Source organism: Thamnophis elegans, chromosome 6 (assembly GCF_009769535.1).
Source record: "Thamnophis elegans isolate rThaEle1 chromosome 6, rThaEle1.pri, whole genome shotgun sequence".
Taxonomy (NCBI): domain Eukaryota; kingdom Metazoa; phylum Chordata; class Lepidosauria; order Squamata; family Colubridae; genus Thamnophis; species Thamnophis elegans.
The window spans coordinates 32,506,811-32,578,899 of NC_045546.1; the positions used below are offsets into that span (position 1 = coordinate 32,506,811).

General features: G+C 36.4%; 3 protein-coding genes across 4 annotated transcripts; 2 read left to right on the forward strand and 1 right to left on the reverse strand.

Annotated features, from left to right (window-relative positions):
- Positions 1-1,622: 1,622 nt before the first annotated feature.
- RPL24 (ribosomal protein L24) lies at positions 1,623-6,806 on the reverse strand. The gene is made up of 6 exons (XM_032219575.1): positions 6,712-6,806; positions 6,520-6,595; positions 5,863-5,973; positions 3,730-3,866; positions 2,627-2,690; positions 1,623-1,745 (listed from the first exon to the last, which is right to left on the reverse strand). The coding sequence occupies exons 1-6, from the start codon at positions 6,714-6,716 to the stop codon at positions 1,665-1,667; spliced, it is 474 nt and encodes a 157-aa protein (XP_032075466.1). The 5' UTR covers positions 6,717-6,806; the 3' UTR covers positions 1,623-1,664.
- A 90-nt stretch (positions 6,807-6,896) lies between these two features.
- CEP97 (centrosomal protein 97) lies at positions 6,897-24,875 on the forward strand. Its single transcript, XM_032219574.1, has 11 exons — positions 6,897-7,114; positions 8,066-8,208; positions 9,136-9,294; positions 11,467-11,568; positions 12,266-12,379; positions 13,387-13,553; positions 15,014-15,178; positions 15,418-15,548; positions 20,730-21,516; positions 22,290-22,365; positions 22,542-24,875. Exons 1-11 carry the CDS (start codon positions 7,039-7,041, stop codon positions 23,241-23,243), a joined length of 2,622 nt encoding a protein of 873 aa, XP_032075465.1. The 5' UTR covers positions 6,897-7,038; the 3' UTR covers positions 23,244-24,875.
- A 3,020-nt stretch (positions 24,876-27,895) lies between these two features.
- On the forward strand, positions 27,896-44,890 carry NXPE3 (neurexophilin and PC-esterase domain family member 3). 2 transcript variants are annotated; one of them, XM_032219153.1, is made up of 6 exons: positions 27,896-28,212; positions 33,670-33,894; positions 36,558-37,309; positions 39,464-39,537; positions 40,760-40,966; positions 42,121-44,890. In XM_032219153.1, the coding sequence occupies exons 2-6, from the start codon at positions 33,802-33,804 to the stop codon at positions 42,720-42,722; spliced, it is 1,728 nt and encodes a 575-aa protein (XP_032075044.1). In that variant the 5' UTR covers positions 27,896-28,212; positions 33,670-33,801; the 3' UTR covers positions 42,723-44,890. The 2 variants fall into 2 exon arrangements, with proteins under 2 accessions (XP_032075044.1, XP_032075045.1); XM_032219154.1 differs by lacking the exon at positions 27,896-28,212 and adding an exon at positions 33,180-33,529.
- Positions 44,891-72,089: the final 27,199 nt, after the last annotated feature.

Genomic DNA, 72,089 nt, shown 5'->3' on the forward strand with positions numbered 1-72,089 from the left:
CCAATGTCTAGACCTTGTAACCACCAAGTGCAATATCGTGTATATTAAAAAAAATCAGATACTGGACTAGTATATGCACTCAGCTTATAGCCAGTCATAATGTGATCCAGTTTGCCTGGCACCTTTTTTGTAGGGTCATTTATATCTTATGTCTGGGTGTTCATGGCTTTCTACTGAGAATGTTGTTAGGCAGATGTTGTTCGAGTGGGAGTTTCCTCATTTGAGTCTTCCAGCTGATAAACGATGGTCACCATACATCAGTAGTTATTCATAATTTTTCTGTATTTTCTCCATAGTGCATCTTACCTTTATAAAATTGGCATGTTGCAGCACAAAATCTGAAAAATTTTGTAGTTGGAGGCATAAAAATTGTTTAATTTTAGGTTTCCAAATGTTTTTCAATAGAATTTCTGCAGTTACTTTGCCATTAACATCCCATAAAATGGTTTTATCAGCCTAAATAAAACAAGAATGAACACTATCAGTCTGTCAATATTCTTAAATCTAAACAATGCAAAATATTATTCATATCATAAATCAAGATTAGTAACTTGGTTGGTGTAATATAAATTTCTCATTCTACCTTGATTGCCATTTGTATAGTACCCTATGCATTGTTTAGGAAAATGCAATCTTGCAGTATGCAAATATACAATTGACTAAATTACATATTTAATATTTTAAGGCTATTTTATCTATAGTACAGAACGGTATGGTGACATATTGGGGGAGATGCTTGGCTTCCACTTGAAGGGTTGAGTTCAATCCTAGGTAGCAGCAGACATTTCTCTTGGAGGGTACAAAGAAAAAATATCTGCTGCAAACTCCATGTAAGTGTCAGCATGGCTATCTGGCCAGTAAATGGTCAGCTCCATCATGTCACCCTGAATAGGGACTACAGAATTGCAAAACGGGAGTTTAAAATTATTATTAAGGATCTAGTGTCTTTTTGAATGTATAAATCTAGTTGCTGAGTTCACAACAAATACCTTGTAAATTCTGAAAGTATGAATAAAATTGCTTTAAAATGACTATCTTAATTCATCAGTATCTCTTGATTATAAAAATATATTGAATTTTTTTTTTTAAAAAAAACCAATGTTTTCCATCCAATTCTAAGATTCCTGTAGGCGTTTCAGAATCACAGATTTTTCCTTCCATTTCCCCTTCCAACTGGCATAGCAGTTTTGCCATTGTTCTATCTTCATGCAGAGAAAGAGATAAGTGGTCACAAGTTCTAAATGGTAGAAAACTTAATTGCAATCCTTCACCAGAAATAGTTATGGCTGTGCGATATTCAACTGTTAACTGATCAGCTACTGCCAAGATAGTTGAAATATGATGTAATTTATTCTGAGTAAACGATCAGTTTTCAGTGGCAAAATTCCTTTAATAAACAATCAGGTTGTAGGGCATTTAAGCAGATTAGGCAAAAGTAACATGAATTTCAAATGAATATGTATTGAGATTTAAATCCTGGATTTTTCCCACTAATAATTTCTTAAATACAGACTTTCCTTTATATGTTTTGCTAATAGCAGCTTTCAACTTTACTGCTCATTGTAAGTAATGTAATGAAAATGAACATTCAAGAAAGTTTTTTTAAAAAGAGAATAGACCAATTATAGTCAAAATTTTATTTGACATAATCAAATCAGCACAAATCAGCGTTTCCCACCAACACGAGGAGCAGAAACTTTCACAGGCTTCACAATTTTTTGCTTTGGTGCAGTCTTTGTTGGTGCCTGGAAATAGAAACAAGACACTCATGAGGGTATGCTACATATTAAGTCAGTTTAATTAGTGTAAACTAGCATAATGCATATAGATGAACTTCTGGTGAGTGAATGAGAAAGAACAAAGTGTCTCTAAATCAGGGGTACCCAACCCCCAGACTACTACCAGGCTTTGAGCCATTCGGAACTGGGCCATGGAAGTGGTGGACAAGCACCGCTCACGAAGAACCATGCCCCCCCCCCCCCCGCAAAGCCAGAAAGGTTTGGGAACTGCTGTAAATCATTTGAACAAAGTTTTCAATCTAGTCAGAAATGCTACACTATGAACTCCTTTGCAACCACTCGACTAAAGGAATTTCATATTGCAGCCTTTGAGAAACAATTGTTACCATACAATTATATGCCATTTTAAAAGTTTATTGCAGCCCCTTCCCTGATCAAGGACTGGAGCTTAGTGATACTTTTAACTCAAAGGAGAGTCGCACTGAGAACCCAGATTACAACAGGGGCAGAAAAGCAATGTAGTATCTGAATAGTACATTTGAATACGAGACTTACTTTCAAGTTTCTATTAGATCATAATGCTCATTCTTAACTCCTAACTCAGCCTATTTAGAAAATTATTATGAAAATAATATATCCTTATGTATATAATACACTATCACTTTGGGCAACCAAACAAAAGGTAAAACATAAATGAAGCAAATGAAGGAAAAAAGTGGTTATCTTCAAGTAGTAACCCATGTAGTGAAAGTATGAAATATGTCACAACTGATAATGAGACTAGAACAGAGTTCAAAGCTGCAATTGTTTTGTTTTGTAAATAAGAATATACAAAGAGTGATACAAGAAATCATACTCTTGCTTTAACAGCCTTTGCTGGCCATTACCTTTGTTGTAGAGGGTACTGTTTTCTTAGTTGCCTGCTTAGCCTTCTTTGCCTCCTTGGCAGCTCTGTCAATTATATTGCAAAAATATTAATGAGAACATTTTTTTTATTATTTAACATCCAAAATGTATGAAAAAGTATGTCCGCTATATAGCAGAATAGTAGTCTATGGATGTGTGGAGACATTTGGCTAGATATAACAACTCAAAATTCCATTTATAACCTTTAAGAGCCTAACCCTGGATAGATGGGCCGAATATTTTCTGCAACATTAGGTTCCCTTTAATCAATTCATCCTCCAATCAAACCATTTTCCCTCAACCCATTTTCCATTCTTACAAAATTCTGTCAATGATAAACACATAATGTGCCCCCCACCCAACATGGCATAAAGGCAAAGTATAATTTCTAAACCAAAAAAGATTGTCTATCCTGCCATACATCAAGAAGGAAAATTCTGCAATATTATTCAATGTAGTTGCAGGGTCTCATGTGAGGCACTGACTTTTCTCTAAGAATTTTATTCCATTCTAGGTAGCAATAGCTTATAAATACTAGTAATTGCTTAAAATGCTGCTTTCCTTACCCTAGTGCCTGAAAAGGAAAAATGTACAGATGATTTTTTGCTGATTGGATGCTTTAAGTAATTCCCCACTTGTTGTATCTTCAGGCCCAAGCTGCTGCTACAGAGCTGCAGTATCAAAGTATTCCAGATGTCTTAAAGCAGTCCCTTTCATCTCATCCCTATGAAGGGTTGGAAACAGATCTAGCCATTGGTGAAACTATCTCTAGTTTAAGCCCATACCGAAATAAAGGAGTGGAAGCATCCCAGACCACAAGTCACCAAGTATTTTTAATCTTCTGATTTTTTAAAAAAAATATTTTTGGACTTTTGGAAGTGGTTTGAACAAAGTTGTATTGTATTGGCTTTATTTTTTAGCAAAATTCCTTTACATGTGACAAGGAATATACAAATGAAGTAACATAAAGTAACACTCCTGTATTAAAAATCCATAATCAAATGTCTATTTTTTACATTCAGCCAAGGATGTCAACTAGATCATAATCATACTTTTATAAAGGATAAGAATAAAATGTACTCACCTAATGGCCTGTTCCCTTTGAGCTTTTCGAACTTCAGGCTTCTGATTTCTCTTAGCCATTATTTCAGCCAAAGAAGCACCTGTGATTGCTCTATGGCCTTTAACAGCACGGCGTGTACGTTTCTTTTGTACCTCTTCCTGAGCAAAGAAATAAATGCTTCAAACAAGTATTCATACTTGGAAAAACTCAAAAAATTCACACACACACAAACAAGCCTTTTGATCATGCCAGATTGAAGTATTTCATATAAGTTGCCACAGTTCAGTTTTCTCACTTCCTATCTCAACTCCCAGGAATTTTTATCTAATATTTCACATTTGCTGATCACTTGAAACTTAAGGAAAATCAACTTTAAAAAAAAAAACAATTAAAGTCCACTTTGAAATTTTTTTTGATATAGATTCTAGTCTTTCACTTACCAGTAAGAGAAATATTAAGATATAAAAGGCTGCCTGCCTGATGGCCCTGTCATCCATGAATACACAAGGCTACAACTCTATATTAGAGCTATTTTTCTGTACATTTAAGCTATAATTCTTTTCCAATTTACCAAAAACATGATTTACTTTTGATTAAACAGATGTACAATTATGCTGTACATTTCTAATACTGCTTTTTCTTTCAATTAACTATATACAGCCATTTTAAAACACAGCTCTTAATGGATTTTCTTTCCTAGCCACAGAACATGCATTCAACCACTGTTTTTAATAATACAACAAAAAGACATAGATTTCCTATTCCCATCAAAATAATTTAAACCAATAATCCTTTATCAAAGGTCACAGAATATATTTTAATAAATGTATTGTGAAAAGCCATGTAATGATATAAATTATGAATAATACATTATATCACAAGCATGATCCCCAAATTATGTACACATACAATTATGATTACTAAGGTATAAGAAAACAGAATAAATCTGCTAACATTTTATTAAAAGGCAACATTTGATGAGCTTCAGCTGACTTCATTAGATGCACAGAATAGCTAGATTAGGATTTGAATTGGGATGAGACAAGTTGGGAACAAAGAGGATAGTAGTTGTACAGATGCAAGTTACACACTGAGCAAATTGAAGGAATGGTTCCATTTCATTGTTTTGAAGTAATGGTTAAATACTATCATAACTTCAACAATTTGGATTCCACCATCACCCTCAACATTGACTTTCCTTCCAAAAGGGCCACTTTTTTGATGTCACGGTAAAACTACCCATTCATTTTGCAGGAAATCTACAGAATTAATTTACATCATGCAAGGAACATGCACTTCCAGCTTCCATCCAGAAATTTTAATAAAATCTATCATGGTAGAACCCGGCTGCATGCTACAATTGTGTTTATTCTGGTTCTCTTGACAGAGACACTCCATGAATGGAATTAGACTAGGTATTCAGATTATCCACCCAACAAGATCAATAGACCATTAGTAACAGACTTAGTAATGCATTTTCTGAAGTGATGGGTAGAAGGCCATATTTGCAGATACCACTGAAACTGAAGCAAAAAGAAACTACATGCAATGGTACTGAGATAAGAATCAGACCTACAACAATGTCTACTCTGCCCTCAAATCTATATTAACAGCATTATCACATCTATTTTGTGTTATAAATCATCATTTGCCAGCACTGTACCTAGCACAACTAGACAAACTTTGCACATAATGGATGCACTTTTACAACAGGATTCAAAATAAGAACAAAAGTAATACCAGAGCATTTCAAGCTCCCAGGGTACTCTACACATTAAAAAAAATTCAGGCAATCTCAAAAAGCCTCATCAAAAACAACAGATTTCTAACACATTATAATTGTTTGTGGTTAAGGTACTTGTAAACTGCCTCACAAGTAATTTGGTTTTGCATAACCAGTCTATTTCCCCTCTCACTTCATCTCAAGTCAATCTAAGTACTGTATGCATCCTATAGATGAAAGTGTATTCTTTTTAATAAAATTTAATTATGTTCGTAAAGGAACATAGGAATATTTAAGCTGTGAGGTAAAATAAATGTCATCTTTCTGTGATATTGTTAAATATTGTTTTGGATGTTCTTACTCTTATTAAGAATACAGGCAGCCATCATTATTCAGTCTCCCTAAATTAACAAATACAGCAAAATACTTACCGACTGTCCTTTCTTGTGCTTTCTCCTGTACAAAACAGTCCAATTGATCTGACGGGGGTTTCTCTTAGACAGGAATGCAGACTCACATTTTGCATTCAAAAACTGAAAAACCTGAAACATTTGGATTAATTTTTTTAAACATAACATGCATTTGGTACTAATGCATACGGATAAAACAGCTCAAAACATCTCTAGATTTGAGGTTTCAATCGTGATTAGCTGTGAACTAGGCAATATACAAGTTAAAACTGAGCTAAACCCGTTATTTTGCAACGTTTTCAAAAAAATGAAAAGTATAGTCAAGATGCTACTTTTTGCAGTATTCCACCAGTAATGCTTGCACTGTTTCCAAGGTACGTAAAATAATCTTCTTGTTGATTCCTTAACTACTTCACTGCTCCATTGGGTGAGTCAGACAAAACGTGTATTTTGCTTTAATAAGACTTCACTTGCTATATGGCTAATAATTTCTTTTAGGTTGTTCTAAGTGCTGGCTAGTAGAGGCACCAAAAATTACATTTGTAATTATAAAACTGGATGGATATGTAACAATGCCAGTAATCTTTTCAGTGATTCTATCAAAACATGACTTCCATACATGTATTGAGCAACAATTTCAGTAGTATGCCAGACCTTTTCTTTTTTTTTGCGCCTTACCTTTCCGTCCGTACGAGCGTAGCGGCGGCCATGGCCGGGGTAGATCTTGTACCCACTGAAGCTGCACAGCTCGACCCTGCATCCCAAAGTTATCGAGAAACAAATTAGCAAACTGAGAAAACCTAAACCTCCCCCATTTCATGTGCCAAACCTGAGGATGGCCTCGGATTAAACCAAGGCCCCGAGTCTTACTTCATAATGGTAGCAGCGGAGCAACCTCACCGGTTCCTCCAGCGTATAAGAGAAAGAGAGGCTCACGGGAAACCGGATTCTAGACTTACGCGGTGCATGATGGGAACACCCGCTATTTGTTGTACGATGGGAAGTGCTGCTCTTTCATTAGCTGGTAGTTTAATTCCTAAAGTAGATAAAACTCATTATCTGGGACACAAAGGGCCTTGAAAACTTTGTAACGTAATATAAAATATCTGACATTATTTTTTTCTCAAGCGTTTCCTGTTATCCAATCAGTACTCTAGCCTCAGTACGGTTGCCTAGCATTGGAAGCAAGCGGGAAGTATGGCGGCAGCATCGGTTGCGGAGGTTTCCGCAACGAAGACTGAGGCGGTAAAGCCATCCACGGGCGCTAGTCAAGGTAGGAGTAAAATCTGCCGAGTGCGGAGAGCGACGAAAATAAGAGATTTGTGAACGCTGGCTGAGGAACAGGCAGTCTTTTCGTTGACCGTTATGGGAGGGGGGGCGCTGTGTATCGCGCGGAGCCTTATGGGGACTGTAGTTTGTATGATCTTTGGTTTTGATTAATAGTATGAGTTAATTTTAACAATGCACTACAAATCCCGAAAGGCCTTGCGAGCGGTTGTTTCTTTGTGTAGTTTGTAGGAGCGGTACCTCACTTACTTGGCGTTTTTATATGTATATACACGTATATTGAAATAATTCCAGACATTCCTTTGTGCCTTCTTTCTACATGTGCACATCAAATAGAAGTGTAATGACAGTTATGCAACTTTGTTAGATGAGATACTACTATCATTCTTTTTTGCAACTAGTTTTTTGTCCTGCAAAGCATTATAGTATTGTGATACTTGTCTCTCTTTGGGGGAGAGGTTGTGTTACAAGCTATTTGCTAATGCTAAAACTCTTGTTATATGCGAGAATTTATTTTTCATAGGATGGCAAAATTGAGCAAAATTGTTCCATTGTAAATAATGGTAATGCTATATTTTAGTAAGTACATTTTTTACAAATTAAACCTTTGCAATACAATGTAAAGGAAACAGTATAGCATATACTACAAAATGTCTGTAGAATGCCCCATAGAAATGTGACCTGACCTGACATGAGCAGGTTATGTTAGAACACTTTGAAAAATATTGCTTAGCACTGTAAAGAGTATGTTACAAAAGCTGAAGTTTAAGGTTTTTCAGATATGTTAAAAAAAGAACAAAGAAATTGGTGCCCAGTTTAATACTGTATTGCAAAATATTAACTTATTTTATGATTGCATATTGTCTTATGATTGCATATTGTCTTCTAAATTTGCTGTGTTGGGGGTTTTTTAACATTTTTTTTCCTTATTTAACAGGTTCTTTAATTAATTGGTCAGGCCAGGGTTTACAAAAACTAGGACCAACTTTATCCTGTAATGCAGACATACATACTTTGATTTTGGATAAAAATCAATTAATTAAATTGGAACACCTGGAGAACTATAAGAACTTGATGCAGGTAGGGTTTTTTTCATACATATGAACAAATATGCTTTGTTACTTAAATTATTTATATTTGAGGGAAAACTTGGAAAAATAAATTGTAATGTTTCATTCTGTATGTTATGAGCAAAGGATAACCTTCAATTAAAATGAGTCCAATACAGTGTTTGATTCATCAGATTTCTATGCACATACTGTGTACACAAATTAGAACAACTAATTATCTTTGTTAATTAATATTTCTTATATGTTTTGGTTTTGAAGTAATTGAAAGCTTCTGACAGAATATTATTGGGAAGGCACATTCTGTGAAAATGAATTTTGAAAGCACTTTGTAGGTGCAGTCAGAAAGAGACTGATAAGAAGGAAGGTTTAAACTACACTTCCAATACAAGAATACAGGGCTGCAGATAACTTGTAGGGATTTATAGGTTAGTATCAGCATTTTAAATTACACACAAAAGCCTATCTTCATTAAGTCACCCAGAGTGACCTTGTATGGGAGATGGGCAGCATAGAAATGTAATAAATACATAAAAATAAGTGCATGGCTGCAACATCAGTGAAATGTGTCTCCAATGGGAGAGATCAGTCAGTACGTAGACTGCTGTTCTCTTAAAACTGCAGGTTTTAAGTCAGACCAATGTAAAGCATGTTAGCAGTAGTTTTAAACAGGTAATGATGAAGGCATGGGTCATTGCATTCCAGTTTGGATTACAATTCATTCAATGTAACATGATCTTCTTCCAGACTGGGTTGCAACTGATACAACCTTCCCCCACAATGCTAAAGGTACTAAATGCAAAGTAAAAGTACTTTACTTTGCAGTAAAGTACTAATCTCTAGTATTGGGTGGTATGTACATACTTTCCCATTTATAGTTTTCTCCAACAATTTAAGTAATTGTAAGCAAAATTGAAGCTATTTGTCCATTTTCTTGCAGTTGTCAGTAGCCAACAATCGTCTAGTGCGGATGATGGGTATAGCAAAGCTGACTCATCTTCGAGTGTTAAATTTGCCTCACAACAGTATTGGTAACGTAGAGGGATTAAAAGAGCTAATGTATCTGGAGTGGCTGAATCTGGCAGGAAACAACTTAAAGGTAAATTTTCTTTAAATAATCAAATAAATAACAAATAATGAACAAAATAAGTACTGCATCTTGCCTTTTGGAGGAGTTGTATGGAAGTGGGTGGCCTTGTACCTTAAAATTGTAAACAATTTTATAAAACAATTTTATAAAAATGTTAATCCAATACAGTAGTATTGTATTTAATTTATGTCATACCTAGGAACTTGATTAAGGCAAAATGTTTGGAAATGCAATATTACATGGGATGGAATAGGATAGAATAGGATAGAATTTTAAAATTGGACGGAAAAACTTCACTAGCCTACATTATGCTGACAATGCTATCCAGATAGCCCCTCAACATTCAGATAGGATTTGGGCAATGTGTAGGCTCTAAAGAACAACCTTTCTATCATAGTAATAATTGTTGTTCCCCTGGTGAAATAATACTATTGGATATAATTATTTTGAAGAAAAAATGAGGAAAAGTTTTTCTGTAGCTAATGCTGGACTTTAGATTTTCTTCCTGTGAAATAAACATCCCTCCTTAATTGAATTTTTGCTGTGATGGAAAGTCAGTCAGTTTATAACCTGTTTTATGGAAATACTTTAACAGTTTTCATATCTTTATCTGTATTTTGTGGCCTATTATAGATTTTAATATTATTATATTTAGTTTCTTTGTTAACTCTAGATTTTTAAAATTAGAAATGAGATTTAATCATTTTAAGTAAGATATTATAGGTAAATTACTTTAGACTTGTATTGTGGCAGACGTAAATCAATTACAACGTTTAAAAGTATCAGATTATTTCTGTTTGTTTTCAGAAGAATTCTTCCTTCTGTTCTTGTCTCTATACTTCTGTACCTGAACATACATTTCTCATCTTTTAGGAGTTCTGTAGTCCTGCTTTTTAAAATGTATAATAATTTAATGCAAATTTCAGAGTCTTGGAATGTTTGATTTATTAGAATTCAAACTGCTAGAACAGAGTTGCGCAACTTTTTCTGGGCAGCAAATTACATTTAACCTTTGAGAGATGTGCAAGTTAGTAGACTCCAGAAAGTAGTGGATGGAGCCACTATTAAGTACATTTTATTTTATTCCATTTAAACTTTTTTTGCATTGTGGGAAATATGATTGTACTCAATTCAAGTATTTTATGTTTTTAAAACTGCTGTTTGATAGCAACTTTTGGAGATCCTTGAGACTGCATCCAGGATTTCAGAAGTCTGTTTTGAGCCCAACTTTTATAATAATGACCTTATGTTCCAGAATCATTAGAGTCAGTTTTATTAGATTAAAACTAAAATCCAATGCAAAATGGACATTTAGCCCCTAAGACATAGTGATAAATATTCCTCTGGCCAAGCACATAATTAGTAGTTTCCTGCTTTGCATGTTTCCAAGATGCCTTCCAATCCTTATATATCTTTCCTATTATTTCTGGTTCACAGGCTTTCTCCACACAATCTAGGACCTGTTTTTCTTAATTTCATGTTGGAATCTAATTTACAATATTTACATGTAATATTAAAACAGTTAGAAGCTATATCATTCAAAGGTCTTCTATTACAGTGTTTTTCAACCACTGTGCCGCGGCACACTAGTGTGCTGTGACATAGTGTAAGGTGTGCCGTGGGAAAATTACTTTATATATAGTCAATATAGGCACAGAGTTAAAATTTTTTAACATTTTCTGATGGTGGTGTGCCTCGTGATTTTTTTCATGAAAAAAGTGTGCCTTTGCACAAAAAAGGTTGAAAAACACTGTTCTATTAGATATGATTTAACTTCTATACACCTTTCTCATAAGTTAAACTCACCCAGAATAAAGCATACATGTTCTTTTTTAATTATGGAAGATGAATTTATAGCATGTCTTAATTGAGAGCCAGTTTGATGTAGTGGATAAGACACCAGGCCAGAAACTGAGTGGTGCGTGATCTTGGGCCAGTTACTCTCTCTCAGTTTTAGGAAGAAGGAAATGGTAAGCCATTTCTGAAATCTTGCCAAGAAAACTGTAGGGACTTGTCTAGGTAAGTGCCAGGAATCATCTCAGACTCAAGGGACACCATGCCATATTTGATGTAGTGCATTTTTACTAATCTAAAAGACACTTCCTTTGATATTAAGAATTTTAAGCAATTGCAACTATTAAGCTTCATAATGTTGCTGAAAAATATTTTGTTTTCCTTTAGACTATAGACCAGATCAGTTGCTGCACATCTCTTCAACATCTTGATTTGTCAGATAACAATATACCCCAAATAGGAGATATCTCCAAACTTTCATCTCTAAAGGTAAATATTTTAAGCTTATATTCTTGGATGGTCTAAATTAAAGAGTGAGTTCAGAGCAGCATTGCTAGCCCTTAACTGTAATAAAGTTTTTATCTTATTCACAAGAGCATTTTCTTCAGGTAGCTATGAATAAGAAAATTCTTCTTTAAATGCTTTTAAAGCAGTCATGTCCAACCATGTGGCCCTGGATAGCTAGTAATGCAGCCTCACCAGATAATTAAAAATATACAAAATAAAGGAAGTTTTTATTTATATATATATTAACTATATTGTGTATATTTTTATGTGACCCAATTGCACTTTGCTCAATGCAGCCCAGCTTAGCCAAAAGGTTGAACAACCATTCTTTAAAACATGATTTGGGTACATAGTAATTTAGGCTGTAATTCAACTAAAATGAAGATTAACTAGTCGATGATTAATATCATTTAGATCTAACATATTACATTTCTAAATGTAACTAAACTAAAGAGAAAATACAGTTATGTACATTTTTTACATTCCCTTGAAATATCATTTATTTTTAACACATCCATGTGTTAAATATAAACAATATTTCAAGTGTGTTTGTGTGTGTGTGTACCTATATATTTGCTGTATTTTCATAATCCTTATGTAGTTTTATTAATATTCAGAGCATTCACATTATTGAAGTATATATCTGTATATTGCTTTTTCCATTTTACTATTCCTCAAGACTCTGCTGCTCCATGGAAATATCATAACTTCGCTGCGTTCAGCACCTTCTTGTTTACCTCAAGGCCTGACTATTTTTTCGTTGGCAGAAAATGAAATTAGAGATTTGAATGAGGTAAGAATAACATTTTTGAAGAAAATGGGATAACTGTTTGAAAAAAAATCAGATACAACCTAAATTACTATAGGTACATTTCATTATAATCATGTATAGTTTTATTTTTATTACTATGTTTTGGGCACAGAAAATATGTAGATTTTAAAATTAAATGACAGTAACTAGAAATAATTTAATTAATGATTGTATAAATAATTAAATATGTTCACAATTAAAGTAATCAAAATACTGTAAAGGGGAAATGACATTCTTTGAGACAAATTCTTAACGTAAGTTCTTTGAAGCATATTTTTGAAATTTAAATATTAGTTACTATGATCAAAGATAAATTTTGGATTACTTACTTTACAAAATGCTTTACATTTAATAAACAGGAATTAAAAGAAAAATAAAATTGATCCTACCTAAGGAGAGAGGAACAAATGTTCCTGGTACAGGTATTTTGTACCTTTTTTTAGTGATGATGGGCTCAATCAGATTAAAAAGTAGAAATATCATTTGAAAGGCACTATGAATTTAACTTAGTTTAAACACCTTTTTTTAACCTTAACCCTAACTTTCCCAGCTGGCTTCTGACAAGCAAAGTCAATGGAAGAAGCCAAATTTGCTTAACTGCATGTTTCACTTAAGACGTGCAGTGATTTGCTTAACCACAGTGACAAAAATTCTGTAAAATGGGGTGCAACTCATTTAATTCTCTTGCTTGGCAATGAAAATTTTGGCTCAATTGTGGTTGTAAGTCAAGGACTTACAATTGAAATGTCTTTCATATTACAATAAAGCTATTGGCAGAAAATATTCTACTATTCTAGTAAAAATGTGTTTAATAAATTCTAAGAAATAATAAAAGAAAAGAATAGTCTTCGATAAAATTAAGCAAGTAAAATTATTTTTCTTTCAAACATCTAACATAACTAAGCTGTAGGCTATATCTGTAGTGCTGCTCAGCATATAAATTTTCTTTACATTTAATCACCAAAATAATTGTTTCCTTTTCTTTTTAGATTTCTTTCTTGACCTCTTTTCCTAAACTAGAGCAACTCTCAATTATGAACAATCCTTGTGTGATGGCAACACCTAACATTCCAGGTTTTGATTACCGACCATTTATTGTCAATTGGTGTCTCAGTCTTAAAGTAATTGATGGATATGTGGTTTCTCAGAAAGAAAGGTAAGAACATGATTAAACCAAGTGTGGCCATCAGTCTATGTATCTATCCGTCATTTAGCATTTGCAAGACAAAGATTGAGAAAACAAAAAAAGATGTCAGGATAGTAATAAATCTTGAAAAAGCTTTAATAAGAAATTGTCCTGAAATATATTTACAGCATTACAAGGATATTAGCCGAAATAGCCTGGGTGAACTCAAATGGTATGAAAGGTTTCCCGAACTCAACTGACAAGAAGCTTGGGGAAAGGGCAAGTTTTATAACCCCCTTTCCCCATTCCTTGCAGTGTTGGGAATACTCACCCAGTGCTAGGATAATTGCAATTAATGTTTGTATTTACATTTGCTATGTAGTGGAGTCGATGAAAAGGGATTACAAAAGAGTAAGTAGACACACAATGGAGAATACACATAGAAAGGAATGAGCTGGCATTAGATATTTGCCTTAAGAGGCAAAATAAATAGTTTAATGTGAAACCGATTCAGGTTTTGTCAGTTTCAGATAGTATAAGAGTTGCCTATACAGTGGCTGTACATATTGTTTAACATATATGAGAAAACTAAACTTGTGCCTGATGATTGGTATAATGCCACTTCAGGGGTGTCAAACTCATGGCGGCATCATATGAGGTATCGGGACTTTTTCCCCCTTCGCTAAACCGGGCAGGGGGCAGGACCAGCATATGATGCATCTGGGCTGCGAGTTTGACACCCCTGCTCTATATAAATGTAGCAAGAATAAATACAAAAAATTCAAGGGATTAAGAAAGCTGTGCACAGACTCTAACTGAAAGAATACATGAGGTAACAATGATTTGGGAAGTACAGTGGTTGCAAGGAATGAAAGAGAAAAGTGAGAAAATTGTGAAAGAGGTGAAATGTTTAAAGAACGAAAAGTAGTACATAAATCAATATACAGGCATCTTTGCAGCAAGGTTTATTTGGAAAGTTAAAAGGCTAGATAGGTACTATAGAACAGTTATATTTCCTTTTTTCCTATTATCTTCCTTTAATTTTTTACTTCTTACTTTTTTCCTAAACTTTGCATAATAACTTACTCTGAAAGAGAGTAATTTGAGACCATGTATGGATAATATTGAATAGAAAGAGTATTTGTTCTTTATGAAATAGTTCTGTTAAAAATATGTTATTAATTTTCATTTATGTATATTTAAGTCTAACAAATTCTAAGGCAAGTTACTGTACTTCCAAGGTCTGGTTTTAATTTATATACTCCTGGATACTTAGTATGTATCTGAAATAGTTTATAGTTTGGAGATCATGAAAATTATTGCTTTCTCCCAATGTATTATGATATATCAACAATTGATTATATTGTTGCTATTGCTTCCGAGTTACATCTATTACTTCTGGATTACAATTGCTGTTTTTTATGCTCTTATGTTTCTCATAGAAAGGATTTTCAAATGTTTATTACAATTAATATTGTTTTTGCGTATAGCTTGAAAGCAGAATGGCTTTACAGTCAAGGAAAGGGAAGATCATTCCGACCAGGCCAGCACCTTCAGTTAGTACAATATTTGGCCAGTGTTTGTCCTCTTACTACTATGTTTGGACTCCAATCAGCAGAGGATGCCAAACTGGAAAAAATACTACATAAGCAAAGGTGTGAATATCATTGTTTATGAGTCATTTTTATATATTTTAATAATAATCATTTTAACTGTTCAAGCAGGCCTTGATTCATAAGGCTTTTAAAGCTGCTTTTTAAGGTTAGAAAAGTTGATTTGAAGATATATATGTATTTTGCTAACTCTTGCTAACATTTGTGATATTAAAGAAGAGTGGTTCTCTGCTCTAGTGTTCTTAAGTCATGAAATAAAACCATTTAATTTTTTTATTTAGGTTGCATCAGAGGCAATTGATGTGTCAGAGCCATGCCAATGAGTCACCTCTATCCTTAACTCTGAATAAAGAACTACTCATTAATAATGAGCCAAACAGTCCTGCCCATGTACAACAAGAAATAACTGAAGGTAGTAAGAATTCATATCCATTGTGTTTTCATCATTCTTGCCACCCACTTGTCTATAGGTTTGTAATTAGTGATTGGGTACATATATACAAGTTCATAATTAAAGTGTGCCTTCATGCTAGATTAATGTACTGAATTACTTAAATTCAAATTCAAAATATATTGTGTATAATTAACAAAGTGTGGTTCAATTGTGGCGTACTAGAGTAGATAAAATGGGATAACATATCTGTGGAATTCAGAGAGTGGAGGAATGAAAAGAAGAAGCTATAGCCAAATAGGACTAGGAATAATGAAAATATTTATTACAAATGGAGTTTAGTGTTGAATTGAAATTTATTATGCAGACTGTAACTCCATATAGCAAATTAATTTGTAATAAGAAAACTGCACAAGGCAGTCAAAGAGGCATTTTTAAAAGAGGCTTACATTGCTACTTTGGTAACCCCTTATGAATATAGGCACTAACAAGGAAATGGTTGTTCACACTAACACATAGTGCATATTTTGACTACATTATAATATGTAATATGCTAAGATTATTAAATGAACTCTTGAAGATCTTGTTCAATATTATAGTTAAAATTTATTTTAAAAAACTGATCTTCAAGTATTTCAAAACAAAAATGCTTTTCTTTACTAAATGGATGTGAATTGTAACCATAGTTGAGCACAGAAAGCATCTCTGTAGAAGAAGCTTAAAGATTTCGATAGGTTAGAATAGTTTTTCATTCTTGTCTTTGAAGAAACAAAATATATCTTGTTTGGTTTCATAAAACAGCTGACACAAAGATCTATGTCACCAACAGCAGTGGCAATAATTATTCTTGTTTTAAAACCATTTAAAGCCAAGCTTCTGAATCTTCTTTATTAGCAAATCTAAAGCTGTAAAAATTTAAGATTTTGGGATGGTTCATGTAGATTATAAACTGTAATTTTTGAATGTTGGTTTCATGATGTTTTGGAAGGCCTTAGAAGTCTTCCAAAGTTTTTTGACACATTGTGAAAATGGCATGCACAATTTGGTGAACTAAATTTGGTGAGGCCACTAAAATCCTGAGGTTTTAGAAGGCCTCAAAGGCAATCATTGAGAATCTAGAAGATAGCAGATACTTGAGAGACCGCTAGTATCTAGCACAGTGATGGGCAACCTTTTTGGCGTGGTGTGTCAAAAATTGGCAAAAAATCGAGCATAACTCGCGTTGTGTGTCACTTCGACAAAAACATAATTTTGTGCAATTTATAGTTTAAACTACAAAAATGTATAATTGCAATATATAATTGTATTTAATAAACCAAAAACAAATTATTTAGCATACCTGCTTAGTAACTTCTTTGTTCATCAGTCGATTTCGTATGTTGCCCTTGATATTATTGAACTTGTTTGGGGTGCCGTGAACCAGGGCTGTGGAGTCGGCTGCTTCCAGCTCCACGTCCTCATCAACATGCCGCTCCAGCCCGCCCCTGCTATGAATATTCCTAGTGACGCGAGGGCGAAGAATATGAATATTCATAGCGGGGGCGGGCCGGAGCGGCATGTTGATGAGGATGTGGAGCTGGAAGCAGCAGACTCCACAGCCCTGCTGTGAACTGAGATAAGTGTGGTGCGGTCGTAACCGACAGTCCCAGGAGTAGACTCTCTGTGCCGGCCTGACTGGAGAGAGGCGCGCACTGTTCCCGCGCTCCTCTCCTGCGGGTCCTCCCTCGCCGCGCTGATGACGTGTGTGCGCACAGCACGCACGCCTTACCAGCAGCCCCTGCGCTCAGAAAGGGGCGGCGGCGATACAGTAAGTGAGTGTGGGCGGGGGAGATCACACAGATTTTTTCATCCTCGGCGGCCGTGCAGGAGCCGAGGATGAATCGCATGAAATCCTGTGCGTGTCACCCCAAATGGCTACGCGTGTCAGCACTGACACGCGTGTCATAGGTTCGCCATCACTGATCTAGCAGATACTTGAGAGACCGCCTCCTGCCAATTACCTCCTCACGACCTATCAGATCACACAGATTAGGCCTCCTCCGAGTTCCATCCGCCAGTCAGTGTCGACTGGCAACCACGCGGAGGAGAGCCTTTTCAGTAGTAGCTCCGACCCTTTGGAACGATCTCCCCATGGAGATTCGTACCCTCACCACCCTCCAAACCTTCCGCACAGCCCTCAAGATCTGGCTATCCCGTCAGGCCTGGGGTTAAAGATTGTAATTCGTCCCCACCCGAATGATGAATGTTGTTTCTATTTTTAATTATGTACTGTTTTTTATATGTCACTGTCTGTATTCCCTTCCCCACAAGTTGTAAGCCGCCCTGAGTCCCCTCAGAGAAAAGGGCGGCCTATAAATAAACTTATAAAAAAAAAATCATTCATCTATATCAGGGGTGTCAAACTCACATTGTGACGGCATCACATGTGATGTTTTGGGACTTTTTCCCCCTTTGCTAAACCAGGCGTGGCAGTGGCCAGCACTTGATGCATCCGGCCCACGGGCCAGGAGTTTCATAGCCCTGATCTATATGGATGAAAGTAAATACTAGATAAATGGTTACTCCATCTCATTCTCTCTCACTTAGACTCACCTGGTCATAGAAAATCTTTTCCCCTCACAACAATGTTTTGCTCCCTCTTCTGCTGTTTTAGTAAGTTTTAAAAAATAAGCATTGGTTGAAAGGCTTTGTTCCTGTGATAAGTAGAAACCATGGAATATATGCTTATTCATTGCTCTTTTATAGAGACATTCAGTCTAGATTTATTCTCCTTTTGATCAGCAGATATCCTAATTTTTAGACTCAGGCTCAGATACTACTTATTTATGAGCTTTCATTTATTACAGTGCACTTGGCTACATACTGCACTGCAGCATCTCAAATCTATATGTATTTTAGATATTGTCACATTTTATCTAATCTTAGACATTATATTTATAGTTTATAGACTACCTTTCTTTGACTTACAAGTCTTTAAAGATATATTTCAATTTTGGTACTAAAATTTTTATCTTCTAGATTCTTAATTGCACTTTATAAGTGGTTATAGACTATACTTCTAATGATTTCAGCCATTTAATAATTTATGTTTATCTACAGTTGCAAGAAAAAGTATGTGAACCCCTTGGGATTATGTGGAGTTTTGCATGAATTGGTCATAAAATGTGCTCTGAACTTCATCTAAGTGACAACAATAGAAAAACACAGTCTGCTGAAAATAATACTACACAAACATTAGATGTTGCCATGGTTTAATTGCACATAACATGTAAACAGTCACAGTGCAGGGAGGAAAAAGTATGTGAACCCTTGGTCTTAATAACTGGTTGGCCCTCCTTTGGCAGCAATGACCTCAACCAAACGTTTCTTGTAGTTGCAGATCAGACCTGCACAACGATCTGGAGTAATTGTGGACCACTCCTCTTCACAAAACTGTTTCAGTGTAGCAATATTCTTGGGATGTCTGGTGTGAATCGCTCTCTTAAGGTCATGACACAGCATTTCAATCGGGTTGAGGTCAGGACTCTGACTGGGCCACTCCAGAGGGCGTATTCTGTGCTGTTGAAGCCATTTTTGTGTTGACTTACTTGTATGCTTTGGGTCATTGTCCTGTTGTATCACCCATCCCCTGCGGAGCTTCAGTTGGCAGACAGATGGTCATACGTTTTCCTGCAAAATATCTTGATAAACTCTGGAATTCATTTTCCCATCAATGACAACAATCCGTCCAGGCCCTGAGGCAGCAAAGCAGCCCCAAACCATGATGCTCCCTCCGCCATGTTTTACAGTGGGGATGAGGTTTTGATGTTGGTGTGCTGTGCCTTTTTTTTTCTCCACACATAGTATTGTGTGTTTTTCCCAAACAACTCAATTTTGGTTTCATCTGTCCACAGTATATTTTGCCAGTAGTGCTGTGGAACATCCAGGTGCTCTTTTGCAAATTTCAAATGTGCTGCAATATTTTTTTTGGACAGCAATGGCTTCCTCCATGGTGTCCTCACATGTACTCCATTCTTGTTTAATGTTTTCCTTATTGTAGATGTGTCAACAAAAATGTTAGCATGTGCCAGAGATTTCTGTAGGTCTTTAGCTGACACTCTAGGATTCTTCTTTACCTCATGAAGCATTCTGCGCTGTGCTCTTGCAGTCATTTTTACAGGACCACCACACCTAGGGAGAGTAGCAAGAGTGCTAAACTTTCTCCATTTGTAGACAGTCTGTCTTACCATGGACACATGAACATCAAGGCTTTTGGAGATACTTTTGTAACCCTTTCCAGCTTCATGCAAGTCAATAATTCTTGATCGTAGGTCTTCTGAGACCTCTTTTCTGCAAGGCATGGTTCACATCAGACAGTGCTTCTTGAAACCAGTAAACCCACAACATGTGTGTGTTTTTAAGGGGCAGAACAGCTGTCAGCAACACATCCAATATCATCACACTAATTGGAGTCAAGGTTGGCTCACTCCTGGCTCCAATTAGCTCTTGGAGACGTCATTAGGCTAGGGGCTCACATACTTTTTCCTCCCTGCACTGTGAATGTTTACATGTTATGTGCAATTAAACCATGGCAACATCTAATGTTTGTGTAGTATTATTTTCAGCAGACTGTGTTTGTCTATTGTTGTGACTCAGATGAAGTTCAGAGCACATTTTATGACCAATTTGTGCAAAACTCCATGTAATCCCAAGGGGTTCACATACTTTTTCTTGCAACTGTAAGTCCACCTTGTATTCTGTCCATTGGTCTTGGTAGAGCCTGATAGAATATTGGAAGGAGGCTCCTATATAGCATATTCCATTGCTGCATTGACAAGAGAGGACAATCATTTCTGAACTCTTTCCTTCTCTTGTTTTGCTGTTTAGTCAGATGCATATTATTGTTATGGACCAGAGGAGCATCAATAATTTATTCCTTGATTTAGCAGTCCTCAATCCTTTGGGCAATAGGGATTGATTCTGTGGAGAAAGGTTTTTCCGCGGATCAGAGGGGTGGTGGTTTTGTGTGTTGCTTGCATCCTGCAGATGGGCCTTCGCTGGTCTACACAGCCTAGTTGCTGGCATACCACGGAACAGGGGTAAAAGACTCCTGTCCTCATCCCTAATTAATCAAAAGACAGATATAAATAGTAAATGTTTGGCAAAAATATATGCATGGATATATAAATATTGAAAGTCTATGTGTTTTACTCTCTTTCCTAGAACGTATTGTTAAAAAAAATACCTGGGTTGCGACAAAATCCAATGATGCCCATTCTTATGCAATTAAAAATGTTTCTCCAACTTCATTACAAGCTGAAAGAAATACTTTTAAGGATTTTTACTTGGATGATATACAAACTGATGAGGACAAGTTGAACAGTAGTCTCCTATCTTCAGAATCTACTTTTATGCCTGTTGCTTCAGGGCTGTCTCCAATGTCGCCCACTTCAACAGAACTGAAACTTCATGAAATTGGCATTGATGTAGAGGAAGTGGAAGATGCGTGCAATACATATTTGGAATTTACAAAAGATATTAATATTCAGAACAAAGAAAAGCAGAACAATGATTCTGTGCTTTTGGGAAAGTACACCCTCAAGTCAGCAGATGTAGAAACTCAAAATGCATATCTAGAGGAAGATATTTTCCCCATTGCTTCTTCTTCAGTAAACACTGATATTGAACCAGATGACATTAGCAGTTATCAAGTATCCCCTGATGATAATCTAAAGTTCAGTGACTTAAAACAGTCACACTCGCCTGAAGAGAATGTTATCAAATGTGTTTCTGTTGCTAGCTCTCTAGAACTGTCTACTGATGCATTAGTTACTGTAACCGAGAAAAAAGATGAACTTCTAGAAATGAATAAAGCTGCCACCAAGCTTCAAGCCTGTTGGAGAGGATTTTATACAAGAACATTCCATCCCAGAGTCAGGGAAGCACACTATGAAATTCGACTCAGCAGAATGCAAGAACATATCATTCATTTAACTGAAGAAGTTCAAAAGTAAGTAGGAAGTCAAGTAAACTGAAATAATAGGAAAGAAATAAAATTTGCTATAATTTGAGATCAATACATTTTATATGAAAACAATATCATAGGTATGGTTGGGTGTGGTGGATTTGATTCATTTTCTTCAGTTGTTAAGATCCTCTTTGTTCTCCAAATGAAGGCAAAGCTCACCAACTTTGTTAGCATAATCAAAAGAAAAAAAATACTCTTTAGTGTCTCTAGCAAAGACAAAATTAAGTTGTATTGTTATTAAAACTGATTAAGTTGGCCAATTTAATCAATAAACTGATGTAAATATATTTCGTCTCCAAAATGACATTCTTTGCTAGAATCTATTCTTATTGCAGTACAGGTAGTCCTTAACTTACACCCACATGTTTAGTACCATTTGAAGTTACAACAGCACTGAAAAAAATTAGTTATGACTGTTTTTCACACATGACCGTTGCAGTATCCCCATGGTCACGTGATCAAAATTTGGCCATGTATTTATGATGATTACAGTATCCTGGAATTTTATCACCTTCTGACAAAGCAAAGTCATTGTTACTAACTTTACAACTTCAGTAATTCACTTAACAACTGTGGCAAGAAAGGTTGTAAAATGGGGCAAAACTCGCTTAACAATTGTCTTACCTAGTAACAGAAATTTGGGGCTCTATTATGGTCGTAAGAAAAGGGCTACTTATAAATAATTGTATTGCAGCAAAAGTGATCAAAGTGGCAACACTTTTAAAGCTTGATGTATATCTGAAAATCATTTACAGGTTAAGAAAAGAAAAAGATGAAGAGAAACTTCAAAGACTTGTGCAAGAGGAAGCTGTCAAATTTCTTTGGGATCAGGTAGGGTTAGTTTTCCTAAATATTCATTTTTTATGAATAAAAACTAAGATATTCTCCTGAAACCTTTCTGTGTTTTACAGTTGACCCAATTAACTTTTTCGTGTGAAATGAGATATAATTATGCAATTACATATGACATTATATATTATAATCTTTTCTTTTTGTGGTTTATACAGGTTAAATCTATTCAGGAATGGCAGCTTTCAGTAAACCAACACCTAAGTAATATCTGGAAAAAAGATACTCCTGCGGGTAGCATTCTGGGTCCACATGAATTATTCATACAGTCATCCAGACCAAATCAAGAACCTTCTCCTATTGATAGTTCAACTTGGTTAGGTTCATCTTCTGAAAAGTTTCATCAGAAATGTTTACAGGAATATCCTGATTCAGGTTTCCATTCCTGTGTATCAGACCAAAATATCCTTAATGAATTGCAGAACTCTGAAAAACATTTGACAGAAACAAATGAAGGCTTTCTAGGAAATTCTCTGCAAACAGTCAAGCCCTGTGAAGATTTTCTTTCAGGAAGCCTTTCTGATGTTATGATCCCAGTTGATCACAAGGAATATTGTAAAGAGAGTTTGAACAATGATGAGAATAATACTCTTCTCCAAGAATATTTAAAAACAGTTGAGGAACTAAATGATTCTGATGAAAATACAAATTGCAGCAATGGAAGAGAAAGTTGTATGACCCATACAGCTGTTTTATCAGAAGAAAAGGATATTTTATGCAGTGCTGTTTTAGTATCTCAGGATGTGCTTCCATTAGCAGAAGAAGGAATTGATACATTCGATCTAAATGATAAAATGGCAGAAAAAAAGACAAACTGTGATTCTTCATTGCAGACACTTTCTGTTAGGCTATCTGTATAGCAAGCATAGACCGACAGAAAAAAATTTAAAAGCCACTTCAACATTTTATATTAGACCAATTTCTCTACATTTTTTGAGATGTGGGTCTCCTTGCTTTTAAAAATAGCTTGTTAACAGGTTTGTTAATCCTCTTAACGTTAGATTTACACTCTATTAAATTATATCAAGATAGGTTCAAATAGACATGGTAACTTAAATTTCATTTGATTTGATTGAAACAGATTTTTATGAAATATAATTTTGAAGACTCTTTTAAGTACTTTCCATATTGCTGTTATCATAGCTGAATTAAACAACTGTTTTCTCCAAGGAAACAAAGCATGAATTCTTATTGTAATATTCAAAGAAAGAAATATAAATATTTAATTTGATGAATAAGGACAGTATGCAGAACTTTATATTTGAAGGCACAAACATAGCACCTGTCTGCAACCCCCTAAGGCAGATTTCAGGTTAAGGCGTTGATGGCAAGTGTTATTTTTGCATCCCTACATGATCTGAAACGTATTTTTGCCTGCTAATCTGAAACACTATTTGGCCCAATGGTAACACAACATACAGTTAATAATATAAGAGAGAATGTGTTTTAATTAATAGTCTGAAAATGTATTCTGACACAGATACTAAATTATAAGCTTGGAAATTTTGGAAATTTTTCATTTTTTTAACGGTGCCAGACAGTTTACTCACCATTACTCCAAGCATTTTCTACAAACATGACTATTGAATTTCACACAGCTGAGTCCAGCCTGTTATCCTGAGGACTATTTTTATGAAGTCATTTTTCTTTGTTTCATTTACTGGGACAGTGGGAAAAAAAAAAAAACACAATGTAACCAAACAAACTGGCCTGAAGAGGAAGGAGAAGAGGCAACTTCTCACACTACATTCTCATGACGATAGGAATAATTTGCCTATTTTGCCAAGGTCAGAATGTGTATAAAGACAGTACATAATGAATTTTATACCTAAACCTATTGCTAAAATAAAATTGCCAAACGTTAATATAAATTAACAATATTCTGGCATTCACGGAGAATGCCTACATTCTACTGTTTACCACATAATGATAAAGAACGCAACAATTCTTTACAGAATCCACTGTTTCTATCAGTAAATGCTTTGTATGTTTTCACTGCTAATAATAATTGTCAAAAATAAATATTTTTCTATTCATAAATTCTGGAACATTTAAAAGTTGTAACTTTGTTCCCAGTATTAAGTATATAATCAAGTACATATTGTTCTTGGCTTAATGAGTCAATTGCAACTATTGCCTTGAGAAATTGTTATACCAAATACAGGAATAGGTTTATTGTGTCAAATTTAACTTCAACTTGGAGTTCTTTTTCGGACTTCAAGAGATTATGCTGCCAATCTTAAATTAGAAAACAAAAGCTGGAAAAATGTTTTGACTGAAGCATTGCTTAAGAGATCTTGAATTTACTACAACTTCCTTTTTTCAAAATGACTCATGGCATTTAAATATGTTGGTCATTTGCATATCTTTTTTAAAAAAACTTGTAGTGTTATAGACTGCATGTACTGTATGTATACAAAATATACATGCTCAATATGTACATGTTCTAGTATATATCGGTCATAGTGCTATACAATTAATCTCTATGTTAAAGCAGCATAAAACCAATGCACAGTTTAAACTTGTTATAGAGATAAGTAGTTAAAAGTTTATTCTTTTTGTAGGGAGAAATCAAAAAATGTCATTTTTAGAGCATTGCAGACATATTTAGAAAATACTATTTCAAGGGAATCATTAAACGTGCTTAAATGGAGTTTAAAATATACTTGTTTCATCTCATTTTCTTGAACTTCATATCTGTCTTTGTAAGGCTCAGTATTTGTACCTCTTAGTTATAAACAGTATGTTTGTGTTCATTTACTTTGTAGCTGGCTTAATATTATTTGTCTTCTGTTCTATAAAAAAAAATGAGTAGGGCTCCAAAGTTGGACCTAAGGACAGCACTTTTTTTTGTTCACTTAAGTAAAATAGTTCATTCTGTATTGGAATAAATACAGGATAATTTTTTTTCTGCTCTGAGTAAAAATTATGAAGTTAAGAGGAATGCATTGTGATTGTAAGGAAATTGCTTTCTGTGTTTTGATGTGGGAGTTGATACTTTTAGGTATATATTGCTGCAATATATTGGGAAAAAATTAATGAAAAAAATCTACATCTTTTGCAAGAGCTAAAAGAGTTCATGAGTCCAGTTTTCATAGAAGCTTCCAAATGATCATATTGTGATTATCTATAATGGGAGTTTCAAAACCCACATACACAAAGTGTTTATTCGTTATCAAAATGAATGCAAAATCAAAAATTTAACTCCTTATTTGAAAATGTGCAAGTGTGTGAACTTTCTCAGTTTTACATATTTTGATTATTTTTAAGGTTACATGTGATATTTTTTGTTATTAGAAAAAGTTACAGCATTATAGAGAAAAAATACATTTGCTTTTATCTTGGGAAATAATATATGTGAATATTTAAATTAATGCAATTTTATTTGACTAAATAAATAAGAAAGTTGATGCATTATTTTAAAAAACTTAAATTTATATACAAAACTCATCCTGAGATAAATGAATTAACGTTCATTATCTTAATTTATACATAACATTAAGTCTTAAGTCATAGTTTGGTTTGTTTAGTTTCAGATTTGCCTATTTCGGAATTCAGTGTTTGTACACCTTTTAGGACTTAGCATGGCAAGTGAATAAAACAAATTAAGCTTTTCAAAAGACTTTTTTGACTAGCATGATCCGTGAATCCTTTTAATGAAATAAGCAATGGGAAAGAAGTAAGGAATAAGTGGAAAAGAGGGACACGTTTTTTCACTCTCCTGTTTTTGTTATACCCCCTATATGTCTAAATAATCAGTTCTGCTTTCTCTGGTTCATAATACAGAGTAGAAATGGAAAGCTTTCTTCCTCCCAACTAGCAGAGATCTAGACAATATATTCTATAAGTAGTATAGCACATAGTATGTAATGTATTCTGAGGCAGAGGCTTTTTCTAAGTATATCCTCTCTTTAGGAAAATCTTTTAAGTGGAGTCCAACGCTGCTCTTAATCTGCTGATGCAAGAGAAATCAATTCTCTCTCTCTTTTATCTCTATCCCAAATGTTACAAATTTGGGGACAGTCTACAACATTTTTTTAGTAAGGGTATAAATGGCCCCTTACCTAATTTTTTAATTAATTGTACATTAAATTGTGTTTCTTAATTTTATTTTCCTAAGTAAAACTTTGTGATTACTGTTATATGAAGAAGCTGGTTTTTATTGCTTGTGGTTGTGTGTGGTCTATGTAAATATAAATCTTTACAGATTCAGTATTTTGGCTGTAATCTTTAACGAGAGATTTTTTACTGAGATCAGTGAATTCTACTTTTACATAAGCACAATTTTATTATCTTTAATGTAAGTGTAGTTAAAACTGAAAATAAAAATATGGCCTTATTAATTTCATATCAATCAGTATTGATAAAGTGATTACTGTTCCTAAACTGGGTAAATTCCATATTACCTCTTCAAAGCCATATAATCTAATGCTTCTGTTACTGAATTTAAAAGCTTCCAGGTCATTGTCAAATAGAGAAGAGGACTAATTCTAAAGGGGGGACGGTACACACTCTTAAAAAGATTTTTTAAAAAAAAATGTTCATGAAAAGCTCTCTAGAATGCAAATAGGCAACATGATTGCATACTCTACTGTGGTCATTTGATCAGCCAGAAACTCTTATTTACAGAAAACGTAATCTGACTGTAATAGCTTTTATAATCTAGATTAAAAATATAATCTGCATGTTTCAATTTTTGAAAATTTGCATTTGGGAATAATTTATTTTGATGTAATAAAGGATTCTGAATTATGAAATGCTTGTAAGTCTGAAATGATTTATTTGCTGCCTGATTAATATGTTCATTTTTTGTGAGACATAGCAATTGGAATTGGAAAGCTTCAACTGGTAGGTGATGGGTAAAACTGCCTTTTCTAAACACCTAGTAGTGAAGAAGACAATGTTCCTAGTTATTATTATTATTTTTTATAAATATTTGGTCAAGCTTTTATTTCACAATACATGTGAGAGTACGTACAACGCAGCTGGTCTTTTGCAAGTTGGCTGCATTAGAGTATAGGAAACAACACAGCCAATGTGGTCTAACTCTTGGTTTATGGCTTAGGCTGTTATGCAAATTGTGGCACTTGTGGTTTAATGCCATATGTCAGTTTACTCAATACATTTTTAATCCTTAAATCCAGAGGGCCCATTAGGAAGCAGTGTGTTAAAAAAAGAGGAACAGATTCTGAATAGGCATCAAAATCATGATGTTTGAATGTTATGTTCTATTCAGTTTTGAGTTCAGGACTGTTTTCCCACAAATCTTAAGAATGCACTGCAGATTTACAGTGCTTGAGCAGTGATTTTTCAGCTCTTTGGCTTTCCATAGCCTATTTCTAAGAGCCAGAAACTGAAGAATACGTTTAGCTTTATTACAAATATCTCTTTTTATAAAGAGTTAGTGAGCCGACCAAAAACGTATTTAATGGAACGCTCCATTCAGTTTTGACAGCAGATCCAAAAAGGGAAACGAAAAAAGAAGGCGCCCGAGCATCGAAGGGAGGAGACAGCCACCTGCCAATACCGCACAGTATCAGCAGCGAATGAAGTCCGAAGAAGCTAGAATTCTGTCTGCTTTAAAATACCAAAGCAACAATCGACCATGCGGGCCTGTGCTTGCGCAATAAAAGCGAACCGGCCAGCGGAAGGCGGAGCGAAAGCAGCCGAGCCCCTTTTGCCGTTGGTAGCTCCGGGGGTCTAGATACACAACTACCAAACCAGATAAGAGGAAGTGGGGGAGGCGAGCATACGGATTTCGGCTCAGTCGTCTCGAATTGCTGCACAAGTGGGTTGCTTTGCATTCTCGCCTCTCCTTCCAATGACCTGGTGAGTGCGGCACAGGGTCGTAGCTGTGAGTGAGCGGTTTTCTGTTATCGGGGGAGGGGGGGTGGGGTAGATGATCCCATCGGATGAACGAGAAGGCCTCCCTGAACGATGGTCCCCGTAATGAACCAAACAGCGTGGGAAGCGACGGGTGCAGCAGCTGCAGAGGAGCGACTTGCGATGTCTTGCTAACGGGGCTATTGAAAACGTTCTTGCTTGCAAATTCGATATAGCATCTTTCTGGTTTCACTGTGTTTTTGTGTCCCCCCCCCCCCCAATCCTCAGCAAAGTGACGATCTCCTCTCCTTTGAGGCTCGTTGAAATGGTTCGATTCATGTTAGCGGGTGTGTGTGTGTGTGAATTAAAAATGATACGATGAACCGAACTGAGCTTTAACCCGCTTTACTTTTTGCTGCAGTGACCACCTTTGGATTTCTCTGAACCGTTTGTGAAAGGAAAATAGTTATGTGCCACCAGCAATCTTGATTCTTTTGTCCTCAAGTAGATCAGAAGTCCAAATTTCACTTTTAGTGGACAGTGAATGGACGACGTGAAATGGATTTCAGTGCAACCTTGGAGCATCTGAAATTAATTGTTCAGGAGGAAGGGGGAATGCTAGCCCTGTTCTAACTTGGGTTTCCTTCTCCCTGTTATTTCTTTTCCTCCACATAGTGTTATATTTAGAGAGGGACAAATAATCTCCAACTGTCCAGGGAAATGCAATCTAAAATGGTGAGAACTGGTTCTATCCTAGTTGTATTTCATTTTTCTTGTGCAGTTAATTTCTAGTCAAGAAAGACAAAACTCATAAAAACACAAGAACCATATTATATCAGAGCAAAGACCCACGTCTTCCATGTATTGTTTCTCAAAGTAGCTTGCTATATGCCCCCAACCATATGCAGAACATGAGAATGTTGCCTTGAAATTCAAGCACCCCAAGTTTGGTGTGGAGCTGAAGAGAACTTAATTCAAGAATTTGAAAGATATGTTTTTTACCTTCTTTGCCCATCCAAAAATACAAATCACCAACTATACAGATAAAGCAAAATAATAATAATAATCATTTATTAGGAGGGGCTCAAGTGTTTTTATACAGTACAGAAACAAATGATACAATGAAATATTCCAAAATATTTGGAATGTCCAGAACATTTTAATATTATCTCTTAACTGTTCCCTTTTTTATTTCAGTTAGCTAGAATCATTATAAATACTTTGTAGTCATTGTTCGGTTAATAACCTTTTGATAAAGTCAAGTATTGATCTTTAGGAATTAATGCTCTATTGCCATCTAATATCTTTCGATTGCCTAGAATAGAATACTCACTTTTGCAAAGGTTGTAATAATTCATTGTCAAAATATTTATAACAAGATCATGGCAAACTGAAAAAGAAATCAAGAGAACAATTGCAGAAGGACTTAGTTTTCAATGGTTCTCATATTAAATTAATTCTCAAATTAATTTAATCTAGATAAGATAAACTGAATTACCAAAATGATTTATGACTGTATTATTTACAAATGATGAATGTGTTATTGCTAAAATGTTTAAGCTTTTATTGAAATTTGAAACAGAAAAAGAACAAGTTAAAGAGTACAATGAAATGGTCCAAGAATTTTGGTTATAATTAAGGTGACCAGATTTTCAGATTGGTAAAGAGGGACACCTTTGACAGGGGGGGGGGGGGTTTGATTAAAAATTTTATACGGAGCAACAAAAATTTTCATACAACGCAAAAATAGTATTATAATGTTTTTTTATTTCAACATAACTACAATTTACAAATATAAATTGTAACTGTTGCCAAACATCAAAATTTTGATCACGTGACCATGAGGATGCTGCAACGGTAGCTAAGTGTGAAAATGGTCGCTAAGTGTGAAAAATGGTCGTCACTTTTTTCAATGCCATTGTAACTTTGGTCATACCACCTTTCTTGCCACAGTTCTTAAGTGAATCTTAAGTGAAGATGTTATATCTTAAGTGAATCTTAAGTCTTAAGTGAAGATGTTATACGGTAGAACCTCTGGTCACGAACGCTTCTGACCAAAATATTCACATCCCCCCCCCTCCCCGCGCTGCTGATTTCCCCTTCTGCACCATTTTTTTTGTAAGCACCAAATTTCCAAAATTAGGTTTGATTCATGACCAAATCAGTTTGCGACCAATGTTATGGAACGAATTATGGTTGTGACCAGAGGTTCTACTGTATTCATGCCTTTACATACTCTATATCACCTCAAAATGTTGCACAGCCTTCATAAGTTTCTAATACAGATAAAATTAAATATAACTCAGCTCCACAATTTACTAAATATACAGTTACAGGAATTTCATGTATAGTATGCTGTCTCTTAGGGTTTATTGAACATAGGAGAATAATGAGAGGGATTTGATGTAAAATAAGCTCTTTTAATGAATTCAAAATCAACGCAGCAGACAAGACACGGGAGTGAACATAATACACACTTTAACAATATTTTTTTTCTTTTAGCCATCAAATACTGCAGCAAGTGTGTCAGTAATAATAGCAAGACAGGCATAGGATTTTCCAGTCAGGTTAATTTTACTTTTTTATGGTTTTGATGTTGATCAGGAAAATACCCTAAAAAAACCCTTTTGTTCTTTCAGGGTTTTTTTAAAATGATTTTTCCATGGCACAACATAGTGTTACACATATTGTTTTGAATAAAAAAACAGCAACTGCACATTTTTAAAAACCTACATTATTTTAAAATGCATTAAAAAAAAACCCAGCACACTTACCAGCAGGCAGAAACTCCAAGTCAATCCAAAATGATATAAATATTAATACAAAGAACTGAGGAAATTGAAACTTTCCCACCATTTTGGAGGAGTCCTCCAACCTCCGTGCCCCTCTCCTCCGGAAAATCCATGTCCACTGGCGACCTCTCTAGCCATTTCCTGCAGCTCTATGGTACTAGATCATTTTTTAAAAATAAAATGAGGTAAACGCGACCGGCGCGGGGGGTGGGGGGAGGTCCGTTTTGTTGCTTTAACGTTTTAATATCTTCAATGAAAGTACCAAGACAGAGAGAGAGAGGGATTAGACAGGGTGTCTTTTGTCTTGCCCCGGTTAGGATTTCTTAAGCAAATCCACTGGGCTTTCAACATGAAGCCAGAAAATCGGGACTTTTTTAAAAGGCGGAGGGACGCGGGAAAAATTGTTAAAAAGCGTGCTTGTCACGCTGAAATCGGTACGTCTGGTCACCCTAGTTATAATATACAGATGGACCAATGGGACAAGATGGGACTGAAAGGACTGAAATTCCTGCTTTGTTTTAACTCAAGCAAACATTTAACAAAAGGAAGTACAGGGTTACTTCCAAACTATGTTGCAAATGCATATAACTATACCAAGAGTTTTGTAGACTAAAATTAAGTTGAAACTAGATTGTTGTTGATGTTGGAACTTATAGATAGTCAATTAAAAAGACATACAGAAAATTGTTTTTTTATATGGCAAATGCAGCAAGATTACTCGATGTACAGGTTATACAAAGGTTATGTACAAACATGCGCAGCAAACTGCTATGATCTCAATAACCGGTTATCTCAACATCTATGACCTCACCTAATTAGTAGAGCCAGTCAATACAAGGAACTATTGTTTTTTTATATGGCAAATGCAGCAAGATTACTCGATGTACAGGTTATACAAAGGTTATGTACAAACATGCGCAGCAAACTGCTATGATCTCAATAACCGGTTATCTCAACATCTATGACCTCACCTAATTAGCAGAGCCAGTCAATACAAGAAACTATTGTGTTATGTGATGCCTTTATCTTGGCTGGGATGGTCTTAGAGATTGACAAGTAGAATGTACCAATAAGATGCAGTTGCTACCTATGCTCTTGATTTGCTTGTTAGAACTGTATAAAAGCCAAATACTCTGTGTAAGGCAGACAGACATTTTGGACACAACCTGCTGTGATGGATTTCTGAGACCAATATCTGGCACCCAAAGCAGGGACAAAGGCACCCTATGGGGAGCAACTGCCGACATACTTACCTCCCGTCTGGAACAGACCCCAAAGTGGACTTCCATCCTACAGGACCCCTGAGAGGTAAATATGGGTTGCAATCTGTCTCACCAGCAGCAACATGTACAAGAACTTAGATTCTTGATACAGAAGTCAGGTGTTACAGCACCTGAGGCATGCATAAGGAAGCTGGCTGGAGAGATAGGGAAAACTTTACATTTTGAACCCCGGGCTCCAGTAAAGATATTACATTCATGGTCTCAGTGCCGTCAAGCAGTAGAAAAATTTGGCTCTAAAGTTTTGGCAGGACAAAACTGGCAGGACCACAGAGCCTCCACCTGATTATGATCAAGTACAAATTCTTCCCCCGAAATCATCTTTAATTGGGTTTTCACTTGAACAGCGATTGAAGCAAAATCTATGGGTGCAACTAGCTAACATCACACACAGTGATGTCTTTTGCCTATCTGAATCATATGACATGGAAAATTTGCTTTTTACATGTTTGGTTCCTATTTGTATCCTGCTAGTAGTAATTCAACACTTCACTGATTTGAGTACATTGCTATTGAATGAAAACTTTTAACTATAATACAATATCTAGTTGGGAGTTGATGTAATTGCTTTGTTTACCCTGATAGTAGCAGTTTCTGAGAATATAACATGCGCAAATTGTACATCTTCAAGTAAAAAACCTCATGTCTCCATATTAGTTCACCTGCTTTAAATTGTACAACTTTTGAGACTTCTTTTCACTTTGCTTATGTTTGGCTCCTGCAAGGATGGTTTTTTATATGTGGTCAAGAAACTTTCAATTATATTCCTGTTAATATTAGTGAAGCACGGTGTTGTCTCAGCCAGTTAATTCCTGTTTTGCTTTCCAAACAGCAACTTCACTCAAGCTGTTCTCGATGTGGAGTCATGCTAGATAGCACTTGTGACTCTAAGATAGCTTTGCTTAATAAAGTAGAATATGTAGCATTGGCTATATTTATAGTGGGTGTCCCAGGGCTTGCTGCTTGCGCTTACCGTATCTTAATATTAATGCTGTTGTGTGCAATTTGGTAAAAATAATGCTACTTTTTAAGCAATTTTAGTAATTAATGCTTTGTTTCAATCTTTCAGATGAATCAAGAACCATCCAGCACCAGTTCAATTTTTATACAATTTGGCCTCTGATTTGAAACTTGATACTTTAGGATCCTTGTGGGAACCCTGACACACAGATCACAATCACAGGAGTGTAGAGATACTGTCAGTTTAGAACTTCAAGAACTGGTTGTATATGTCATTGGTTCAGTGCCATTGTAAGTTTGAAAGATCTCTGAAAGAGTGGCTACAGCTTGAGGGCTACTTATATATCTTTCTAATATTGTTGATTCTCAGATGTACAATATTCCTATTAGCTGTATTCAAGCTCTAATCAAAAGTTTAAAATTCTTTACAGAAAATGGTGATGTTACCGAAGCCTCTTGATTATACAGTATTTATGTAATGCTGGATAACAATGAAATTGACACCTGTGGAATATGGGCAACGTGGCAGCATCTTAAGTGGGTGAGAAAGAGATGAGGGGATCATGTGGCCTCATTGCTCCAAAACACATATTTTGTGCTTCTTTCTGGCACTGTTGGCTATTTTGGCATTAGTCCACAACTTTTATCAACTAGAGGTAAGTTACTTAACCCTCCCAAGAACTAGCCAAATAATTTGAAAGTTCTTTGTTCTTATCATCCAGGTCTTCCCATGATAAGTGACATAGTTTTCAGTGACTTTGAATGCGTTGCTCTGGAGTTCTTATTGGTAAATATGTCTTACTACATAAATACAAAATATTTAACTGTAATCTCTTTTCTTACTCTCCTTTAATGATTACAAAATCTTTGAATTTTGTGATTGCTTTGTCAATATAATGCTATGCTGTTTGGGTACTATACATCCACCTCTGAGCCCAAGCCACTTAGAAGGGAAAAAGGCAAAGGTATGAAATTGATTAAAATCTTATCAATTACAATTAGCAGCTACCAGCTGGCTATATTAACATAAATGAGCCTATTGGTATCCTAACCTGAGCATGTTGGACTTTATGGGGACCTGCACTGCATAGAAAATACAAGAATACATAGCTTGTTTAGTCCATCTCTCTGCTCTGAGGGGAGGGGAGGGGGGAAAACAGATCAGTCAGGCACAGAAGTATGTATACCGACTATAATGGCAAACACATAACTGAAAGATATTCTGCAAATGTTTGTGAAAATCGGAATAAATTAAATAGTTCTTATATTGCTAGAATCTCCAGTGACCACACTACTACAGTTTGATCCTTCTATCTTTACTTCTTCTCTGTTTCCCTCATCTAAAGATATGTCCCCTGGCAAGCAGGGACATGCAGTCAGGGGAAGCAGGGGAGGCAGAGCCTCACCATTGTCATAATGAAAAGAAAAAAAAATGTAAAAGGAAAAAGGCAAGAGCTGAGGTCAGGCTGAGCTAGTTGCTGCCAGAGTCACCATGGATGACTCTGCTTAGTGCTTAACTGTTTAAAAAAGTCTCTAAAAAAGCGCCCTCTACAGGAGGCGGCAGGAGAACGACGTGCCTCATCTAGTCTGACTTTTTATGATCACTTGAACAGAATTAATCAAGGGTTAAAAGCCGAAAAATTCCTGACATAGATGAGGCACGTCATTCTCCTGCCTCCTCCTGTAGAGGGTGCTTTTTTAGAGGCTTTTTTAAACAGTTAAGCATTAAGCAGAGTCATCCACGGTGACTCTGGCAGCAACTATCCCAGCCTGACCTCAGCTCTTGCCTTTTCCTGTTACATTTTTTTTTCTTTTCATGATGGCAGGCAAGACCAGAGTTGAAATCCTCTCTGAAACAGCTGGAAAAGGTACATGTGGGTCGGAGAGAGGGGGAGGAATTCAAACTTCATCCTCCTGGTGCAACTTTGTGTGTGTGTGTATATGTGTTTGAGAGAGGGGGGAGAGAGGGAGGAAGGAGGGGAAGGGAGACGAAAAAGAAAAAAGGAAACTTATTTAGCAAAGGAGAAAAACAAATGCTGTCGCTTTAAATAGGAACTGAGCATGCCTGGCTGTGGAATTCTGGGAGTTGAAGTCCACAAGTCTAAAAAAATTGCTGTCTCACCAGCCATAAACTTCACCGCATGTCACTGCTGGCAAGTCAACCATTATTAGTTTTGTTGACTGTATTTCCTATTTAATTTAGAATAATAACAATTTATTTTCAATTTATTTATCAACAGCTTGCTTCATTATATTTCCACTGCAACTCTTAATAATTAGCTTCATTACATTCAAGAAGAGCCATCAGAATTTGCCTCATATGTTCCCCTTTGCATGAAATTCAGCATGCATACTCTCTACAATAAGAATCAGTTAACACTGCATTAAGATCCTGAAACAGAGGAGTGGGTGTGTGGCTGGGCATTTGGAATGTAAAGAAACATCACATAAAAATCCTACCATACACACATTTTTGTCAAATCACCAAGCACCATTTCCTCTTAAAATATTGCTTTATGTCATCTAACTTTGTGAAGAACAAAACCAAAAGATATGTGATGTTTGCAATGGAAGATTGGTGAGTAAGGCCCTAAGATTGGTGAGTAAGGCCCTGCAGGATTCTAAGCCCTTCCCCCACAATTTATATTGCATCTTTTTACAGTTCTAGGGACAGCCTATTCAATAAACTTCACCATCAACTACTCATGTCTACGTGCTAAAATTAGTAGGAAATAAATGAAGTGATGACTTCCTTCAATTGCTTTTCTTCCTTTAGGTAGAGTAAGTAAGGAGGAAATCTTGTAATAAGGCTAAGCACTTTTCAGAATAAAAATGCAGGTACATGCAAGAACTCGAAGTCCTTTATAGACAATAAGGTTATGGGATTAAAGAAAAGCTGAAAGAAAGAAAAATAGGCAATGGCAGGAAAATAACTATTCTGAGATCGTTTCACTGGCTCTTTCCCAATCAGATATACAAACATAACATACAGACAAAGAACAATAATAACTAAGCATTTTTAGTCAGCTCTAAAAATAGAAGACGTTAATTCTCTCAATATAATAAGAGTATTAGAATTGAGTGGTGTAATGATATCTTAAATACTATGGATAAAGTATTTACGTAACTAATGGCAGCCTGTAATCCCACATACATATAACAATCTTTTATAACTAATGGAATAGAGAAATACAATTTGGGTTGCGTGGTATTTCTTACGGACCATTCCGATTTGATGCTGCTGAAAAGTGCTAATAAAATAAATATAGTCATATGATTCTCTTGCTACAGAGTTTGAAAGAGTTTCTTTCTTTTGTAGAATCTCAATACTACAGGTTTAAAGTGGTTGGTAGAAGAGAATGAATCACAACAGCCGTTGCATACAACTAGAACACGCAGAAAGCTGTACTGTGGTTATGAGCATCAGGTTTTGTCCAAGATTGAACAAGAGGAAGAAGAATCTTTATTTGCTGCTCTACAGTGGCCCAAACCTCCTGAGAACAAAGTCCCCTTTGTAAGGAGTACTGACCCTTTCCATAGCAATTTTATGATACTAAATAATCATGGACATTTCAAAGTTGGTGATCAGCTGGAAGTGCTTGTCCAGATGAGGGATTATGACGGAAACCCGAAGCAATATGGTGGCGATTACCTTCAGTCAAGAATTCATTCTGCAGATCTGAAAGCTGGAGCCATTGGAAGAACTGTAGATTATCAGAATGGAACATATAGAATTTTTTTCACTTTACTTTGGCCAGGGGAGGTCACAGTATCTGTGTCCTTGGTTCATCCTAGTGAAGGAATCCAACTCCTTCAACGTTTACAGGAAGAAAAACCAGACAGGGCATATTTTAAAAGCTTATTCAAATCAGGAAGGATTTCAGAAGTTACAATATGCAATGTGTGTTTGCCTGGGGACATGCCAGTCTGTAATTTTACAGATAGCTATACTGGAGAACCATGGTTTTGTTACAAGCCAAGAAGACTCTCCTGTGCTACTAGGATCAACCATTTTAAAGGGGGATATAAAAAGGGCCTTTTAACTTCAGAAGAGAGTAACTTTTTCCAAAGGTACTTGTTTTCTTAGACTCTATGTTTAATATTTGTTTTGTATAAGTTGTTGGTTCTTTTCCACTGGTGGGATCCTGACGGTTTAACAACCAGTTCAGTGATTGTGTGCGCATGCGCCTGATGCTGCTCTGCACGCGTGCACAGTTTTAAGAATACTTACCTTCCGTGCTACTACTGGGGGGGGGGGGAACACAGCTGAGGTGGACAGTCCGCTCTGCTGTGCAAATCAGCTGAGGAGATACAGGAGGAAATACACCACTTTATAATGCCTTGGTAAGGCCACACTTGAAATACATTCAATTTTGGTCACCACAATGTAGAAAAAATGTGGAGACTCTAGATAGAGTGCAGAGAAGAGCAACAAAGATGGTTAGGGGACTGGAGACTAAAACATATGAAGAACGGTTGCAGGAACTGGTTTAATAGAAAGAAGGGGAGACATGATAGCAGTGTTCCAATATCTCAGGGTCTTCCACAAAGAAGAGGTAGTCAAGTTATTTTCCAAAGCACCTGAGGATAGAACAAGAAGCAATGGGTGGAAACTAATTAAGGAGAGAAGCAACTTAGAACTGAGGAGAAATTTCCTGACAGAACAATTAATCATTGGAACAGCTTGCTCCAGAAGTTGTGAAAGCCCCAACACTGGAAGTCTTTAAGGAGATGTTGGATAGCCATTTGTATGAAACAGTATAGGGTTTCCTGCTTAGGCAGGTGGTTGGACTAGAAGACCTCCAAGGTCCCTTCCAACTCTGCTATTGTATTGTAGGTCAGTATAGTGCAGGAGCAGGCAGGTGAACCCACCTGATCGTCAGAGTGCACTGATTCACTCTCAGCTGGTCGTTGGAGCTACCGGTTTGCCTGGACCAGTCCGAACCGGTAGAATCCCACCCGTGCTCTTTTCTTTTTAAAACATGGGATGGTGAAAGACTCTTCTTGAATTCCTTTACTAGGCTGAAACTGACCTTTTAAATAAATGCCAAAGAAGCAAAACATCTGTACGGTTCTGCTACAATTTTTCTAATTTGCTGAATAGTATAAATGATAGCATTTTAGTGCCACATTTATGGCTCATAATTTTCATCAACTCTATTATCTTAGGGCTTTATTGCTGTTGCTTCATATAATCTACTTTTAATTTTGACAATGGTAGCAATAAAACTTGGCTCTTCAGATAATAGCCCTATTTTCAGGAACGTCTTTATAGTAGGAACTTTACAGACACGGCCCAGTTAAATAAATTGCTTTAGTGTAAATAATAAATTAGATATGCTCAGACGTTATGACTACCATACTGCAAAACACAAGAGATTATGCCCCATATCTGTCACTAGAAGGAAAAGGTTTACATTTTAAACCTTTTCCTTTAATTTTTTGATTCAGAAGACTTGGACCATTCTTCTCTCATCCCTGACAGTCAGAAAAAAACTGCTTAGTATTTAACTAATACTACTGTTGGGCCTAAGCACCTCTGGAGTCATTTTGCTTGTTCAGACTTTTTACTTTGTGTTACTAGGAAATTATTGGCTTTTCTCCTCAAATAGATTAAAATAATCAATTTCTAAAAATCTAAATATCTTTGTGTTTGAAACTTTCCTTAAACATTATCACTAATTGTAAACAAATTTGTAGACACATATTTCTTTTTAATATAAATTTCGCTAGTGTATTTAAAAAAATAGCAAACATTTTTTGTTCATTTGAGGAACATGTATTTTTAAATATCTTTCATGACTTCTTTTGCATTTTTTACTGTGAAAAGAAGCAATTATTCGCTGATGTTGTTGATAAGCCTCACAGTAATGCAAGCAATAAATCATATTGGTAATAAATGCATTTAGCAATGAAAAATACAATGGAATGTTATTAAGTCCTCTTAACTCAGTTTGCTTTGATATAATTTGTACTTTTCAACATGAATCTTATATATGGAGTTTTCCAATTATGATTAATGAAGGCATTTCATATAACTATTTGCTTTTGCATCAGAGAGAAATATCTATTGCTGTCATCTAGGAAGAAATCTCTAGTCCTATTCATATTGAGATATCTATATTCAGAAGAAGACATAACTGTGTCACAATAGTGTTCAAGTTAAAAAGCAATTATGACTTTTTGGTATTTAGATTAAAAAAAAATATTTTCCCCTTTCTTTAGTGGTGTGAATATAAAAGTGGCAATACCTCCCTTCGGGCCTGATACTGTGATTGTAAGAACTTTGGAGCTTGCAGGTAAAGTAACAGTTCGAAAGTTTTGCTTTATACTATTTAAACTTGTTCTTATGAACTGCAACCATCAACATTGTTTTAGTATTGTATGAGAAACTGTTGAAGACCTATGGTTAAGAGTTCTATTATTGTATTTAATGTCAGGGATCCAAGAAACAGACCCAAAGCAGACCCAAAACAGACATTTAAATTATTTAAAAATATTACTTAATCATTATGCATTTAAGGATGAAAAATTCTTCATGTTTTCTACCTTGCTTATTTGTTGAAGCAACAATTCTGTTGAAAAGGACACTTGGTATGTGCTGGCATGTATGTAGAATCGCTCAGGGACAATTTAAACAAAAAAAATATTTTCCTTCACATCAACCATGTAGCAGCTGTGTGAATCCAGGAGAAGATTTCAACAGTGCCAATTATGCAACCTTATGTTGGATTTTATATCTGAATCGTATTTTATCCCCTTGAATTCAGATCTCAGGACCTTCCCATTAATGTCATATTGTAGAATACTATTAGAATACTTTTACTACAAATGATTGAGAATGTAGTATATTTATGGATAAAATTGTTAGAATGTTAGAAGCTGTCTGGATTCATTTTGTTATGACATGGGCAACATAAATAAAGTAAATAAATATCGATAATATATCCAAAAGTGCATTCTTAAAAGTTTTACTATACCATCTTTAAACATATCAAAGATGGCCAATTTAAAATAATATAATTGCAATTAATAATTAGATAAATAGTAAATAGTGTTACATTTATGTTTTTCTTTCTTTCTTTCTTTTGCTAGAGGCTCATATTTTAGGTAGTGTATATCTTATAAGTTCCTACATTTATGAAGAAAAACAGTTGCATCTGGCATTTTTCTTTGAAAATGTATATTTAGAATATGTGTCTGTCAACTTGCTGTCTTGCTTATTTGTTTGTTTATTTATTTATTTATGCTGCAATCATAAGACTCAGTTGAATTTTCCATATAGATGAATTCAATGATTCAAAATTGTCCATGCTTGTCCAAAAATTCACCTGCCTGCCAGTGCAGTTTTCCATTATATTAAAGGTAAAATTTGTTAATAGCTTTTTGGAACATGGATGTTGTAGTATTTTTGTTACGATGGAGTTTGCAGACATGATGCTTAAAATTATAAAATTGCTTTTGCAATTTTAATGCACGACTCCTCATTTCTATCCATTAATTCAAAATGTTCTCTTTCAGAAATGGACAGTCTAAAAAGATTTCACAACTCTGATGTATTTCCTTCTGGTTATTATTATCAAGATGAATGGCATCAAAGCACGCAGTTGATTCGGCGTTTTAATAAGTCATCAGATATTACTGAATGCTTAGAGGGAAAACTAATTTACTTGTTTGGAGACTCTACAATACGACAGTGGTTTGAATATCTGACAAAATTTGTTCCAGGTATGTTCAAATTGATTCCTTCTAAAAGAAATCCTGCAATAAATAATTTTGGTATAAGATCACAATATTTTACCAGTGTTTATCATTTTGTTACCGGTGTAGTTTGGGTGATATGCATGTTATTTTTTAAAACGTTGAGAGAAAAATCGAAAATAAATCCTAAACTTGACCTTTTTTTCCAGGTCCCCCGACCCCCTTTAACAATATCTCATTATTAGGCTATCTGAAAGTTAGTGATAACAGGAAACCTAAGGCAAAAGCTTTTAGATCAAAATGTGGTTAATTTTTTGCTTAATTTCAGAAGCCCTTGACGAGAAAGTAGATCTGTATCAAGAGAGCCCTGTAGTTTGTTACAGTATGTGTGTGCAGTTAAGTGAGAAGGAAGTAAGTTGTGGTATTTGTGGCCCATAAACTTTTGACAGCTGTCATTTAGCATGCAATCCCAAAAGTCTCACCTATGAGAAGAAAAACGATCCCATTTGTGGGCTCCAAAGAAGAGAGTTGCTGTTCTACTGAACAAAAATGAAGGAGTCTCCAATGAATTATATCTGAATTATAACTGACAGCAAATATAATAGGTGCATTTACAGTTCCTCGTAACGAATCTATTAGATCCCAGCTGCACAAACCCAGATGGCTATTAAATGGCTGCAGGAAACAAGACTGTAGACCAGGGGTGTCCAAACTTGGGAACTTTAAAACTTGTGGACTTCAACTCCCAGAATTCCCCCTGGGGAAGGAAATTCTGCTGGCTGACTTCTCTATGCTAGAGCAGAACTGACAGCGAAGGGATAGACCACTGCAGTACTGTTCAGCAAAAGTGCAGTGCATTTAAAGCAAAGGGGGCTCAAGGGGAGCCCCTTGAATTTGAGAAGGGGAATAAAGAGAAGACCTATTCAGGTGATTAAGACATTGGGAGTTTTTTCTTCCAAAGAAGTGTAGTTATGTTTGGGGTTATAGATTTTTATATTTTTTTCATTCCTTTGAAATGGTTAGTTGAAGATGCAAGATTAAACCTTCCATTTATTTGTCCTTTGGATGATTTTTCAGAAGGCATAATGCTAAGCCTAATTAATTTTGTCTTACTAACACTTCTAGGTAGTGATAGGGTGATGGCATACAATGATATAGTAATTCTTTTTTTTTTAAAACAGATCTTGTGGAATTAAACCTTGGAAGTCCTAAGAACGTTGGTCCTCTCATGGCTGTGGACCTAAAGCACAACATCTTATTAAATTTTCATTGCCATGGCCCTCCCATTCGTTTTTTCATAGTTTCTAGCAGTGAGCTGCATTATATTGCCAATGAACTGAATCGTATTGTTGGTGGGAAGAACACTGTGATAGCCATAACTATTTGGTCTCACCTTGGCACTTTTCCTATAGAAGTGTACATCAGGAGATTGAGAAATATTCGCAAGGCAGTTGTTCGGCTATTGGACCGGAGCCCAAAAACTTATATAGTTATCAAAACTGCCAATGTTCAAGAACTTGGCCCAGAAGTTAGCCTTTTCAACAGTGACTGGTATTCCTATCAGCTTGACAGAATAATGAGGAAGATGTTCTCAGGAATTGGGGTGTACTTTGTGGATGCTTGGGAGATGTCACTGGCTCACCATTTGCCACATAAATTACATCCAGAAAATATTATTGTCAAAAATCAGTTAGATGCTTTCTTGTCTTTTATATGCCCACTGGAAACACACTACAATTTCTTACCTGGTATATATAATCAAATGTGGTCTCTATTTGTATAATTCAGCACTCCGCACTAGTAAAGCATTGCTGATTTGTGGTCATAATTTGCATCACATCTAGCCAACTTGCACAAAAGCATGCACATTTATATTTCTTGGTGGCAGGGAGATTTCTGTATGTATATTATGTTTCCACATACCTAACCCTACCCGTTTATAATGCATGTATTGCAGTATTTGGGTTCTACACCTCGCTTGTATAAAGGGTTGCTTGGTTTTGTTTTACTAGAGCTAAGCACACTTCAGACATTATCGAGAAAAAGTGCTTTGGAACTTAGGTGAACACTGAAGCCTTTTTCATGTTCATTAAAACAGCCATGTCTGCCATGCCTGAAAAAATACAGCAGTGATAATTAATCACCCCCCAAATAGAAGAGAATATTCTTCTCTGTTTCTTATTGGCCTCAGCTTCTCGTCTGATTTCTAAAGAGTTAGAGCTAGAATAAGAAAAAAAAAATAGGCACGTTTTTGGAAGAATTTTGGTAAGAACAGATGTAATTAAGGCAGACATTACATATTCTAACTGAATAGTCTCTATACAAGACAATAGCTAAAGGAGGACTCAGAATAAATAATTATGAGAAGTGATAGTGGCATCAAAAGTTTAATGAACACCACATTCTTTTAGCCAATAGTTTTACCTTTAAAAAATATCTTTAATCCTTGACATAAGCTATTACATGCTTTCTTGTAGGGTGAGAATGATTGACCATTGTGTTTGTGTAAGATTTCATAAATACGAACCTTATCAGCCAAAAGGGAACAATCGTATTTGATCCATGCTAAGATGTAATGGCTCTTGATCCTATTTTCATGCCAAAAAATAAAAAAGTATCTCCAAAGTCTAGGAATTAATTTCTTTTTTGTGCACAAAAATATCTAAATAAAAAGAAATGGCAAATAATTAAATATTCCTTATCTTAAATACTTTAAAAATTCCATATATCCAATTCATAATATTTTCAAGTGAAAGTAGTAAAAAGATCCTCCTGATTCAAACTAAAGCTTGCATATTGCAATGTTACAAGTACTTCTCAACAACCATTAATTTAATGGCTGTCTGAAGTTACAATGGCACTGAAAAAGTTACTTAGACTATGATCATTTTTCAGACTTATGACCGTTGCAGCATTCCAGCATCATAAAAAGCCATTTAACAACTCACTTCCTTAAGAATGAAAATTTTGGAATCAATTGTGGTTGCAAATTGAGGGTTACCTGTACAAGATCTTAACTTCCATGTCTGAATCTGTCACATCTCATCCAAGGGCCTCTTGCTTTCCTGCCTTAGTTTTACCACCTACTGGTTCATTTCTCTTGAACTGTCAAATGGGAATCAATTTTAATTCTAGTATGACAATCAAGCTGAAACCGGTTTCCTCAGTTTCTTCAAAAGACAGATACTCCAGGGCATAATATCTTTATAAGAAGGAGTTCCCCTGACATGGGATTATTTTTCAGTTTTTGACCCAGGATATATTTCATCATTTTTAATCATGTGTATTGAGACTGAGATAAATTACATTTATATTGCCAGGAGAAGATATTTCTCATGTCTTATGAGGTTATTCTTGTTGCTTGCGCTTCACCCTCTTTGAAAAAGGCATTTTGTATGGTAATTCTTGAAACTCTGCTTTATCTGCAGTGTTGGCAGATTATAATAATGCAAGGGCATTTTTCCTACATCAGGTAAGAAGCAGACTCTTCCCCATCTCTCCCCCAGGTAACTGGACTAGGTTTGAAGGTAATGTTCCTTCCTGTTTTGGTGGCCATATACTGTATGTCTGCATGAAAAATACCCATGTTAAAAATAATGGAATAATGGGACTTTGAAGTGAGACTGGAGGCTTTCTCAGCTGTTGCTGCTTTGCAAAATGGAGATCTACATATCAAACTTGAGAATTGAAAGTTTCTAAGATTCATTGTCGCATGATAACAGTTTTAAAAATGCACTTCTCAGTGGTGAATGTCTGCAATGTTTGATAGATATATGGAAACATTTAATATTTTACCAGTAATAACACAAACAAATGAGTTTATAACCATTGTGATTATTGCTATTAACATGCAGAAGTCTACTTAAATTTCCTGTAAACAATGGATTTTATGAGCTAACAATTTACTATCTGATGACTTTACAGCAATCGTTAATGCCACATTTGTGTAAAACATTTTATCAATCAAAATGTATATTATTTTTAATTTATTAAATAAATATATAATTTTTACTTTACCCTGCCCATGCTTTCTTCTTTTATTGCCACACACTGTACTGAGATAGTATAGGACACAAATGACAATTGACCAATGATCACTTTGTCATTACAGAATTGAGCAGGCCAATGAAATGGCATTCTGCGCTGTCTGACATTGTAGCCACGAAATTATATTATTTTTAATAGCAAATGATATTTCCACTAATTGTCTCTTCAAAGCCACACAAATACATACAATTTGGTGTTTTCTCATCAAAATCAATATATTTCAACATGCATTTTAGATTTTTGCATGAATGCCATTTTACGTGGCTGCTTCTGAATTCAAGTGTGGAATTGTGTGGAAGGAATACAAGTAACTATTCAAATTAAAGTTTTTCATTGGGCTGATGTATCAAAACTTCATGATTCTTCACACATTATTTTACATATGACAAATGTAAAAATGGCAACTCCAAGATTCTATAAATGGGAATGTAAACTGAATTTGCTACCAAAAGTAGAATGCTCAAATCCTAGAGAATAGGACTGATTACAAATTATGATCGCATATGCTTTTAGAATGAGTGAGTGAGAATTCTTCTATTATTGACGGCTCTCTATAATCTAGTACAGCTTGATTTTATCTACATATGCAAGCCTTAAGATATTAGAGAGCTTGACAAAACTCTAATTTTGTACTAAGTTTAAAAAAAAGTTGGGCTATGGTGGATGGCCAACCAGTGAGGTGCCATCACTGGAAAAAAGGCAGCTCACCTGGCCATACCTATTGACCCTGCTTTCCATAGCCTTGTTAATGGAACAGCATGTGGTTATGGGTTACATAATACTGTCCTGCTATTGCCCCAAGAAAGAAAATATTCTGGCCAATCTTCTCTTTAATAATTTGTGAGAAAGATGGGGATTCCAGAGGCTCAGCAGCTTCCCCATACATTGGAAGACATCCTTCTTTTAAATCCTCAATCAGTATCAACATGAGGAGGAGGAATAGGGAACCCTAGGTCAGTGATTGCGAACCTTTTAGGCACCAAGTGCCCAAACTACATGTCCATGCATGCCTAAACAGCAAGGCGTGCATATGCACGTTTGCATGCGTGAACTGGCCGGCAAGAGGTGGGGCAACCCAACACTGGCAGCTCTGCCAGCGATTAGATCTTTTTATTTTGTGAGCTTCTGTTTGCAGGGAAAGAAGCCTACAAAAAAAAGCTGAGCTGGGACGACGGGACACTGCGTACCACCTGTGGCACGCATAGCATAGGTTCGCCATCACGGCCCTAGGTTATAGCATCAATTAGCCCTAGCTGCTTTGGGCTTGTCAGAGAACAGCAGTCTCAACTTCTTTTGCAGAGATGAAAATGAAAGTCTCAGCATTGCAACTTAAAACCTACTTTTATTAAAAATAAGGAAAAGGAAAATGTTGACTTTCTATGGACTGATGAAAATAGTGTCTAAAACAAGTTTCCCATAAAATAATGCGAAGGAACCAACTGGACGGGATCTGAGGTTCAAATAACTTTCTGTACGGTAAAACAAGAATTGAGTTTGTACAAAAGCAATAAAGCTCAAATAAAAAGATTAGAGGCAAATTTATCACACAATTAACAGATACTTTCCAAATATCAAAATCGATATTATCGAAAGCTAACAAACCTGAAATCCAAATAGTTTAAACTCAGATTCCGACCTTGAACCATCTAGTTGTTCCTTACTAATACTTGACTCACATAAACTACCACCTTCTGAAATTTTAAGAGCCCTTCCCCTTAGTTCCTTGTGACTCCTTAGAAGACATCTGGCTTATGATTGGCATCTTCTCTCACTTCCAACCTAAAGACACTTTACTCTTCCTGTGAACCTAAAACATCATAGAGATTCTCTAATTCTTTCCCACTTAAAGCAGGTTTTCTTCTGAACTTGAAGTTTTCTTGGCTATAAGCTACACCATCTTTGACTTCAAATTCCAAAGAAGTTCATCATCTCTTCTGTTCCTGCTAAACATTGTTTAACTCTGATTTTGAAAAATGATATGGCTATTTCCAGTTTCCCTCTTGCTTATATCTTTTTAACACTTTCCTGCTCACTCTTTTCCAAGTGTTATCCTCCCAATGATTATAATATATGATTTTAAAAATGATTGGTAGAGATCCTATATTAAAATGACATATAAATATGTCAAAATATGTAAATACATATTCAAAATTCAGCTAGTGTATAAATATCAAGTAAACATGTTTGGAAATTTCACATTCCCTTTGATTTCCAAGATACAGGTCACTACCATCCCAAACATAAATTTATTTTGAAGTTCAATCCAGTTGTTGGAGATGTTTTCTAGTAAAGACACATTATAAACCAAGGGACAAGTTAAATAATTTCTTCCTCATTTTGTAATCAAGGGTTTGGCCCTGAAAATATTTGATCGCTCCACTCTCATTTTGCACAGTACACAAGCATTTGAACAATCATAATTATTTTAAGTGGCATTTATCATATCTCATCATCCTTGTGTTCTATTTTGCTCATGCTTTACTTCTCAACAAAAATATTATTAGCATACCTCAATACAGGTATGTCAATTTTTTTCAGTCAGGTAACATCTTTATAGTCATATCATTGATTAAAGGTAGCAATAGAAATAACAGATTTATATACTACTTCATAGTGCTTTACAGTCCTCTCTAAGCAGTTTAAAGAGTCAGCACATTGCACCCAACAATCTGGGCCCTCATTTTATTAACCTTGGAAGGGTGGAAGGCTGAGTCAACCTTGAGCCGGTCAGAATCAAACACCTGGCAGTGGGCGGTTAGCCTGCAATACTGCATTCCAGCAACTGCTTCACTGTGGTTCAGTGACAAAATAACAACTAAAGATCAAATAAGAACTAAAGGTCAAATAAATAAAATAAAATAAAATAAAATGCATTAAAAGAAATAAACACCCACTAAGCAATGCATCACTTTATAGGGCAAACTATCATGAACAAATTTTTTGGTGAAAACGTAAGGAAGACAGCTGTTGCATATGGTCCAGAGCCTGTGAGCAGTAAGATTTCCTATGTGCCTATGAAATGTGGCTCTTACTCAAAAAAGGAAAAGGTAACTCCTAGCACTGAGATCTAGGCAGATTTAGATGGGAGAACTGGATCTTCCAAATAGCTTTGTTACAAGTAACTTAGTTACGATTCACATAGAAAGTATACAGAAAATATTTTAAATTATCAGAAAAACTGACAGAGTGAGCCAATCAGTTATGAATTCCTTTTCAGATATGTGGCCAATGAGAGTACAGAGTAGAAAGAAGTTGAGTCCCTTCATCAGTTAAGGATTCCCATAGCCACCAGAGATTAAATAAAAAGTTGTTGAAAATGAAGTGCAAATGATTCAGCTTCAATTCTCATGGATTATCTGTCTGGATGGTGACTTGCCAGAGTGACAGACATCTATATCTATTTGCAGTTTCAGGAGGCAATCCCCTTTTACAGAAATAGTAGAAGCAGCGTACTCTACTGGACACTGACTGTCATGAATATTTTGCATGCCACTGAAATTATTCACTTTCTTTAGCACTCCAATAGTCTCACTCAATAACTAAAGATTTGGCTTGTCCTTAACAAATACCTCCCCAAAATATTGGAAATGTGAATCAATACATGGAACATATTACCATTTATGGTAGACCTGTGAGGAGGCTAAAATATTTTGGAAAAGGATTAAAAATTGGCTGGAGGCAATAACAGGGGTTAAAATAGAATGGAAACCGGAAGTTTTTTATTAGGAATAATGTCTGCAAAATACAAAAAAGAAATCCAGTACTTAATACTACATGTAATTACGACGGCAAGAATTGCCTTTGCCCAGAAATGTAAAAACAAATTAATTCCAAGCGAAGATGAAATAATAAGAAAGGTTATGGATTGTGCTGAAATGGACAAACTAACTAAAGAAATCCAGGGAAAAGAAGAATCAGAAGTCTACCAGATATGGGATAAATGGTATAGGTGGACGGAGGAAAGAAACAAGAATCAATGAAAGAATACAACAAAACTCAAAAAATAATAGTTATGAGTAAAATAAGAGGGTTAAGAATGATGAAATCCAAATGAAATACAATAGAAGGGGAAATAATATAAGGTGAGCGATATCGACTGATAATTGCTATTAGAAAGAACAGGAAGCTCCTGTTCGTATTGTATTGTGTAAATGTGGTGCACGTTTAAGTTTTGTGTGTGTATATTTTACATGTTTGTTAATAAAAAAAATAAAGATTTGGCTTGTGTTGGGGATGTTTTTCTTGTACATACTGTTGTATACTGAAAGAAAGTCCTCGCAGTTACAAATGACAGCTCGGTAGCAGCCAGGCGCGTCTTAGCCAATCAGACGCGCCTGTCAGTTGCCGAGCTGCCTATAAAAGGCAGGCTCTTCCAACTGTCAACTGATTCTTCAACTGAACAGCCGAACATACCAGTCTACCTGGAACTGCTTCGCTGCTGCTTCTCCACAGACTACCAGTCTAATCTTTGTTACAATTGTTTCTACCGTGCTCACAGCCGGTCTTCCTTAGATGCTTTGTTAATAGTTACTGTTATATTAAATTGGTTACAGCGTTACCGAACCAGAGCCTCTGTCTTCATTCTTAAGATACAATACATACAAAGATGCCCACATAATAACAGAGACTGGTATGTAAAGGATCTAAGTATCTGGCCATATCTTTTTTTGTCCAGCCCTTTCGTTGCAATGGACTCTGTACATCCTAGTTCTGAAGCTGCACTGTTGTTGGAAACTGCATTCTATTTACATAACAATCTATTTCAGGCACCTTATCTCTTGCCATGCCAGCGCCTGCCCTCATGCTGATCTCCCTGCAGCCATATGGGACACCTTTCTTCTTCTTGCAAGACTATTTCTTACTTCTTCAAACAAAATAATCGAACTGGGGTGTTATGGTAATGCCAACAGAAATATAGATGCCTGCTACATAGGAAAGACAACAATAATTTCATTAGTCTCAACTTCCATAAAAGCCTTTGTTAGGTAAGCTCCCTGTTGGGAGAGCGAGTACGTTCAGCGAAGCATTGTGAGAGTTGTGTTGGAGAACATACAAACCAGCATACAGAGACACTGCAGTTTAAATAGGTTTTTACTTTCATGGAAATAGAGGTATCAGAGTCCATCAAACAGTCCAAGTCATACATGGATAAGACAGTCAGTCATCAATGTCTTTTAGTTAAGGGATAATCCAAATAACATAGTCCAGTATCATATAAGCAGTTCGGTACACAAAGTTTGCTAACAGTTGCAAAACTTACAATAGCTCATTCAGATCAGATAAGCCCAGCATCTAACGAACAGAGAGAGCTAACAGTCATTCTGGCTCCCTCTTATGGCCAATTGAGGAAAATAGCAACCAATCACATTTTACAGTGTGATTTAAAGAAACAGGTATAGCATTGTTACATGGTTTATATATTGCCAACCCAACCGCTAGAATTATATTCCTAACAGCCTTGCAACTACTTTGGCTCTATTCAATAGAGATCAACTCTGTGTGTGTGTGTGTGTCTCAAATTTTGAGGCATTTCAGTCCACAGGAAGGGCTGAAGGAAGCAAATAATGTAAATGCTATTGTGTTGATGTGGTTCAAGCTTTGACCCTTTTTATGTGTGATGTCACAAACACACCTGGAAGTGTGAGATGCTTGTGTCATAATGTGACAACTTAACTTTGTTGATGAATGTGCTGCATTCTATAGATACCACTAAGCCAGAGGTGGGTTCCTACCAGTTCGCACCAGTTCGGTAGAACCGGTTCATCAAATCTACTGAACCGGTTAGAAGAGGTTCCACCAGTGGACCCGGAAAGCAGGCCACACCTACAGAAGAGGTTCCAAAAATTTTTTGAAACCCACCACTCACTCACACACACACACACACACAGACTCACACAGAGAGAGAAAGAGAAAGAAAGGAAGGAAGAAATAAATAAATTAAAAAAGAAAAAAGAAAGAAAACATGAGAAAGAGATGAAAGAAAAAAAGGAAAAAGGGACAGAGAGACAAAAGGAAGGAGGGAAGGAGAGAGAGAGAGAGAAAGAGAGAGAGAAAACACATGGCCAGCAAGCCACTCCCACCAGGTCACATGGCCAGCAAGCCACTCCCACAAAGGAGGCCACACCCACAGAGTAGGTTCAAAATTTTTTTGAAACCCACCACTGCACTAAGCCCTGCTATGAGCTACTTTTATGTCTGGAAGTCAAAGAATACATTCTCAGATCTGCCTCTCAACATGACAAGAAAATATCCAGGAATTGCCTGAAAACTAAACGACTCTTTGTTTCTTCTAGGTGTGGAAGTGAACCTCCTCAAAAACGCACTTATTGCAATTTTATTGTCTGCTTTTATAGGATGACTTTTACATTCAGCACTTTATGGGAGTTAAGAATGTTTAAAACTGTCCAAATATACAGTATATTCTGTATAGAGAGGGAAGATGACCACTGGATGGCAGCAAAGAAATAAATATTGAGGAAGGAATGATAGCATAATTACAATAGAAGAAAATCAGCATTAAACTTTTAAAAATAACTGATATGGCGTGATTGGGGTTGGAGTTCTTTTTAAGTATTAGATTTCTGATCAAACTTTGTACAACCTTCAGACAGACTCATTTCTTCCCTGGAATTTCTGGGAATTATATTGCAACCTTGCAGTCAGTCATAGCACTAAGTGGGAGGGATGACTTAAACCAGACAGATCAACTAGCAACCAACTAAAAATCTGTTAATTCTGAGGGGTTATTGCATTAACCCAATTATTGTTTTCTTTATGCTACATCCTCTTCATCTGATCCTCAGATGAAGATTAACGTCACCTTTATTTTTCCAATGTTCGAGTACTGTTCTCCTAATATACTTCTTGCCATAGGCATGATCTAGTGATCTCGACTGTGGTTGATGATGTTAAAGGATGCAATCTGTCTAGCTCACTGGTGTCAAACTCGATCGTGTCATGTGACATTATCACATTTTTTCGCCCAGAATGGGCGTGGCTTGTGCGGGTCGCCCCACGGGCCACCAGTCAAATTCATATTGGTCACTTTATTTTTTTATAGTTTCATTTATAGTTTTTTCTTTAACATCCATAAATGCTTGGTGAACAGTACATTGTCTGGGTCAATATATTTTAAGCACAGTACTACTACTACTACTACTACTACTACTATTTAGATATATATAATCATAATCTTTCAACTTCCAACATTTGTGTATATATGGTAATTATGTGTTCATATACACATAGTATACCTAATACAATTTTCCCAGTTTCTACTTCCTACCTCTTTTTTCTAACTCTTAATCCATTCTATTAAGAAGTATTCTACATCTACCCATCATCTCTTGCTCTTTTTAGAATTTCAACTCTTATTGACTTTTGGGTAAATCTTTCATGCTTCTCCCTTGGGCTCTTGTAACTCCTTATGGCACATTTATTTAATCTAAGTATTTCATCTGCCACAATGCCTATCTCTTGCTGTTGGATCTCTAGAGTGGGTACTCTAGAGATCCAACAGCATCCGTAGTTCTTTCATCATTTTAAAGAGAACTTTCTCTTTATTCTCTTCTATGTTTTGAACTCTTAGAGGATAATATATCTGTTCCATTTTAGAAATTATTATCTCTTCCATATCTTTATCTGCTTGTACCATTTTTGAATTTATCTTCTCTATTCTTTCCTTAGCTTCTTCTGGTTTCGCCTCTATTTTCTGAATTTTTTGTCCATCTTTTATTATTGTTTGCTGGGGGTTTTCTAGTCTCACATCTGTCTCCTGCGTCAATTCCATCATCTCCCTATGATTCCTTGTCATATGTTCGTGAATACATTGAAACATCAATATTTCTTTATAAACTATATTTGTTTTCCCGTTGAAATATTTTGCAATTATTTAATGGGGTAATAGTTGCTCAATATTCCACCAAAATTCCAATATTCCAATTGCCCCAAAACACCAAAACACCAAAACACCAAAAATGCCAATATTAATAAAATTTATATAGTTCTGGAATTGTTTCTCTATATCCCCTAAATTTATAGTCCTTAAAATTTTCCAATTTGCACCCTCTAAATTTTCCAAATTTTTAAGTCTTGTTTAATTTTCCTTCTCTCTTCTTTCCTTTTTGCCTCATAGAGCAGGGATGTCAAACTCAAGGCCCAGGGACCACATTCAGTCCATAGGTTGTTTAGATCTGTCCCATAGGGCTTTCCTGCAAACAGCAAAGGACCGGCCCATGGTGTCTTTCCCAGCAAAAACGGAGTTTGGGAGGGCCACCACAAAGGAGTGACATTGAGCTAGCTCGTCCCCCCTGCCAGCTTCCCCCCCCCCCGAGGTCAAACACAACCTTGATGCGTCTCTTAAATGAAATAGTTTGACACCCCTGTCAAGAGTATTCTATCAAATATTCTTAATCCAGATTGGCCCACTGTGTCTTTAATACACAGAATCAAATGTTCAATTTCAAGGATGTTTCTTGTTAGTTATAATCCACCTTGCCTTAAAACTCTTCCAAAGGCTCACTCAATACTTCCAAGCCACCAAAAACCAGTAGATATGGAACCAAAATAGAAAGGTCTTCCGGGTGTTGTTTATCTTTCACTATTTCCTTTGTCCTCCTTGGGGTTTTTTTCTTGCTATCAATTAATCAATTAATCCTCACTTGCCAAAGATGTTTCCCACTGTGTACTGGTATATTTCATTTTCATTTCATTTTATTTGGTTTGTATGCCACCCTATTCCCGAGAGACTCAGGGCAGCTAACAATAAAAAGGGGAAGGGATACAAAAATAAAATAAAAAACAGCAATTTAAAATTCAACAACAGTCGTAACCTCGAATGGGACTGGATAGTTCAACAGCCCCAGGCCTGCCGGAACAGCCAGGTCTTAGTTGCTTTGCGGAAGGCCGGAAGGGTAGTAAGGGTCCGGATCTCAATGGGGAGATCGTTCCAGAGGGCCAGAGCAGCCACAGAGAAGGCCCTCCCCCGAGGAGTCGCCAGCCGACATTGGCCGGCAGATGGAATTCGGAGGAGGCCTAGTCTGTGGGATCTGATAGGTCTTTGGGAGGTGACTGGCAGGAGGCGGTCTCTCAAGTACCCAGGTCTGATACCATGAAGGGCTTTAAAAGTAACGACTAGCACCTTGAAGCGTGTCCGGAGACCAATGGGCAGACAGTGCAGCTCGCAGAGGATAGGTGTAACAGGGTGTACTGAGGTGTACCCACGATCGCGTTCTGGACAAGCTGAAGTCTTCAAACACTATCTTCTTTCACCAGTAGATGGCACCCCTGCTCAAAGTTCCAGCATTAAACCAAACATAGTTAGAACAGCTGACTTGAAGAAAAAATAGGGGGGGGGGGAGGAACCAAGATTCCTTTTTCTTTATACACATTCTTTCAATAATCAAACAATGTTATCCACAAATTAAGTTATTTTTCACACTATTACAAGTACCAGTCATAGTTTTCCATTGAAAGTCTGTTTCACTTTTTCACTTTTAGGTCTATAATTTTTCTCCCTGTTTTAATTCACTGCTTTCTTAGTGTTTTGAAGAGTCTTTTTCTTTAAAAAAATATTTTGTTTGGGTTTAGATCTCTAGTATAGAAGTTGAAAGTCATCTCATCCTCAATCTTCTTGTCTCATATTGGTCACTTTACCGACATGTCTACTCAACTCTGGCCTCTGGACACTGCTTTCCATGACCATTTTAGTTTGGGTTGCAAAAAAGCCCAAAACTTGGATTCTGCCTGTGTGATGCTTCCACTATGTATCATGCTTTACATGAGCGCTTTACATACAAGGATTCAGCATTATCTTGAAAGACTGCTATATCTTTTTTAAAGAATGGTTTTCTCTCTATTTTGAAAGAACATGAGGCCTGCTTTCACAATACAAAACAGCATTACCCGTGTGCTATATAAAAGTATGATTAGACCAGGAAAAAGAACCTGATATTGCCATTTGGTTTTCAATAATCACAGGTGATATTTTTAGAATAGAATAGAATAACAGAGTTGGAAGGAACCTTGGAGGTCTTCTAGTCCAACCCCCTGCTTAGGCAGGAAACCCTACACCACTTCAGATAAATGGATATCCAACATCTTCTTAAAAACGTCCAGTGTTGAAGCATTCACAAGTTCCGGAGGCAAATTGTTCCATTCATTAATTGTTCTAACTGTCAGGAAATTTCTCCTTAGTTCTAAGTTGCTTCTCTCCTTGATTAGTTTCCACTCATTGCTTCTTGTCCTACCCTCAGGTGCTTTGGAGAATAGCTTGACTCCCTCTTCTTTGTGGCAGCCCCTGAGATATTGGAACACTGCTATCATGTCACCCCTAGTCCTTCTTTTCATTAAACTAGACATATCCAGTTCCTGCAACCGTTCTTCATATGTTTTAGCCTCTAGTCCCCTAACCATCTTTGTTGCTCTTCGCTGCACTCTTTAGAGTCTCCACCTCTTTTTTACATCATGGTAGGTATTTCACTACTGCCAATTTCAGGCTTCACATCCCTTTTACTCTATGGCTTTTTCTACATACTTCCAAGGTCTTGTGTCATTTCCTTGAAGCCGTAATTGAGGACAGAGCTACTTCCTGCTTCACCCTGCATCCTCCTCCGTGCTTATGATGAAGCCAGGCAACCTGACACAAACTGCTTACTCTCCCCCATCTATATTCATTCACATATTCAGGGAGCAATTGGTAATTGCTTTCCATGATGGGAAGGGATGCTCAGAGGGAGTGAAATGAAATGAGAACTGTCCAATGACTATCTTTAGTCATTGACATTACAACAGCAGGAATAACACTACAGGTAGTCCTCATCTTATAACAACAATGGAGCCCAAAATGTATGTTGCTGAACACCTGTGAGACAGTTGTTAGGTTAATTTTGCCCCATTTTGTGACCTTTCTTGTCCCAGTTGTTAAGTGAATCACTGCAAACACTAAGTTAGTACCAGGGTCGTTAAGTGAAACTGGCTTCCCCATTGATTTTGCTTGTCAGATGGTCACAAAAGGTGATCACATGACCTCGGAATGCTGCAGCCGTCATAAATCTGAGTCAGTTGCCAAGTCTGAATTTTGATCATGTGACCATGGGGATGCTGCAACGGTTGTAAGTCACTTTTTCCAATAACATTATAGCTCTGAACAGTCATTAAACAAACTGTTGTAAGTTGAGGATTACCTGTATTTGCTTGTCTTATCACTGAAATAGAATAAGTTTGGTAAATGAGGGCAGTTCAAATTATGTTGGCATACAGGTAGTCCTCGACCTATGTCCACAATTGAGCCCAACATTTCTGTTCTTAAGTGAGACATTTGTTAAGTGAATTTTGCCCCATTTTACAACCTTTCTTGCATCAGTTGTTAAGTGAATCACAGCAGTTGGTTAAGTTGATAAGTTGATAGACAGGTTGCTAAGTGAATCTGGCTTCCCCATTGACTTTGCTTGTCAGAAGGTCACAAAAGGTGACCTCATGACCCTGGGACACAGCAACAGTCATAAATGTGAACTGGTTGCCGAGCATCTGAATTCTGAATATATGATCATGGGGATGCTGCAAAGGTCATAACTGTGAAAAACAGTCATAAGTCACTTTTTTCAATGCCATTGTAACTTTGGACACTAAATGAACTGTTGTAAGTCGAAGACTGCCTGTACTTTTCTGAAGGAATGAACTTTAAATCCAATGTGTGGCTCTGCCATATCTGGGCTGCAGAAATACAGGCAACCACTAGATGGCAATAGTGAGTTATAGTTTTCTTTATCTCCTTGCTGCTAGCTAATAGGTGTTCAGTTTTATAGAAGTTTGGACAGTAATAGCGGGTTTGAAAGTTTACCCTCAAATATGTGAATAAAAAGATGGTAGCGTGAGATCTACTTGAAAACGGATATGCCAGAGAAAGTTTGGCATGGTTGAATTAGGTTTAGTCTTGCCCTCTAGGTCACTTCCACCTATTTCTATTTTCGTTTTCTTTGTCAGCATGAATAATTTTTTCCTTCCTTTTAGGGCTTCTTTGTTGCTCAGATCAATTTCAGCTATAGAAACTTGCACTACTTTTCTTTTTCCTAGCTTCTGCAACTTCCTGGCTGATTCTTTCTGTCGTAACTTGGAGACATTTGGGTTTTTTCCTCCCTTGGCAGTTTAAAATGGTGAAATAAATACATGTAGGTTCAAGTGGTTCTAAAGCATGGAATGAGTGTTTGCATTTGTAAATGTATCATTTAAGAGGCAAACACTAACAATGCTTATACATGCAAGCAGATTGACTTAGCTTCACCACTCTGTCTGATTTTGCAATTGATTATAAAGGCGCCTTTGTCTTCTAAATCAGATATGCTGTTCCTACTTACCTGAGAAAGAGAACATTGTTTCAACGCTGTAAACAGGCTAAAACAAATTTTCCTCAAATCTAGTGTTGAAGTCAGGGGTGAAATCCTTCTGGTTCGGCCCAGTTTGGCCGAACTGGTAGGGACAATTGTCCTTCGTTCTGCGAACTGACAGTAAAAAAAAGCTTCCAAGGATTGCGTGGCTCAGATGTGAGCTGTGCGATTGTCTGATGCTTTCCCCCCACTTTTTAAAGCATTTTCCCCCTGGTGATTTGCCTGAACTGGCAGGGAAAAAAATGCTTTAAAAGCAAGAAAATAGCTTCCGATGATTGTGCGGCTCACAGCTGAGCCGCACAATCCTTGGAAACTCACACACACAAACTTTTTAAAGCATTTTTTCCCCTGCAAATCGGCACGGGAAAAATGCTTTAAAAAGTGGAAAAGGTGGCCACACCCATCCAATCACATGACACACACACACCCCAAGCCACGCCGGTGGGGAAAAAAAAATAGATTTCACCACTGGTTGAAGTACATATTCCATCATCCCATGGCTACTACATGACCTGCACATGCAAAAGGTGTAATTATACAGATCGGGAATCTAATTATCATTTAGATCAGTGTTGCTCAATCTCAGCAATTTTAAGATGCATGGACTTCAACTCTCAGAATTCCTTAGCCAACAGGGCTGGCTGGTAGAATTCTGGGAATTGAAGTCCATACACCCTAGAGTTGCTGAGGTGGAGAAATACTGACTCAAACTGTAATTTATAACTCACACTGGATACCAGAGAGCTGGCATTTTAATTTGACACTGTGCTGCTTTTCTGACTTAGACTGGTTATGATAGTCATCTCTGTCCTTTCTCAGTTATTGGAATAACCTGCTTTGTGTTTTAGAAAGCACACATCTTTATCCCATTCCTCTTACTGCAGGGAAAGTAAAAGAGAGAAAGTTTTTTAAAGGTTGTAGCCGTATGTGCTTGACTATAAACATATTGTAACTGCCACGCCTTAAACTGGATAAATCTGCAGTTGCTTTGCAGTAATCACATTAGTGGATCTAGTGTAGTCCTTATAAATTGCCCTCCATGGACTCAGATCAGATCAGATTAACAGAGTGGAAGGGACCTTATAGGTCATCTAGTCCAACCGCCCCCCTCAAGCAGGAGACCCTACATCACTTCTGACAAATGGCAGTCCAGTCTCTTCTTGAAAGTGATGAAGCCCCCCGCAACTTCTGAAGGAAAGCTGTTCCATTGGTTGATCGTTCTCACTGTCAGAAAGTTCCTCCTTATTTCTAGGTTGAATCTCTCCTTGGTCAGTTTCCATCCATTGTTCCTTGCCTGGCCTTCAGATACCTTGGAAAATAGCTTGACCCTCTCCTCTCTGTGGCAGCCCTTCAAATATTCAAACACAGCTATCATGTCTCCCCTGGTCCTTCTCTTCACTAGACTAGCCATGCCCAGTTGCTGTAACCGTTCTTCATATCTTTTAGTCTCCAGTCCCCTAATCATCCTGGTTGCTCATTTCCAAAATTTCAGATCCAGCCCTTAGAGCTGTCCCAGAAATAGTTGCTTATTACATTAAATGTACAACTACATTTTTAATGTAGTAAGAGAAAATTATTAAGTGTAAAAAAGATAATCATATTAGTTGCAATTCATTTTTAAATTAATTTTACCTATTTAAAGTATGTTTTGTTCATGCCCATTTTGTGAGGACTGTTATTTAAAGTGTAGCCATTAGCCTAAAAGTCAAAAGCAGAGCTAACGTCTAGTTCAGCCATAGATCTGTCCAAACTAATGTAATAATTTCTATTACTTGCAACAAGTAGTTAAGCCATTAAGACAATTGTAAATCTGCACCCAGTTATACCAGTGATATAATTATATAATCTTTCTTGTGAGGACAGGAAAACTTCACCCACTCACCACTTCCTGACTCCAGGGCAGGTTTCAAAACAATCAATGTTGAGAAGGGGTAGTAATTTTGTACATCTTTCTGCTTACTCAGACAGGACTGGGCAGAGATTTACTTGTTTTATGCCCATAGTATTTTCTGTAGGCAGCGCCGAGAAAGGAGGTGGAGGGAAGTCCCAAAAAAAGGTGCTGCCATGATTCTTCTTCTTCTTTTTTTTGCAACTGCTTTTGGCAGATGGTATCACTACTGGCACTGCAAAACAGACTCATATCAGAAGTGGGAGGTTGTGGATGCAAGTGAACATTAATAATTCTTGTCTGTTGTTTGAAGTTGCTATGGTAAGTCCTGGCATTTATCCAGATGATATAAGGTTTTATTGGTATTATTTTTTAATTAGTCTCTTTTTAAAATTATGTTGCTGGAACATCTGATGTTTTGCCTCTAATAAAGCTCTTTCAGTGTAATTTGGTTGTAGGTTTCTGATCATTCTCTAATTTAGTGAGTCTGATACATTAGTTTTTCTCCATCTCTATTTTGTTTCTTAAGTATGTCCAGAACATGATATAAATACTTTAAATTAGCATTGATTATTTCTTCAACTTCTTAGAATGCTAATTATAATTTTATTTCATCAAGTCAAAGCCGCTGGGCTAATCACTGCACAACTTCCCAGCAGTATGGAGCTGCTGTGAAACTATACTCCCTCACGCAACTTGGCTTGTTCGTCACTGTTCTGGAATCTAGCAAATGAAGTTCGAGACATATTGGTGATATCATCAACTCAAAAATGAGTCAGATCCTTAAAAACCATGCAGAATGCCTTTTAAAAGTTCACTTTTTACGAAAAAAAGTTCAGATTTCTTGTGGCTTATCTTGTAGAGATGACGTGAATATTTTATGATAGTCACCGGTGACTAAAAAGCTCTGGCCCCCAGGCTATTGGGGCATGTTGTGGTCAAAGACAAATATCAATTCCTCTGCATCTGCCACTTACCCTGCAGCAGTGCCAAGCTTCTCCCTGCTGTCATCTCTGTTGGGAAGGGAGTCAGGTTAAGCCTTTCTCCCCCAGCTCAGGCCAGGCTTGCCAACATATTTCACCCCTAAAGAGAGTGAGAAAGACCTTTTCAGAAGCCCAGTAGAACCAAGAGATGAATTTAATACACCAGATAAAGAAGCTATACATCATCATAAGGTGGGTAGAATAGAGCTCATATAGGGCTCTATCTATCTATCTATCTATCTATCTATCTATCTATCTATCTATTATATATGTCTATCATTTTGTGTGTGTGTGTGTGTGTGTAAAAAACCATAACTAGCTAGTATGTATGTATACATAATACTTTTATTAAGTTTATTTTATTTTCTTATTTAATGTCGTATAACTTGAATGTTATGTTGTACATTTTTTATATTTTACTTTTTTAAAAGCTTTTTTTCTATTGTCCCACCCCCCAGAAAATGGATCATAAATGTGTGCCAGAAAAATGCTGTCAATAGATAAATTTTAATTAGTTCTGCCTCCAATGTGCCAGGTTCTTTTATTGCTTAAAATGGATTTTTCTTATATTTCCTTCTGCAAATACCGTATGTTCTTCAGATCAGGACACAAATCCTTCCCTTGTTTTTTTTTCCTTGCTCCTTTTCGACCGTTAATACTTCTACCCCGATGCTCTTTGTGATCCAAAGTTGCTTGGTTAAAACAAACCTCCCCGCTCCCACTCGAAAATCCCATTCAGAACAGAAAGTGAAAGAGCGGCCACTTTGATAAGGCGAGATATGCCTTGTCCGAATCTTGTAAGGACCTTCTTTTAGTAGTCCGTGTATAATCTTTTAGAAACGATAAAGAAATAAAGAAAGAAATCAATGAATGAAGATCCAATTAGGAAAGTCAAAATCCTGTCTTGAGGCACAGAACCAGGCCGGGTTTTCCAGTTATTCAGCCGAGTGGGGAAGATCCCTGGGACTGGGTTCACCCAGCTTGGGAATTTCCACTCTGCCGGAAAACTCCGAGTTGCATCTCTCATCCCTCCGCCTCAACTTCCTCTTGCGTGTCACAACATTCCCCCTTTCACCCCTCCCACTTTTAACCATTGCGAAACCGAAAAGACGAGTCAGCTTTGAATCACTGAAATTATACTTCAAAAAGAACCTCCCCCAGGAGAAGACCTAGTAATTTTTGTGGGAAACTTTCGCTTTGGGCTAGAAAGTGTGTGTAGCTCTCAAAGTGGGGTGGGTGAGGGGAAGAGTCCCCATGACTTTTGCTTTAGGTAATTGTAAATCATACGATAGATTATTTCTCCCTTCCTTCCCCCCCTCTCTCTTTCTCGCTTTGTCCTTTAATCGGATCAGTTGCTGAGGACCATTCATCTGCTGAGAAAATTGTTGGCACGTTTCCTCAGATCTACTTTCACTCCAGAGATATGGAGGTATATCTATATTCCCATTCTTAATTGTTAAGGATACCGGATAGCGGCTGCTAGGATATATTTTCGTGCTTATTATTTAGGAGACACCACCTCCCAGTAACAATTGTTTTGTGAGAAGGCTGCTTACAAATGAAATGGCAGAAAATCATTGTAGCCTTTCTCCCGGCGTAGAAAAATGTCATTTCTACTTATTGTGATATATTATACAAATACCGGAACCAAAGCAAAGTGGTGGTTTTAGGTTAACTTCGTAAACTATTTATTGACTTATGAATGCCAAATCTGAATTGGGAGGGGTGGGTTGGGGGAAGGATAAATCTTGCTGCCTATCCAGTTATTAAAAGCCAGGCTTTACAATAATTGTTGGGAAGCTGTTACTTTTGTATGTGATGCTACTGTTAAAAAGTTTTAATATATAAAGGAAATTTAAGCATAACTCAAATCAAGGATGCCAGGTAATCATGGAAGCTATTACAGTAGAGTATACATTTTTTTAAATTTTAATTACACTGCACTTTCACAACTCTTGTCAGTTTACAGGATATGTAAAGATTTAAATATCTACAATATGAATTAATCTCAATAACATAAAATAAAGCAACATAAATAGTTAAATTATAAAGATACATAATATGGAAAATATAATCAGGATTTAAGAGTCTGAAAGACTACAAGCAAGATATTTTTGAGTATTATCTCAAAATATACAACCAAGATGTCATTTTTTGTTGTCTTCTTTTGTTGGCTATCAGTGTCAGAAAACTGGAATTTGGGGAGTCATCCCAAACAATTAAGTCTTAACATTATTATTATTAAACAAATTAATTTCTTTGGAAATGAAAGTGTATTGATACATCACATTACTTAAAATGTTGAAGCATACTTTGGATGGGGCTGATTGCCATGTGGGGCCTTAGGAATTGCTCTTCCCCTCAAAAAAGTCCTAGCTGAGTCACTAATCTCCCCCCTCCTCCCCAGCCTTTGATTTAAATACTTTTGATTTATAACAAAAAGAAGAAAGGGGAATGTGATATTATAAAGCCTAAAAAATGTTTTATAGTATTTAGAAAAGGATAATCTGGAGTTGGCTGACAGAAAGCATGAAACATTGGAAGTTTAACATATCTTCTTGTCAGTAGGCTAGCTCCAAGTTATGTCCTCACCGGCTCAAGGTTGACTTAGCCTTCCATCCTTCCATCTTTCCAAGTTGGTAAAATGAGGACCCAGATTGTTGGGGGCCATATGCTGACTCTAAAACGCTTAGAGAGTGCTGTATGAGGCGGAATATACATCTAAGTGCTATTGCTATGTTTTTACAACTGCTTGCTACATAACAGCTACTGTACATTTCTTAGGATCAGTTAAATAGGTTGTTGGAAGTAAAGACAACAAGGGCTGCTGAGAATGCTTGATATGAGTTGATTTTACTCAAGGGTCACCTCCAATATCACTGTCATCCTTCTTTGCAATTTCAGTGAGCTTAATCCTCAGATGTGCATAGTTATTAAGTAATTATGATTAAAAAAATAATCTGTTGATCTACATACTTTGTAATAAGAGTCATTCATTAAAAAGATTATTCTTAAATTAAAAATAAAAAACCCACAGCTACAGTGTTTATGTCAGAATCTTCCTTGGCTGGATAATCCTAATAATTTAGTTTTAATAAATTGATTGCTTATTTTATTATACCCCAAAAATATTTGGCACATAGTTTAGAATTCATGTGTTAAAGTGAAGTATAATATTTGTTCAGGTTTTCAAATATTGTGACTTTTTTGGCATTAAACCAGTAACTTTCTCTCAATCATGATTAAATCTTCTCTGTTTTCAAGGACCAAGGCATCATATTTACTTCCTGCCTTTTTATTATAGCAGAATTAGAGCATGGATTAGAGCATGGATGCTTGTGTGTGAGTGAATAAAGATAGCATGATGATTTCAATTATAATATTTTAAAAATATAAGAAATAGTTGTTCCATTAGTACTGGAATGGAGCCACCACTGAATGGCTAGAATAGAAAAATACAAATTATTTGTCCTGCAACAGTGATTTGCATGACCAGCATGCATGAATGGTTTTTGCTACTTTTAAATTAATGGTAATATTTTCAATAGCAGGGCAAATAGTTTATCAAATACATCTATTTATCAATAGATCCTTGCATGCAAATGTCTCTATGTAACAGGTTCATTTAATATATGAGCTGGTAAATCTGTTCCCTCTATGGTTGAGTTTATTCAATGCTAGAAGGATCAAAGAAACAGTAAAATTAGCAATTCCTTATTAGCAAGTAAAATGAGGTTTTGTATTCATTAGACCTGTTTCTTGTCTCAGTGTCTGTGTCCTAGGATACCCTGGTTTTTCATAGAAAATGTTATTTCATTGCTGAAATATCACTGAATTATTTCATGAATTACCATAGCTTCCAAGGATATACAGGATTCTCTAGAATAGTTTAAAAGATGTTAGTTTAAATACATTTATACACCAGATTGATTTATTATTACCATTGATTTTCATTTGATGTATATTTTACATGTCCACAGTTTTTAAGCCTTAATAAAGCCTAAAAGGCTGATATCTCATTGAGAAGTTGTTTATTTATCAGAATTTTCAGAAGAGTCCATTTTAATCTCACAGATATATACAGATAGTCTTCGACTTCTAACAGTTCGCTTAGTGACCATTCAAAGTTACAATGGCACTGAAAAAGTGAATTATGTCTGTTTTTCACACTTACGAGTGCTGCAGCATCTCCATGGTCATGTGATTTACATTTGGATGCTTGAGAACTGGTTCATATTTATGAGGGTTGCAGTGTCCCCATGTGATCACCTTTTTTGACCTTCTGACAAACAAAGTCAATGGGGAAGCCAGATTCACTTAACAACCATGTTATTAATTTAACCACTCCAATGATTCACTTAACAACTGTGAAAAGAAAATTCTCAAAGCGGGGCAAAACTCACTTAACAAATGTCTCAAATGTAGGTCATAAGTTGAGGACTACCTGTATTATGCAAGAGAGGATGATTATTAAAAAGTAAAAGAGTCCTTCGATTGAGTTGAATTCCTATGACTACCTGGGCATTTCTGTGTTTTTTGCTTGATTTATTTTGTTTGTATATTTCCTTAGCTGTTAGAAAAGGGGATAAAATATTTAGATAAATAAGAACTTAGTATCATGTATTCCATGTTTTGAATCACTGAGTTTATAATATTTGTCTTAACTCAAATATACTGGTGAACATAGATTTAAACATTTCAACAGATATCTCCATTCCTCCCTTGTCAACTTTCTCAAGTAATTAGCTTTCTAATTGTTGTTGTACTTTTCAATTGTGATGTGCTGTTTCGATACTGCATCTGCAAAACTATAGGCTCTTGAACTACAACATTCTTTGTGGGGGAGAGGCAACTCATTCAGATCTGTTCTGCCCAGTAAGGAAGTCAGTTTATGGTTGAATTCCCATGGAAACCTATTGATTCTATTTAACTAACAATAGAATGTATCATGTTTGTGCCAGACATTTCTTGCCCATAGAGTCTCTTTTGAGAACCAAGAATTGCCAAGATGAAAGGGAACTCAATTCACCTCCCAATCTCATAACACTATGTGTTTTCCTAAAGTCCTCAGACTGAAAGCTTATGTTTTAAAACCAAAAATGAACAGTGGAATCATTGGGACTTTCTGAGTTTGGTAGTTTGCTTCCCGACATTTCATTACCCGACTAGCTGTCTTACCAAGTTAAGTTCTGAGCTACAGATATTCTCTTCTTTTGGAACCAAAATGAACAGGTTACTCATGACAGAAAACTCAGATAATTGAAAATGCATGTTCATTACCCAGTTCCATTTTCTTTCACTGATTCGGTTTAAAAAAAACAACAACACTTTTCCTTGTTTCAAAGACCAGTTTTAGAAACAAATATTGAAACTGGTCTTTGAAATAATGAAAATATTGATAATGTCTAAATGTATTGAGACTGTAAGTTTCAGAATTCAACAAACTTGAATATTTGGGTGGATTCCAGTTGTGGCCAAAGATCTGGAAAACACCAGATTAATAACTGTGTATTCCTTTGACAGTTTTCCCATTTCCTTAAAGATAATTAAGAAGATTGTGCACAAAAATGTGGACAAAATAGAGAATTTTACTGAATAGTGCAATATTAATGCAATATCAGGGGTTTTCAATTCAATTGTATAGAATGTGAAAGAGGTGTGTTTTTGTTTTATTTTTTATGTATAATGTACACTGAATATGGCATTTAATTTCATTGTACAAGGTGCAATGACAGTAAAGTAAAGTAAAGTAAACTAATTTTTAATTTTAATCTATTTTTTTTAACTTTTGTAATATGTGTTTTTTTAATGCCCTGAGTCCTTGGGAGAAGGGCGGCATATAAATCCAATAAACCAAACCAAACCTAAACTAAGCTAAATTAAATTTACCATTTCATCCAGATAAACAATCCATTTTTTTACTGACTAAAGTGCTGGAGATTCTTTATTTAGGCAAAACAAGTTGCTGTGTCGCACACTTCTAGAATCAAGCTCCAGATCTTCACCCATTGGAAATTATTGAGGTCAAACACAGAGTCATAAGTTATCCAAAAGAGAATTAGAAAGAAGAAAATAAATTCCCTACTTAAGGGGGACATGAGATTAATTACGGCTAATAAACATGAGCTGCATAAATATGGATGACCATTAGGTAGCACTATAGTTAATAATAGCATTTTACTGCCTGATTTTTTGCAGTTCTAGATCCGGTATTTACAATTACAAGAGTTGGGAATAGTAATCTAAGAACATAGTACATTGCACCAAGGTTTATTGTTAGGTGCAATAAAATAAAAGATGTTTGTACTTTGAAAAGATTTGGTATTTGCCATGATACCTTTATATAACCTATGTTATCAGGGAAACACTCCTTAAAGCCAACATTCTCTTGATTTTCTTGTTACTGTGCAATTGATACGTTGTTGATCAGGAATTCAAATGAATGGAGGGTATATGATACACCCTTAATTGCTGGCTAGTTCCAGGTAGGGCCTAGTCTTGGCTTAAAATATAACTTTTCATATAACAACTGGGAAGCTTTTATGTATTGTGTTCTCCATCAGCGCAATGCTAAGAATGAAAGAATACTCAGTTTTATTCATCTGTCTTGAGAAGTAAAAAGTTCAGAATTACACAGATTTGATTTCTTTGGAAGAAGTCATCAGAGGTTGATAATATTTGCACTCATAGACATGCATAGTTTAAACATAGCTGAAGAAGCCAATAAAATTCAGTATACAGTATAAGATTTCTGAAGGGATTAGTCAATTCCACAAGGCATTAATTTTATACAAAGTATGCCTTAAAAATGTTCTATATGTATCTTTCCATGTTATACTTGGAAAATAATATTTTCCTATTTTATCACCTCACTTTTTCCTTTTCTCATAGTGATGCATGATGGAATAAAAGTATAGTAAATGGTTTGCAATCTATGAATCAAAGCATCGTTATCTAGAAACAACAAATAAAAAACCCACAGTAAAATACAAAAATACACAATAAAATACATTAACAAGTATCCATCCATTATCTAAGAGTAACATAGTCTCTTTAGCTCCTTCATCTGCAGAGGAACTTAAAAAATAGGAGAATTTTCATCTGTACTGTTAGACTTTTTAAAAACTTTGTATGTGGTGGGATGAGTTGCATTTGTTTTAGAACCTTTTTTAAAAAAAAATAAACAGTCATGGTGCTCTCCATAGTCTTAGAACATACTGCTTTACTCCCCACCTAATACTTTGCTTTGTTAGTTCAGATATTTAAAAACACCATTTGAAATCTCAGAGGGAAAGAAGGACATAAATGTAATGAATAAATAATAGCTTAGGATATGGCAAGGACAAAATCTTCCTTGAGGGGAATAAATATTCAGTCTTGTTGAAGACTATACACAGAGAGTACAAGAAAACCCCAAACAAGCAAAAAAAAAAAGTCAAAATCTAAGAAAACAATCCCAAGCTCTTTAAAAGTTTTGTCCACTACAAGATAAATGGATGTACAACAAGAAATGGAAGTCATTCCCGATGTCAGATTTTCTCAGACATTTTCTTATTTAATGTGCAGTAAGATTGTGTTGATACTCTTCTCTTTCCTTCTACAATGTAATTTCTATGATCGGGGGCGGGGGGAAACCAAATGGGGAAAACAAGGGAAGTTGACAATGATGTCTAGTTCCTCTTTGAAATTCCACAAATGAAGAAAGGCTCTTTTACTATAAATTCCTTATCTACAAGGGTACTCTCTACAATAATATTCAATAACTCACATTCTGTATAAACTCTAAATCTTAAAAGCATTGGGTGTTGGCCATTTTTTAAAGGCACTCTGTTGTGGCCTGCCAGCCATCGGACTCTCCAGCAGCCAAATCAGAGGAGGAGGTAGAGTGGGAGTCAGGCCAGCATCAAGGAAATTGGAGAGCTCAGAGGAGGAAGAAGGAATGGAGCTGTCAGAGATAGAGACAAAGGTGGAGCCTGGGCCATCCATTAGCCCCTAGATGGAGAGGCAATAGCCCCCAAGTCTAGATGTGGCTGATGAGGAAGAGGAGAAACAGCTGGGTCCCATGTCTGATGTGCAGATGCGCAGAAGTCAGAGGAGATGAGAGCAACAAGACACTATGGGCTGGTCATCAGGATGGAAGAGCCACCACTGCTAGCTAAGCCCCACCTTAGCTCGGGATGCAGGGGGCGGAGATAAATAGGTGTGGTGGACAATTATTCGTCTCCCTGTGGGTCAGCACTGAAAGTCCGAACTTCTGAGTCCTGTCTGGAACTTTATTGGAATTCTTTTGTGGAATCTGTGGCACTGAGAGTCGGTGTGCCTTCTGAGCATCTGTGTGTATGTATCTGATGCTGGTAATGAGTGAGTGGTTCAGGACTTCCTTTACTAGTGTGGGGAGAGAGGCTCCTGGTGTGTTGGGACCTATTGAGGGGGAAAGGGAGCGAGCTTCGTTTTCCACAGCCGCTTAAAGACTTAATTAGCCCGCTGTGTGTGAGAGAGAGAGGGAGAAAGATTCTGCGCCGTGGCTGCTGATGCTCCTAATAAAGGGAACGTTTAGTTACAAACAGCATGTTTGTCGTGTTAGGGAGCCGGGTCAGAACACACTCGTGATTTTATCTCACCATTTGAACTTTGTCACATGTCAATCTACAATAACATTAAAAGAAACTCACTAGATTAGCTTAGACTCACTAGATTAGAGGGACGCGGTGGCTCAGTGGCTAAGATGCTGAGCTTGTCGATCAGAAGGTTGGCAGTTTGGTGGTTCGAATCCCTAGTGCTGCATAATAGAGTGAGCTCCCGTTACTTGTCCCAGCTTCTGCCAACTAGCAGTTCGAAAGCACGTAAAAAAATGCAAGTAGAAAAATAGGGACCACCTTTGATGGGAAAGTAACAGCGTTCTCTGCTCCTTCAGCGTTTAGTCATGCCGGCCACATGACCATGGAAACATCTTTGGACAGCGCTGGCTCTTCGCTTTGAAACAGAGATGACCACTGCCCCCTAGAGTCAGGAACAACTAGCACATATGTGTGAGGAGAACCTTTACCTTTATCAAAGATCTATGACAAAAGATCAGAAATCTTTTGTCTCAGTCCCTTCAAGATGAAAAAAAGACAAATTATATTCTTGTAAGCTACAGTTGGGTGATTTTTTATTGTTGTTGTTCCAGGACTCCCATTCCTTTCATAATTAAATGACAAGCTGAAATATAGCCCATAAAGTTTTCATGGTATGCAAGTGCAGTTATGTGGAAAACTTCACATTATTGGGGATTGACTCATAAAGATGATAGAAGACACTAAGAAAGCAACCTTTTCAGATTAGAACCACATAATAAAGCATTAGTTATTTCAATTGATTCTTGATTCTTAGTAATAGCAATAGCACTTGGACTTATATACCGCTTCATAGTGTTTTTACAGTCCTCTCTAAGTGGTTTACAGAGTCAGCATATTGTCCCCAACAATCTGGGTCCTCATTTTACTCACCTTGGAAGGATGGAAGACTGAGTCAGCCTTGAGCTGGTGAGATTTGAACTGCTAACTATAACTGGCGGTCTTCTGAAGTAGCCTGAAGTACTGCACTCTAACCACTGCACCACCTTGGCACTTAGATATATCTTATTCCATTAAGGAGGGATGCTGACACTCAAAATTAATGCTGTGAACATAGGGTTGGCAAATAAGTTTGTTCTGAGTATTACCGTATTTTTCAGAGTATAAGATGCACTGGAGTATAAGACCCACCAAGGTTTTGAAGAGGCAATTTTTTTAAAAAAACTAGGCAGGTAGATAGAGGGAGGGAGGGAGAGAGGGAGAGAGAGATAGAGAGATACAGTAGGTAAGTAGCAGTGATGTGCGGTGAGGTTTATGGCTGGTGAGGCAAGCGGGCAAAAGCTGCCCTATGTCGGACACAGCGGCGGGGCGTTCAGATGCTCTGCCGCTGTGTCCGACATAGAGGTGTCCCGCATCTATGGCGGACACAGTGCCGGGGTTTTCGGATGCCTCGCCGCTGTGTCCGACATAGAGGCGTCCCGCATCTATGGTGGACACAGCACCGGGGCTTTCAGACACCCCACTGCTATGTCTGACATATCAGTTAAATGATCAGTTAAAGAGTTTTCCAAAAGGAAAAAGAAGTTTTTGCACTCTGCAAACCTCCCCAAAACAGCCCCTTTTTTGGCAAAAATGGCCCATTTCCCCCCCCAAAAGGCATGAATAGCCTGGGGAGGGCTTGCAGAGTGCTCCTGGGGGGAGTGGCCCCCCCAAAATGAGCAAAAATGGCCAGTTTTTCACAAAAAACCAGTTTGTTTTTTGTCAAAAAAATTTGCATGCATAGCCTTATGGAGGCTTATAGAGTGCTGCGTGGGGGTGGGGGCAAAAAACAGTCCGTTTTCTGCTCATTTCTGCCCTCCCCAGCACACAGGAGCTCTCTGAAAGCCTCCATAAGGGTATGGACGGCCATTTTGGTGAAGTGGGCAGGGCTTTGGGGCGCAAAAAAAATGCTGTATTTGATGTATAAGACACACACAGATTTTCAGTCTCTTTTTTGAGGAAAAAAGGTGTGTCTTATACTCCGAAAAATACTCTGTCTTATACTTCGAAAAATGATAAAGAAAATGTATATGCCTAGAAACCTTCTGGTGTAGCATTACATCTCCTAGGACTGAACCTGGAGCTTGAAAATGCCTTAAGCCAAAAAGAGAGGCTCCAATTAAGTACTATTTCCATATGTAAACACCACCATGAACGTTTCTTAGACTACTTTGGACTCTTGTACAAAAGTAGCTATGTAATGACATAATAGATACCACAAACACATTTTTTATGGAGGATGTCACCTCGGTGAAATCATATTCTCTTCCTGGACATTATTGGAATCGTGTTGGTTCAGTTCTTTCAATTTCCTCCTTCCAATTGAGAAACTTGTTACCACTATAAATTTGTTTGAATTTTTATTACAGTTTTAGCTACCTAAGATAACTGGTCTAAAGCAGCCACAAAATATATTATTGGCTTCTCAAAAGTTGGATTTATTATTTAAAAAATTAATTATCTGCTTTTCCAGAATACCTGAAATATATTCATCCCAGTGGTAAAATTCATTTTTTTTACTACCAGTTATGTGGGCATGGCTTGGTAGCTATGGCAGGGGAGGGATACTGCAGAATCTCCATTCCCTTCCCACTCTTGGAGGGAAGGATATTGCAAAATCTCCATTCCTACCCCACTCTGGGGCCAGCCAGAGGTGGTATTTGCTGGTTCTCTGAACTACTCAAAATGTTCGCTACCAGTTCTCCAGAACCTGTCAGAACCGGCTGAATTTCACTCTGATTCATCCAAATAATATGCTTCAAAGAACAGAATTAACAGAGACCTTTTTTCCACCCAGTCTAATTCTCCCCTTTCCTCAGCCCAAAGGGAAGGATTGACTTAAATTCAGGTTTACATTCTCTTATAAATAGAAATGGCAGTTTCAAAGCAATGATTTTTACCTGGTACCTGAATCTTACGATAGGAATTAATTAAAGGCAATGCCACAAGATTTTGAGAGAGTCTCTGACTGCACTTGTTACTATGCGTTTGACCTGGAAGCAGCTCTTGACCTCTAAAGTAGCCATGTACATAATGTCACTGTGAGAGTTGGGCTTTATTGAAACAAGGTAAACTGAAGAAGCATCCGTCTTTATGCATTTGAAATTACATTTAAAAAAGCTATACTACTTAATTGTAGCAACAAAATGAAATAAAAATAGTGATTGTGGTCATTTTTTGATAATGATGGTCTGTGGCTCAATCAAACATGCAATACGAGAAATGATACTCTTTATGGCTCAGTATGAATATTGA

Bases quoted from the DNA above. Each gene is read 5' to 3' on its own strand.
- RPL24 (XM_032219575.1), bottom strand. The intron at 2,691-3,729 runs GTGAGTACATTT...TATAATTGACAG, and splicing joins CAAAGGGAACAGGCCATTAG to AGCTGCCAAGGAGGCAAAGA. The intron at 1,746-2,626 runs GTAATGGCCAGC...TTCTATTTCCAG, and splicing joins CAGTACCCTCTACAACAAAG to GCACCAACAAAGACTGCACC.
- CEP97 (XM_032219574.1), top strand. From the start codon at position 7,039: ATGGCGGCAGCATCGGTTGCGGAGGTTTCCGCAACGAAGACTGAGGCG. The intron at 12,380-13,386 runs GTAAGAATAACA...TTTTCTTTTTAG, and splicing joins AAATTAGAGATTTGAATGAG to ATTTCTTTCTTGACCTCTTT. The intron at 13,554-15,013 runs GTAAGAACATGA...TTTTGCGTATAG, and splicing joins GTGGTTTCTCAGAAAGAAAG to CTTGAAAGCAGAATGGCTTT.
- NXPE3 (XM_032219153.1), top strand. From the start codon at position 33,802: ATGTGGCCTCATTGCTCCAAAACACATATTTTGTGCTTCTTTCTGGCA. The intron at 37,310-39,463 runs GTACTTGTTTTC...CCCTTTCTTTAG, and splicing joins GAGAGTAACTTTTTCCAAAG to TGGTGTGAATATAAAAGTGG. The intron at 39,538-40,759 runs GTAAAGTAACAG...GTTCTCTTTCAG, and splicing joins AAGAACTTTGGAGCTTGCAG to AAATGGACAGTCTAAAAAGA.